The sequence below is a fragment of the Rhamphochromis longiceps genome, linkage group LG6 (genome assembly GCF_057381845.1).
Source record: "Rhamphochromis longiceps isolate RC_006_pf linkage group LG6, R_longiceps_female_GT1.1, whole genome shotgun sequence".
NCBI classification, from domain to species: Eukaryota; Metazoa; Chordata; class Actinopteri; order Cichliformes; family Cichlidae; genus Rhamphochromis; species Rhamphochromis longiceps.
In genome coordinates this window covers 22,581,156-22,644,800 of record NC_140562.1, presented here as the reverse complement: position 1 = coordinate 22,644,800, position 63,645 = coordinate 22,581,156, and the positions used below count along the sequence as shown (strand labels likewise).

The window sequence follows — 63,645 nt, the reverse complement described above, 5'->3', positions numbered from 1 at the left end:
CAGCTGCTGTTATTTTGCACACCCTAATAATCCTGTAATGTATTCTCTTGTGCTTCGCGTGCTACTTGTCACATTGTCACCTAGGATTCCCATGCTTGCTTTCAGGTTCAGCATTTATTTTCTACTTTGTATCTGTCGTGGCACAGCCTGTTTAAAATGCAACAATGACTCACTCTCCCCAGGAGCTTGTTTAAAGACCGAGTTCACCCAAATCACACAGATAGATGTCTTCTTTTTTCTTTTGGGGGGGGGGGTGTTCAGATACCCCTGACAGTTGCAGTAAATTAAGATTAATCGGTCGCTTTAATATAATTTCTGGAATATGTCGACACCTAGAGGTTTGTTTTTTTTTTGTTCAGTGATTTTAAACAAACAACGAAATTAGGTAAATCTTTACTTTAAAGGATGCTGATTGCTGTGAAGTGTCCTGCTTGGTTTGCACCATTCGTAGCATGTTGTCCATATAGTGCAGTGGTCCCTAACCCCCGGGCCATGGACCGGTACTGCTCCGTTAGTCGTTTGGTACCGGGCTGCGAGAGTGGAGGCTCGAGAGTGAAACTGATGGTTCTCAGGGTTTTTATCTGTTTTTAACATTATGTTTCCCTGGGTCTTTTCCCGTGTGCTATGAATAAATCTTTGTTTTTTGGTACCGGTACTGGTTTTATTAAAGGCTGGTCCGTGAAAATATTGTCGGACATAAACCGGTCCGTGGCACAAAAAAGGTTGGGGACCGCTGTTATAGTTGGAGATTCATTCCTCTTGAAATGAACAACTGCGTCTTAGATCCAAATCTGGAGCTACAATACTGTGCAAAAGTATTGAGTCAACTCTCATTTCTTTATGTTTTGCTAGGAAAGTGGGAAATGGGGCAGGGACTTCAGGAATAGTTCTCCTGGCTTCTTGAAAGACATTCAAAGCTGTTATTGGATGTTGGCTGCCTTTTTGTTCTGATTTCTGTCAAGATGATCCCAGAGTGATTCAGTCGAGGTCTGGGCTCTGGGGAGGCCAATTTATAACTGACCATGTTTCATTGTTTGTTTATTTTCTATCCAGGTATACTTTTACTGCTTTGATGGTGTGTTTGGGATCATTATCATGCTTAAAAATGAAGCTCTCGTCAATGAGACGCTTTCCAGATGGTGTTCGTGGTGGATCAAAATTTGACCGTTCCCACGTGTTCATAATTCCATCGGTTTTGACAGCATCTCGCAGCTCCAGACCATGGTGGAGCCGCCGTTGTGTTTTACAGATGCCTGCAGACACTCACTGTTGTACCTCTCCTGACCTCCTGCATACATATTGATACTGATTTGAGCCATAAATTTCAAATTTGGATCCATCACTCCATAAATCCTGTTGTCACTGATTTTTAGTCCAGTTCTTGTGTAATTTGGCATACTTCAGCCTTTTCTTCCCATTTCCCTTCCTAAAGAATGACTTCTTGGCAGCCACCTTTCCACTGAGACTATTTCTGATGAGGGTTCAATGAACTTTAAATGGATCAGATACATCCTTGTTTAATGTGTGGATGATTAATAAGTCAGCGTTAAACAACTAAAAAAACAAGTAAAAACAAAAACATTTCTCTGAAAGTTGTCAAGTACAAGGACTGGACTGAGATGTCTGAAGATAAACATTGAAAGAAAGCCTGGAGAGCTGTTATAAGATCACTTCAAAATATTACAAGACACTCTGGCCTCTTGGAAGCAAAATATAAAGAAATGAGGGGTGGCCTAAGACCTTTGCACAGTCATGGAACTCAACACATAACTTCTAAGTTTGGCTGACCACCACATCTGGTAAAATGTTCATTAAAAATAACCCCACACATCCTGAGTATACTCCTGCTAACAAACACAGATGCGCTGCGTAAGTGACCCTTTAAAATCCACACAGTGTCTCAGTTTTTCACAACATATGAATATTACCGGTAATGAGACGTGGCCCTTGCGATCGGCATAAGCCATTGCTCATATTTAAATGCAATGATAACACAAGGAATCACGTTCTTACAGTCAGGTCAATACTGTGATTGATAGTCTAATTATACACAAACCGGGACACCAGCCTTTCTGCGACCAGCTGAGGTCAGACCTGGGTGCCACCACAGATTCATTACTCAGTCAGTGAAGGCGAAGAGTTGCATGAATCAAAAGAGACTCTGAACTACTAGCAGTAATCACATGAACCTTCCCGTCATTCATCGCGTGCTCCAGAAGGCTGTTAGGCCAACCGGGCACTCCCTCTGGTTGGTTCACTGACAGAAAGCTGTCACATCAGGAAATGAGGCAGCCTTCATCATTCTGCACCCAAACAGGAAGCGCAGTTCAGGAGACTTTGAATGTGGAGTGCCGCTTAGGAATCAGACAGGTGATGAGGTCTAACAGGATCCTCGTGTGAAAGAATAGAAAGACAGCAATTACGCATGCGCAGTGTCGTTCAGAAAAGCTTTTTGGCTTGTTGAGAAAACAGAAACAGTCGGTAGTTGTAAGCGATTTTGATTAAATGCATCCACTTGTGTTTGTTTGCAAAAATTATACATATTAAGGTTGTTTTTTTAAATAAGTATTTCCACCTGTTGAGTGCGCGTGCGCCTCAAACTTTAACAAACCACTGATTTTCTATTTTGCGCAGCTTTCTTTTTATACCCTCAGTAATTTTCACTGCTTTGTCTTTGCTGCGTGACCAACATCTACCTGGGTGGCCAACAATACACCTGCGTGTCTCAGCAGGTTCATTAAGGCATTTTCCACAGCGTGTAACGGAGCCACACGTGGAGCCTCTTCTTTCTCGTTAAGGTTCCGCAACTGAGTGGCTGCACACCACGGCTCTGTTGAGACTGCAGCGAGCGAAGGTCAGACTGCAGTGGGTGCTGTTGGTTGAGAGCCCGCTGCCTGAACTTGTGAGGGGAGGAAAGAAGAGAGAGGGGGGTGGGTGGGTAAGGGGCGGCTGTGCGCGCTCTTCCCGGCAGAGTGCGTCCCGCTCCACACGCGCGCGCGCGCGCACACTCATCGGAGTCACTCTGCTTCCAGGCATCGGGCTGCCTTCTCTCCTCCTGAATATCTCAGATGAACAGTCTGAAGGACGCCGTCAGACCTCTCCTGCCCGCGCACCTCCAGGAGGAAACAAACTGTGTGTTTGTTGTTGTTGTGTCGCTGTTTACTCCACAGTTTCCTACCCGGTGATTCTGGATTTACGGAGAATTGGAAACAGCGTGGGCGCGTAACTCCCGAAATCATGGAATTATGGATAAAGTTGATGTTGCTGTGCAGCTGCAGCTTTGGAGCAAGTGCAGACTTCGATGGCAGGTAGGGTCACGCAGGCTGAGAAACGAAGGCTTTTTGTGCGATAAGGCTGATTTTGATAAAGAACCCGTCAGAATGCGATTCATCCATTTGTGTGAAAACTGCGCCTTCGCTTCGAGGCGACACTTTGGTTGCGAGCTGCTGTGGATTATTTGAAGCTCTCCAAAACTGAAAGCATGTTGCTCCCGTGAAAGTGAGTGTCGAATCATATCAAGCGTCTTCGCTTTATTTATTTATTTTTTTAATTTCACGATCACAACTTTTATTTTCATTCAACAATGAATCCAAGTGCACCCCAAAGCGTCTTGTGCTTTTGCGCCTCTGAGCTTGGATTCTTTTGTAGCGCTGCAAAAAAAAATTGAAAACTGAAAATCGCATCTCGCCAAGCGATTCTCGTCCTGTGCAGACGTCAGGCTGATTATAAAGTGATGTGACAGCACATTGCCCGGCGATCATGTTCAAACACGAATCCCACGAAGTGTGTGAAGACGTGCCAGACCCCAAAGAATGCACGTGTCCGAGATTTCCATCTGCCTATAGGTGAATCTGAGTTTAGCGTGAGGGATAGTGGCTGTTTCTTCTTCTTCTTTTAGAAAAAAACAGCCACGCATATTGAGTTGTAATGGGTCTAACCCTTTGAACCACAGCAATTCCATCAGTCAGGATACTTATTTGCTCCTTGTCTCTGATCATTTATTAGAGAGGATCTTAACCGTGTGAAGAAGAAAAAAAACATTTTCCATCTCTTATTTTTTTTGTCATATTGAGATAGATTTCTGGAGCTCAAGTAAAAAAGCTGGACTGAAGTCCGTCCAAATGGTGAGAGTTACACAAACAAAGTGCTACTGCCAAATTTCCTACATCTCCAGCAGAGAATGCTGCCAAGTACTTTATTTTTCCTCATGTATCTCTGTCAGCCAGGCTGAGCTCCAAAGCCGAATCCTCTCCCGTGTTCAGCGTTTGTTCAAATAAATGAAAAACTTTGAAGCTTATTGGAGGTAATTGTTACTGAAACAGTATGCATGCATTTCAGAAGGCTCTGTCAGACTAACTGCCATTCCACCTGCTTGTTAATAGATTTTGACATTTGAAGTGTAGCCGTTTTTCTCTCTCTCCTTCCCTCTCCTGAGCTCTTTCAATTCACTTTCCGTCTATGTTCAAAAAGTATTGAGGAAAAAAAGCAATTTGGAGTATCAAAGGTTTCTGCAAGGCTAAAAGGGTGTCTGTGTGCGAGACAGAATAAAAGAGAGGACAGAGAATAATGCAGAGTGGTAGATTTCAGTATTTGCCACCACACATAATATTTTTATTTAGGAGATTTTTCTTCTTTCAATCACTATGGCTAATGTCTGTTTGACATGTTATGGTCTGATGAGATGTGGAGGGCCTTTACTTTAGCTCACATATTTCCTTGGTGTAATAATCATTTACTTTAACCTAGCAGCAGCATATTGTACATTATTAACATCCCTGCTGATGGAGTGGCTCGTCACCATGACCATAATTTGCAGATTTTTATGGGTATAAACTCTGGCCTGAGTCCCCGCTTCAATATTAATTCATTGAGACAATATCCCCCGAGACCGAACGCAAGCAAAAAAAACATTTATTACCTAGTCTTCCTTACTTATTACCTTTTAGAGAGCGTTCCTAACAGGCTTATCCATCTAGTCCTGAAGGGTCCTTCACGGGCATCGTTGGCAAAATAAATTTGGTCTCCTGTAGCTGCGCGTAATGTATTTACCCGCCTTTCTGTCTCTAAAAACTGTTTTCATTGCCACTTTTCTATTCTGCACACTCGGGAACATGTCATACAGCAGAGGAGAGTGCTGAAGTGAAAGGCAAAACATACAAAAGAGGATATACTTCCCCAGTGACATCACTAAACTGTGAAGTCTCACGCAGCACATACCAGACCTACTCAGTAATAATCCAAAGCATGGACTGGTGCCAGGTTATGTTGGTATTGTAACATCAGGCGCACATTCAGGCTTCCACGGTTTGAAAATAAGTGTGAAAACACTGGTGGATTCACCGTGTATCAGGAGCTCAGCAGGTTTCTCAGTGTTTGCTGCTGTACATGTCAATGAACGTGAAAAAGAGTGGGGCATTGTCTTTATTGCGTTCTAGCGAAATGATAAAAAGAGTCCTCTTGCTACATTTTGTATGAAAGAAACCTGGATTAAACTAATGCTGTCACACCTAACATGACATATGAGAAATTAAAAAGCTTGCAGTAAGAGAATACAGCTGATGCAGACTTTCTGTTATTACTCATATGACTGCTCCACCTGGTATTTAATCTTCTTGTCATTTTCTTAAAGCAAACAGGACAGCGTGGGAGTGGAAAAAACTTTGTATTGGAATAAGTGCTCCACGGGCAGTGAAACCCTTACAGATTGCTGCCACTTGTCTCGATAATTATAAGAAATGAAAAAAAGGTTTCGGTATATATAACTCAGGTATACGGACCAATCAATGTACAAAAACAGAAGAGAATAGAAAATAGTTCCAGCAAGGTTAAGCCCCGAGGTTTTCTGTTGGCAGAGTCTGCAGCACAGTAGACCGTGTGAACAGCCAGTTGTACAGTGTAACGCAGTTTAACATTGATAAATACATAAGTATATATTGTTAACCAGCAAAGAGAAGTCTTTGACCGTTTTGACATCACTTGTAGCAGATAAAATAATCTGTTAAGCTCTTTTTTCTTTTTTGCCAAAGACTGTTTGCAGTGTTTGAGCTTGTTTCTGTGAATCCTTACAGAATTCACTGTAACAAAAGTGCTAAATGAAGTCCGCGTTAATAAGGAAAGAAAAAGAGTGAGCTCTATCACATTTTAAGATTGAGATAGATATTTGTAATTTTAAGGTAAATTAATGCTTTCAGTCATAAGCCTCAGTCACCTAATCACACACACATTCCTGCAGCTGTTTTTTCTGTGCCTAAGGTACGGTGGCCTTGAGAGGTCAAACGCACTGCAACTTAAAAAAATACCAGCAAATAGAAAAATACTTCAAAAGCACACAAAACACAATTGAAGTTGAATAAAAACACAAAGAAGCCAGTTGCCCTGCGACAGACTGGAGACCTGTCAAGGCTGTACCCGTCTCTTGCCCTATGGTAGCTGGCATAGGCTCCAGCCCCTCCCCCGCGACCCTGACTTGGATGAGCAGAAGAGTGTGAATGAAAAGCTCACAACAGAAGATACGTGAGCTTTGGGAAGACAATAATGGAAAACTAATAATAACAAGGATACAGCCACAATATTATCATGTGATCAGAACAGATATAACCTTCATCTTTTTCTCCCTCACAACACAGAAGAGTCCTCTGTTTCTTTTAAGCACGTCTCAGTGCGATGCTTTGCATCACATTTCCTCCACAATCACTTCCTTTATTATTTGTGTGCTTTTGCAGCATTTTTCTTTAATTCGCTGGTGTTTTCTAAAGTTGGAGTCGATCCCTAAGGGCCACCGTACTCAGCACTCTTTGATTTTCACACTCACACCTCCTCGACACACATCGGGGGCAGCTGTGGCTTCAGTACTTTGCCCAAGTTAGACAAGTCAGGGATCAAACCACCAACCGTTTAACTGGTAGATGACCCTGCCTACCATCTAATCCACAACCACCCCACCCTCTTGTAAACAGCATCATTAAAGGTGGTAGAGTTTGATTTTTTTTTCTCAGCCACACAGTGAATACTGTCCATTAGGCTTTTAATGGCAGATGGATAAACCGACTAATTGCTCATTCTAAATATAAATCTTTGCCTCAGATATGAGTCAATGATGCCGCTGATAGGTTGGGCTGAAGCGGTTAATTAAGACAGCAGACTCCTTTTGACTCCACAAAGTCCTGCTTTCATCTGAGCTCGGCAGGTTCGAGCAAGTCTCTAATGCTGATGAAGAATTCAACATCTGTGGTTGTTTGTGATAAAAATCCAGTCAGAAATCCTGCATTGCATACTTTAGGGGTCACGGATGGATGATAGCTTGATTAGATTATCATCGCTATGAATGCAGACCATGTAAGTTCATGGACCTGGATTATTCACGCTCTGTATTGCTCCTCTGTGAGCCATAGACTGACTCAGCTCTTCGCTGTCAGGAAAAGGATAGTGGCCAGCTATGAATCCATTTGTAAAACAATGGAAGAAGGATGGTGTCACCACAGTGGATATCAACCTGTCATGTTCTGAAGGAACAACCTTGTCTTATACTCTGTACTTGAGAAGAGTTGTCACACAGCATGCATGAAGGGTAATAATTATCTGCTTGAGTTCCTTCAAGGCTTAGTGCAATTTGGGATCATTATTCAGGGCTTCAGGGTAATAAATGCAGGTATTATGCTCACGTCCATTTGATATGCCAGCTTTTCATTCAGTAGAATAAGGCAGAGGACAAGATACATATGAGAAAAAAAGGTCTCCTCTATTGTGCAGTGTTACTGTAGTTCCCATTGTTGATTGTGGTAAGTCCTAATTTGCAACCCATGAATGTTTCAGAAAGTTCAAATGTGACATTGCCGTGGCGTTGCGATGATTAAACAGGGTGCTGATGAACTGCATTAAACCCTCAGTTTCAAGTTCAGATTGTGTAGAATTGCACAACTGCTGTAGAGTAAATTCATAGATTAGTGAAAACACGAAATATGTTATACTAATTCATATACATATACTGTATCAGTGTGTAGGAAGAAAACATTCGAAGGGAGATGGTTAATTTAATAATCCTCAACCTGTTGCATCTCAGCAGATTCTTGTATCATTGCTCCAACTGCACTGAACAAGCAGCCCACCATCCTCGTAGGAGTTAATACTCATAATGCACTTTTGTTCATCATTTCCTTTTTCTTTTTTCTTGTGCGTGTGTGGTTGCATCATCTATCTGCTGTTTGCATAATGTTAATTTCACATTTCATTGACCTCTATCTCCTTTGGATATCCACACACAGAAATGAATAGTGTTTCAGCTAATGATTGTCTACATTATTTATCTGTTTCTTGATTAAATATTTTGGTCAAAATGTCAGAAAAATATGGGGGGGTTGCAACGGCTTTTTAATTTATTTTGTTAAACCAACATTCCACAACAGAAATATATTCACTGTCAGACAGGAATTAGAGAAAACCATTAAATGTCCACTTCTCTTGGCTCTTTTGCTTATGGAAAATTGAATCCCATCCATTATAAAAATGCTCTTCCAGTCATCTGCTGTAATTGATTATTCAATACCAGAGAACGCAAGGAGACTCTAGCCAGTGTTTGCAATTGAAACAATCAGTCGCGTGCACCATATAAATTAAGAAGTCTGCCAGTCATTTCCCCCACATCTTCTCTCTGTTACCTGGCTGCATTTTATTACTGACTTTCTCATCCTGCTCCTTAAAAACATTAACAAAAACAAAAGAAAAACGCTACAGACCTATTTCCAAATTTTAAATTATTTATACAATTTTTGAAAATGTTCCCATCTTCCAGTTGCTCCAGCTATTTTTTTTCATTAACACTCGTGGGTCTTTGTGCAATACATACAAGAGGAATGAACAATCTCTAAAATGTTGATCCATGAACCTGTTCACTTTCACAAATCAGGTAAAATGCAGTTTTCAGACATAATTACATAAGAAATAGTCATTTGTGAAATGAGACTTCCTAAACATCAGTTAATTTACATGAAAAAAAAAATGTCGTTATATTTACCTTTATCTCTAAAAATATTGTCCTCTAAGGTTCCTAAATTACAGAAACATTAATTCAACACAGCAGCACGTGGTAAATGGACTGGTTCATACATAGCACTTTTCTACTCTACTTAAGTGCTCTATACAACATGTCTCATTCACCCATTCACACACATATTATAAAACTCTTTTTTCTAGATCACAGTGCTTTCTATCTAACAGTCACACCACTCTACTAATCTACTGTATAGATTAGTGGTATAGATTCATTTAATCATGGACATTAAATTGAACCTTTTTTCAGATTTTGAAAAAAACCATACAGGGTTTAGAATCAAACATGTTTTAGTAGCAGCTGTTGTGTTTTTTCTTCAAGCTCATTCTGGGTCAGTGGACTTTTGTGTGAGAGGAAGAATACACTGAGAATCTAAATATGATATTATACATACTTTAATAAATAAGATATCACACAGGAGTTGTGAAAAGTTTGTAAAATCTGCAATCTCTTGAAATAAGTAGGATAAATGCTACACAATGTAATATTTTAACAGTAAAAATGAAGCTCAAGCAGAGACTGATACAAGGTTAGAAGAGCTTCATTTGGGAAAAGGTGTCTCCCTTTGAAAAATAAATCAACATATTCAGATTATTTCTTCATTAATTTGTCAAAAAGCCTCTTAAAATTCAGATATTCATCAACATCAACCACCCAAAACTTTTGTAAATTTTACCCTCTCGACAACCCTACCATGTATTTGGATACATTAATTGGGTTCTCGGTTCATCTATCCACTTTGTTCTGTTTATCCATTTCGGGGTCACGGGCGGGAACCTATCCCAGCTGCCATAGGGCAAGAGGGGGGTACAACCTGGACAGATTGCCAGTCTGTCACAGGGATAACACAGTGAACCAGGAAATAATTCACACTCACATTCATACTTGTGTGCAGTTTATTTGGTTTCTGCTTGGTTAAAATATGTTTGTTTGAATAATATTTAACAATAGTTTATTGCATTTCAACCAGGTGTCCTAGTTTATATTTTGGAGACTCTAGAGTTTTATTTTTATTTTATGAAACTAGGTTAGTTAACAAAATAATTGATATATAAATGGAAGAGGAGTGGTCCTAATATTGATCCCTGTGGGACTCCATATATAGTGTTACTTTGCATATTGCATATTTCATTTAGAGTTTTTCCTTTCTACTGATCATTACCAAAATCTGTCTGTACTGCACACTGGCATTGCCCATTCTTCATGGATCCGAGACCTGGGACATCCTCAAGCACGACGTCAACAAGCTCGTGGTCTTCCAAATGCACTGTTTGCGTCATATTCTCCGAGTGGCCCTCGTGACTGTTTCAACAACAGCGCAATACGTAGTCAATATCACCAGAAGCTCTCAATGGAAGAGCTGATCCAGAAGCGACGACTGCAGTGGTTTGACCACATCTGCCGCATGAGGAACCATCGCCTGCCATATCGCCTCCTGCTGCAGTAGCACCCTGCCCACTGCAGAATCAAGTGTGACGCGCCCAAGAAGATTTGGATCAAGCAAATTGAAGACGATCTTAAACAATGACGTCTAAACCTTGAGCAAGCAAAGGCCAAGGCCAGAAGTCCGCAAGGCCTGGAAGTGCATCGTTGACCAAGATGGAAACCCTACGGCACCCACAGAGACGTATTGGCTTTGCCAACCGCCAGCTTGTGAGAAAAGAAGAAAGAAAGATACATATTTTTAAACCAAATATTCAAAATCTAGGAGTCTGAAGTCTCGGAAATATTTTGCAATGGATATGAAATCAAACACTTTTAAAAAACCAAGGAAGAATGTGCCAGTTTTATCAATAGATCATTGTGGGTTTTTTTTTGGTTTTGTTCAAAAACAGAGATACAAGTGCTTCTGTTTTTTTCTAAAGCCATATTGTGGTGGTATTCAATCTGTTATACATGTACACATATATATTGTTTTGTCACCATTGACAATCTTTGTATCTCAGGTACAATTTTACTATGAATACCATCCATATCCACTGTATGGAAACTTTTCATGCTTGTGATGCTTTGAAGATGTATTTTTATCAGCTGGTGTCAAGAAGAAAGACTTTAAATAATTTCCTTGAAGATTTGTTTACAAGTAGGGCTGGGCCATATCATACCGTTCACGGTAATACCGGTATAATGTTGGGCAACGACAAGAAAATGAAATATCTCCATAGAATATGGGTAAAACCCGCATGCGCAGTGCCTTTGTTTTCATACGCACATGGCGGAAAAAGCATGGCGGCGACGGAGAATGAGAAGGTCGAAAGCAGATCGTTGAATGAAACGAATGAACCAGAATTGGTTTGTAAAAATGCTGCAACTTCAGTGGTGTAGAACTGGTTTAGCTTTCGTCCATCAGATACACAACAAAGCACTATTTTTGGTAGAGCATGCTAGCGGGCCGTCGTTATTACCCTGTTTTTGGGAAAATACGGCACACTTAAAATCAATCCTTTGATTTTTCTGAAAATCGACAGTGCCCCTTATAATCCCGTGTGCCTTATGTATGAATTCTGGTTGTGTTTACTGACCTCGAAACGATTTTATGTCGTACACGGTGCTCGAAAATCTGTCAAATGTTCCAGTACGACTTTGCTAAGCTACGAACCCGCACCGCTTGATGGATTGTCGGAGCATTGCGGCTATCGTAGGCAGGAGCCTCGCGGAGTGATACGTACTGCTCTTCAACATGATGTTACTGTATTGTGTGTGTATAACCTCTTTTTAAGTTTTGTGGATATTATACATGGTTATGCTGAGGACATGTCGGCCAATTTCCACTGGAAATGCCTTTTGGTTAAACTGTCAGCAAGGAATTTGCATTTGCACTGTTACATTTTTATATAACTTTAATGCACATAAAAAACAGCTGCTTGTTTAAGTGAAAATACATTGATGGGTTTTTTGCACTAATAAAATTGTGGAGTTGTAAAGCATTTTGTCTAGTGTCAATTATATCGTTATCGCAAATTTTCAAATGTATATCGTGATAAATATTTTTGGTCATATCGCCCTGCTCTACTTACAAGTGTTGCCCTCAGGAGGATTAATAGCTTGAGAAATATTTTCTCCTATGAAGATAAAATAGTCAAAACTGTTTGGGAGATTTTCAATGTTTAAATTATTTCTGGCATTTTGCTCGACTCTGGTGTGAAGGAGCACATTTATTTTTGTGATCCCAGCTGAGGACTTCAAGCACCTTCCAGCATCACTTCTGATCGCTGTGTGAAGATATAATAAGCTCAGTATAATGTGTTAGCTTACTCGTATGTGTGTTTGTTTATTTTTGTTTTAATTTATTTCTTTGTTTCTATCTCTTACATTTTTAAAATAGTGTATGTAAATTATGTTCTTTAAAAAAAAAATCAGTTTTAAAATACCCATTGTTAGCTGTTTTTGTTCAGATTTCCTCCATCATGTCTCATGATCATTTCAGATATGATAGAGATTATAGAGTCAGTTATTTCATCAATTACAGTGTTACATGTAGCATGCAAATCTTTTTGTAACTAAAGTATGAATCCCACATTTTAGCGTGAGGACATTTTTAACAGGTTTTTTCAGTAGTATTTAGCTTTTTCACTTTTATTTTTAGCTCTAACTTGTCAATCTTTTAAAAAAAAGATCAGTGAAGAGTAGCAGAGGAAAATGTTGTGCAATATTTCAGAGGATTACACCAGAGTCAATACAAGCATTGTGAATATTTGTGACGATATTACTGATGGTTGACTTACTAAATTCAGTTTCTTTAGTAGGGAAAAGGGATGAAGAATATTTTAGGATTTATATTTAACTGTGTGCCAATATTAAAATCTCAAGAATAAAACAACTTTCCTTTATGTAATGTAAGAGTTCAACCAGTTTCATGTTAAAAATGTGCAGATACTACTGCTACTATTAGTTTTTTTTTTCTCCAATTATTACATTGATCTTGATATATAAAGCACATGAATAGCCATCACTGATGTCACATAAGTCAGTTATATAGGTGTATAGGCAGACCAGCTGCTTCTGACTGATGTCAAAGCAATGCTCTTCAAATACTTGCAACATATATCATAAAGGTCCATAAAAAGTTTGATATGATAGGTCCAGTGGCTGTTTTTGTTACCTTCCTCTTTGTCGCTTACCAGACCATCAGACGTGCATATTATTATTTATGCCACCACACACAGCTGGACATACTTTTAAACACATTTCATTATTGTCTAGATTCTGTTACAAACATTTCCTCAATCTCTATCAGTGAATAAATAAATAAATTGCCATTGCTTTCTGCCATCTTAATCTTCTCTCAGTTACACTTCTGAAGCTCGCCTTTTACTCATTACCTTCTGGCTCCGTCTCCAATTACAGCAGCTTGTCTGTTAACAGAAACTAGTTATGGATCATTTACAACATTCACATTAGCCAGACCCTGCACAGAGCAGAGGGGTTGAGCCTTTACTCTAGTGATTGGCCCTTAATCTCCCTTTTCCCATTTGAAATTTAAAAATGACTTTATCATTGTGTGTTTTACAAAGCCCTGTATATCTAAAAAATGTCGAGTTTTTGCTCTTGTCATCTTCATCATGGCACAACGCGTGTGTGCTGAAGATTATGACGTGAACATGAAAATATGCTTTTGTAATAAAACTGTCAGAAATAAAAATGAAAACTGTTACGATACTAAATCTGCACATCCACGGGAGTCATTCGATGTGATAATTACTTTGCAGGCTGCAAACGAATGTGAGGCCATTAGGTTATATGGGAACAGGTGCAGCCGAAGCAGCATAAATGCCTTCCACTTGATGCCTCCATATTCTAAGGTGGTGATTGCCTTGTGCAGCAATTAACAAGAGCTTTCAAAACATCAGGATGAACTCAGCCTCCAGTCGCCAAATCCAAATATCACTGAAATGTCAAAGGAGGTTGTCAGATGTTTTGAGAGGTGTCAACGAGCAGGGTTTTTGCCTCATGCAGAAGCATCTTTAATTTGTTTTATGCAGCAAGCTTCTAGTGTGGAAGGGGAGGCAGGTTGAGAAATGTGGCTGCTGTCCAGACCGTTCCTATTCTTTCCTTTCCTCTTTTACTGCTTTCATGCAATTCTTTTCATTTGTTTCCTCTCTTCTGGTTTTGCTTCCTTTTCCTTCCCCTCCTCATTTCCTCACCCATACTGTGTGCTTCACTGACTGACTTCCCGCTCACCAGGCAGCAGACAAACATTTTCCCTGGATCTGCCACTCTCATTTAGCATCCGTCTGTTTTTTGTTTTTTTTCTCCAAAGAGGTGATTGGCAGCAGGGGCAAGCATTAGCATTTCCTCATCTTGGCATAGAGGCACTAACAGGCAGGGATAGCAGCAGAGGATGTGCCTTGAACTTCTCCTTTGTTTTGTGCAGGATTACAGCGTTTTCCAGCTCTTCTGTGCAATTAAAACCTTCTTATTGTATTGGATTTACTCAGTGATCTGTGCAAACCTCCTCATGTGCTTCACACCTCCTATAAATGACGATAAAAATGTCCCACTGGTTAAAAACATTGTCATCTTTATTTGAAGAAAGAGGGAAAAAACAGTCAGCTGCAACAAATCTTCCCTATCCACTGATTCGTTTATTATTGTTTCAGATTTTAGGTAGCATATGAGCGCCAGGCTCTTAAAGAATGTGCCTTGGATTTTCTTCAGTATCCTTAAATGGGCTCATTCCTTCACTCTATTCTCGCCATAAATATGTGGTCGGCCCTCGTACAGATAAAAAAGGTAATCCACATACGCGGTCTGCCAAGAAGCTATTTCTTGCTCTGAACAGAATGGAGCAGAGTGTAACAAAAATATCCGGCTCTAATTTCTCATAGAGGAACTGTTGTGTTTGGGGAAATAACCTACTTTAGAATGTGTATAAGAACTAATACCTACCTATCATCTCTGTGTAGCAGAGATAATACCATCTTCCAGTGTCATGGAGTTGCCATTTTGGAGGCAAATATTGTATTTTCAAGGACAACCGGAAGCACGTAGTCCCTAATCTTTTCCAGGAGCTCCCGAAAGCCAAGTGAACACAGCAGTAATGTGGTGTTGTCAGATGTGCGTGTCAGCGGCGTAGCGATGCACGCACTGAAGGCTAAATTCAAATCGGGCCTGGCAGGCTTTCAATACAGGTCTCCAGTTTGACATTAAAGAAACCAACACGAGCTGATGTGCTGTCAGTTTTGTTTCCATGATTCGGAGATAATCTGCTATGGCGAAGCGGTGAAAAGTCAGTCTTCGACTTTCTGACACTTGTCACTTTCACCCCCTTCAGATATTTGAGAAGCAAAGTGGCAAATGTTTTCTGTTTACCACTTTTCAAACGTAACTCTTTTGCTGCCGCTGTTTCTTTGTGTTACACAAACAGAGTATCTGATTTATTTTTATAAAAAGGGAGTGAAATTGAGAGACAGCACCCCGGAGTCCTCAATAAATGAGATTTGTCATCACATTCTGACATTAATAAACAAATAGACATCACTTAAAGTGGACTGTTTTAGGATTGTGATTGATGCATAATCAAAGAGCTGTTATGCACTGAAACTTTTTTCTCCCCACATTAGTCAAGCGAAGCCAGTTTTATTTTTCGCCCTAATGAATTTAAATCATAATAAAGGGTTTTAAATCTGTTCAGAAACTTTATCCATCTTCATGCTCTACATTTAGATGAGGAAATTAAACATTAGAAAAAAATCTATCAAGAAAGACCCGGCTTTCTTTATTTGTTATTATTCATGCATTTTGCAGTAGTGCTTAATCTACCTGATGTGAACATAACTGTACTCGTTTGTTTCGTGTGTGTCTATTTTCATTGCTGTACCTGCAATTAGTATGACTGCCATAAGTGCTCACTGTACCTAGTGGTTAAAAAGCCTTTTTTTTTTATTTAAATAGTCTTTAAATGTATCTTCTGGTTCTTTTTCTTTGCAGCAGGAAAATGACTCATGAAAGCTCTGAATCACACACCCTTCCCCTTCCAAACAATATAAAAAGGCTTTTCATTAAGGTGTTTTAATTGGCTGTGAACCTATTATGTTATCCACTCACAGGTGGCCACGGCAGATGGCATCATCCAATGGCCTGTGTCGATATGGGGCCCGTGTGGACTGCTGCTGGGGATGGACTCGTCGCTCCTGGGGTCACTGCCAGCGTGAGTGCCACCGTGCCCGCTGCTGGTGCTGCTCGGAGGGTGGGGAGCAAAACGGGAGCTAACAAGGTTGCGGGGTTTCAAGCTAGAGGGAGGAGGGAGAGGTCATAGATGCTGTTAAACTGTGGATATACTGCAAAGGCTCGGGGAAACGCGCAGACACACATACACATGCAGATTGTCTCAACGGAAACACATGCAGCTAATGGAGCATTGCACCTGGAACAATCTTTGAGTAAAGATTGATGATGATCGCTGGTGGAGCGGCAGAGGTTTACATTCACACTGCGGGTGGCCTTAATGAGCGAGACTATAGCTGCAGGTGGACACATTCAAAGGGGAGATAGGAGATTGATTATAGATTACAAGTGTGCAAACATAAGCTTGCCGGCAGTGCATGAACAAGTAAAAAAAACCAAACAAACAGTGATGTTAACATAGTCCATGGTGTTGTCAGGTGCACATAACTTGACTCATCAGGATTCAGAGGATGTGTCCTGTCATTGTGTAACACTGAATGCTTCATCTCACATTATCAACATATTTACTCCATGCTACTGAGGGATGTGTGAATATACCAGTGGATTTTAGACACTTGCTGGGTGCCTCACAAATATCAGACCCTTTGCATGGCTTGGTGGCTCTGATGGTACGCCTGCTGCTTTGCTGTGGACATTTAATAAAAGAAAAGGGGTAACACATCAACAGGCCTTTTCCACGGCAAGAATTTACCAAGCGGCTATTAAAAAGGTTAGAGAAGTGGGTATGCTTATTCGCTTCCTTGCCAAGAGAAAATCAATAGCGCTCTCATCCTGTGTGTGTGCTAAGCCAACAGCTGGCTAGTTTAGATAAGCAAAAAGCCAGGGCAAAAGACCTCACATGGGCCATTACGAAGAAGTATACGCTCAAGCCCTGGAGATGAAACCCATGAGGTACAATGTGTTAATGATGATCTTTAAAGATTCTAGATGTTTCTTAACTAACTGGAGCAATTTCATCCATGTATTAACATGAATACGCTGCCCGTTAATTACTACAAAAGCTTACTGTTTACATTCATGTTATGTCCAGCCTTTTTCGTGCTTTCACATTATTGGTGCCTATACAGCATGTACATATGGCTGATTCTGCTGAGCTGAGCTGAACTACTGAGAGGTTGCACACTAGCTTTGTGTTGGCCCATTTGAATGGTAATTTGAGCATACAGGTCTTCTGGAATTCCCCCAAATTAATGACCAAATGGATCAAATTCTGATAACACCAAGGATCTCTATATTGGGGGAAAATCCATTTTGTTTCCAGTATGTATCACATGATACTAACGGAAATTGTGCGACATAGTTGTCTGGCCTTGGTTTCCTTCTGTTGTCGAGCTTTATGAGAAACTACACTAACGTTTTTGGTTACAGATATGTGAGCGGTGATCAGGGAGGCACCGATCCAGCTACTTCCAGCTCTCATCCAATGCAGTCACCTTGGCTTAAGCCACTGCTGAGTTAATAATGATAAATTAATAAGCTGTCAGGAAGAATAGTAATTTTTCAGGCAACGCTCAGCTTACAAAAGTCAGATGAAGTGAAATAACAAAATGTTACGTCTCCATACGTTCAGCAAAGGCTTCTAAAGACGCATTCTGCTGAACATAACCGCAGAGAGAGCAAGTCAGGGAAAGAAAACATCTTCATCTGAGCTTCTCAGTCATATCAACTTACTCGATCGTAGTTTGCTAGTAAATTAAAAACCGATGCAAATATATACAAATAAATAAATATAAATAAAAACTGTTGTTGTGAAATGCCTCGAAATATTTCACACTTTGCTGTTAGCTTCCTCTAAGCTAAGTTAGCTGCACCACTAGCAACCTGTGTGGTGCTGGAGATGTCATAAAACTAAACTGATTGGATCTGCCTTAAATCAGCTCGTTGTCATTTAAAAACAAATCTAAATATATCAGGGTGTGAATTCCTAGCAGCAACAGTCTTCTCAACTAAGAAAACCCATGTTAGCAAGAAACAATGTCAGTATTTGCTACAATGTTAGCTGCTAGCTAAGCTTTTATTTCTCTAATCTCATCCGAATTTTGGAAATGAACCGGATGCGGTACAAACACTAAATCAACATTACAACAAACATAAGGCAAGTTTTTATTTTTGATATTCAATATATGTTTAGGTTCCCCCCCCCCCCCACACACACATATTTATTTAAAAGACTTAGCCTGATTTTCATTTGGTTGTGTATAAAATGAAAGAAAATAAACATAATTCTTTTATATATTGCTGTCTTTTTATTGGCATATAATATTTCAAAATTATGCCTTATTTTCAAATAAAGAATAACATTACAATGTTTGTAAAATAAAGTGGAAAGGAAAGGCAGGACCTCACACAACTTGAGATTGTTAAGTTCCTGCTGTGGAAAAGGGCCAAGAGATGTTTCTAACTGGGCACATATTTATTGCTTTTTGAAATAATGTTTAATTCACTCAACAGTTGACTCATTTTGTGTTTCTCATTGCTTAAATTACCATATTTTGATGTGTTTTCTCATTTGTTGAAGCTCACCATGCCATGCTAATTTTATTCACTGTATTTTGTGTTTTTTTTGGTTTTTGGTTTGTTTAATAGAAAATATGCCACACGCTGTTTGTTGAGTCCAAAGGTCCATTATTGCTAATCTGAAAGATTTTTAAGCCTTTGAGTTTAGCAGCTGTTTTTCACTCCCATTACATGTAAAAGAGTTTTTGTTCTAAAGAACACGAACAGTGTTCCTTGAGTTCATCAATGCACTGTTTTTGTATTCCTTTGCAGCCTAGGCAGATTAACCTAAGGTCTTTTCTTTTATCCACCTCTTTCTTTGCGTCTATTAGTAACAAAATATGATAATGTTGCTCTTACATAAACACTTGGAGCAAGTCATGATAATCGTTTAGAGGACGGAACTAAACTCGCAGCTTGAGGGGGTTTGATTTCACGGCTGGAATTTGAAATAGTTTTTATACTGTAGCTGACCTTGTTCAAAAACACCTCCTACCTTTTCCCAAGGCCTTGACACTTGAACTAGAAAATCTGTGCTGGAATGATACAGGAAAAATCACCACTGTTTCAAATGTATTTGTTTGAACACAGAGCCAAATTCAGCAGTAATCCTGGCAGGAGTGAGCCATCTCAGTGCCCAGTACTTCCCAGTGCATTTGTACTGGGCTCTCTGCCTTTACAGCTTCCCATTTAAAAAATAGATATTTGTTTTTGCTGAGGATGTAAAGAATATGAAGATAACTACAGAAGCACGGAAGCTTCAAACCCTAAATAAACCAGTTACGTCACATTAAAGTCCTGTTTGCATCGGTTACTTGACCAGCCAAACAGCAGTGTGTGAGCATGTCTTCTTTGTTGCTCTGGAATCCCACATGTTCCATGTTCGGCCAAAAATATCAGCTAATTTTGAACTTAACCACCATATGAAGCTGCTGCTTTACCACTTTCCCTTCCCAACAAAACCGTATCTGTTCCGTGAGTTAAATCACTCGGTGAGTGCTCGCCTTAATGCTTTCAATGCTCCTGAGTGGGCACAGCTCAAATCCATTCACTTGAGACTACAATCAGCATTCCATCAAGTCAGTAAGGTGCTGATTTAAATCTAAGAGGAGGGAGGCGGAAGGTTTCAGAAAGAAATTGTGGGTAATCATGGATGTGTGCATGTGAGCGTACCTTTTTCTGCATGTGTGTGACGGGTTGCAGTCGTCACAGATTTCAGGTCTTGGTAAATTTTAGTGGAGATGGAAGAGATTAGGCTGGAGCTATCGGATTGTGGCTTTTCAGACTCAGAGCTCAGCAGCCGGTTTGCGCGACTTCTCTCAAAGAATGAGAAACGTAATGGATCAACCCTGACTTTTTTTTCTTAGCTCTTAGATCCAAGTGCGGGAAAGAAGAGAAAAAGGAGTAAAAGTAAAAATCCTGGGGTGTAGAGGAAATGATTTAAGGGGAAGGAGTTGGAGGTGATTGCTCTTGTAGTGGAGGTGAGACGTTAGGATGGGAAGACAAGTGAGAAAATCAGGCAGATGGGGCATGTGTGAGAGAGATGAGCTTTAGATTTATAGCAGACTGAGGCTGCACTCATAATGTTCTGACAGGCCATCCAGCAGGCAAAGCCACACTTGAAGCTACTTATTCCAACCAGCTGCCATCGCGAACATTTCACTGCCACTGTGAGCATTCGAACATTTGCATTTCCAGTGAAATGCATTTCACTTTGGTCACATGAAAGTGCCTCCCTTTCTGTTTCACTGAGGACGACGCTTAAAAGCCATTTTTTTAACAAGTTGATCCCGGCTGCGTCAGTAACCACACGGTCCTCTCAGTCAGTCACGGTCTTCGGTTATTCATCAAAGATTTTATCAGGTGATTCGCATCTGTATCAAATACGAATCTAATTCCATTAAAACTTAAATATTCATGGTTAAAAAACATCATTATTATATTTGTTTGAGGGAAGTTTGTACTGGACAATTCTGCGTGCTCATGCAAGTGCTAGGATTCAAGGTCAGGGCAGGAAGTCATTGCCAGTGTCAGGAAGAATGAGACAAATAAAAGTCCAGCTCTCATCTTTCGCAGTGCGAAAAACTCATCAATATGGAGAGTTCAGCTTCGATACACCCAGTGTCTAGATTTTCACATCCCAGTCTGTAAGCGTTCAATGGGAACCGTCTCACTGGCTCGAGAAGTTCTTTGTCGATGATTTTTGCATGACAACTAAAGCATTCAGCGGGAATGAGCCACGAGGGCGTAAAATCTGAGTGGCTGGACAGAGCAGACAGAGGTCTGTGCCCTACCTAAACTCCATTTTCACTGATCAAATGATTTAATTGCCTGAACATAATCACACCCTAGCCAAATGTTATCATTAGTCACATAAATGTAATGCACAGACAGGAACATTTGCATGGATAATCTCCTTTTTTTCAGTAATTTGGATCTTCTCCAAAGCCTCATACTTGTAAGAAAAAGATGTAAAGGAGAAATTGTGAAAAGGCTAAAACCTGAGTTTTAGTACCTGCTGTGGTCACTCTGAAAGCCTTCTCAAACTGCAACCCGGCAATGGCTTGCTTGACCCTTCAAACTCTCAATCCATAGTTCATAATAGAGGTTTCTTATACAAAAGGAATCCTTAACCCTACACCGAGAACATGTGTCATTGAGAATAAAGATGGGTATTTGCAGAGCTGTGCTGTACTAATATAAGCACACTTGGCTCGCCTTGATAATATTATCAGGGCTCGAATCTACAGTCATATTGAAATTAGGCCCCTTAATATGTGGATAAGAAAAAAACAACTCAAAAAACACTGTTAAAGTGTTAAAAGGTAAATATCATAGTAAATGGAGGCTGGGATACTGTAATACACCACACACTCCAAATAATACTAGTTAATTTCTCACTTACCACTAAATGCCATTAAAGTCTTCATTAAATAAAAACGTATTCAGATATAATTTCTGTTTCCTTTCTTTTACAATCCCCAGAAAGTGCCCATAACTTAAAAAATAATTTGTTTCTTCGTTCCTTTAAAGCTTCCAGTTGCCAGGCCCTCATGTATTTTTTAGGAGGAAAAAAATTACACCTTGATTTCTGTAAAATTACACGGTAATTGTTGTGAAAATTGCACCGTAATTACACAGGGCTTATTATTAAGTGCTAACATTTTTTATATTAACTCGGATAGTCCTGCGAGCGCTACGAAATTCCCAGGCTCGAAGACGTGTTCTGATTTTCTCTGCATTTTAAAGGCGTGGGTTGAATATCATCTCCATATTAAATAGATCACACATTATAATTTCCTCCGAGGTCCTTGCGGGGTTTTCAGATTCACTGAGGCCGGGATTTTGTTTGATTGAGTGCAGTCTTTGTTTCTTCAAATGGTGCGCGCAGGATTAAGGCAGGAGCCTAGAATTGGTAATGTGAGCTAACAAGCGAGCGGTGAAAGGAGAAAAGTGATACCTCAGTTTAAGTAAGATCGTTTAACGGGGTTGTCTGTGTGGCTTCCTTGTCTGCTTCGCTGTTTTCATTATCGCCGGGCTGTAAAGGCTCCGCTAAAAAAAAAATACATCTTTTCGCCCGTTTGAGGTGAAAGCGAGGCAGAAGGGTTTGCTTGTTAGAGGTGAAGGCGAACCATGTTCACTTGAGTGATTTAAAGGAACTTAAAATGAATAATCTTTGCAGTGCAGTCTTGTATTTTTCATTTGGAGCCATAATTTCGCTGTTTCACATCATGTTAAGGAACACTGCTTCCACCTTCAACGCTTTAAATAAGAGCGATGTCCTCCTTTAATAATAGGACATTTACTCGTTTTTCTAGTTATTCTTTTATTAATCATGTATTCCAAACGTCCCCAGAGGCAACAAGTCATATGTGTGATTCCAGACCGTGTGCGTGTTCCAGGAATGTTTGCTTGTCCAATGACCAGACTGTGCCCTCTAACATCATGTCTGTTTGTTTGCTTGTTTGTTTGTTTGTTTTCCTTTTTTTTGCTCCCCCAGAGACTAAACAATGCCTGCAATCTTGTTTATTTGGCTATTTGTTTTGCAGCTCTCTTCGCCTTAACTCACAGGGTAGTCGGGATAAGGTGCCTGCCCCAAGGTTAGCTCCACATGTTTCTTGAAATAATCTTGCTTGACATGTACTGCTGGGGGCACATCCTCTGAATCCTGTGCTCACTCACTTATTTATAGAGCCAAGCCCACACCCGCTTCCAAAACCAGTAACACCTCTCCACCCCTTGGCAGTAACCATCTCCTTCCCTCTGGCCTCAGTTCTGCACACACAGCTTGCACTCTGCAGACCCTGTGTCAGCTGAACCCAGTGTCTAACAGGAATTTTTCCCAAGTTCTTTGGTAACTTTTTAATATTCAAACACCCCTCTGGTCAATCCATTGGAATACTAATGAGCCCCTTAAAGCTTAAATCCATAATGTTTCTTAAATTTGATATCAGTAATAGGGCTCTTCAAGCATTTATGATGCAGCGTTATTAACAGAACATGTGCCGCAACTTGTCAGTGTAAGAACTTTGGATGGGTTTATATTTCCCTAATAAATAGGATTCTCACCACAGCATCGCCTAGTCAATTATCCCAAGGTTGAGCGGAGTGAGATGCTCCTTATAGGAACGGTGAACTTATTAGGCAAACGGATAGAGTTTGATCATATACAAAATTAAAATTACAAATATTCCTTATTTGTAGCGTCTCAATTTTCAGAATTGCCTTTCCTGATCTCAGTTGGCTTTATATGTCATTAATCAAAAAGAAACAAGCTGCAAGTTATCCCTTACTTGCTAGTAATTACTTCCACGTTAGGTTGATGAACCGATGTGTTACACTAACACGAGGCTTATTCGCCATAAACAGTCCACACAAGGATCAGTAGCAATTCTCTTGAGTCCGGAGGAATGGCTGATGTAAACCAAAGTGAAAGTGTGTCATCACTTGACGTGTTTTGATGGCGTTCAAGGAACGAGGATTACACTCACTATGTTTGGCCTTCCAGCTGGTGGGGCCATTTTTAGTGCTCCCTGTCCTTTGCTGTGGCTAATGAACACCGGTCATTATCCTGATCTCTCTGCCAGGCCAGAGGCTTAAAAATACCCTCAAAGGCAAAGCCTGTTGATGGTTGCCTCTGATCTTTCCAATCAAGTCCTCCTCCTTGGAGGGGAGTAACAACACAGAGCATTCACTTGGCTGCTCTCTAACGAAGACATCAGTAGCTGCTTTCCTTTAATCCGCCGACCAGACCGGGGTCTAACAAACTTCTGCTTCCGGAAGAGCGCAGCACGTTTCATGTCCTCCAACAAGAATGGGCCACTTTTAATTTGTAAATGTGAACTTTGACTGCTCGGTGTGTTAACAACCCGACTCATATCACAAGCTCAAAGTTGGCTTACATTGCTTTTCATTCTGTTCAGTCACGGAGCCTAATAAAGTGGAATGAGTCGTGAGTAGTTATCTAGATCAGTTAAAGGAATCATATCATTACCTTGTTCTCTTTGAATTCCTGCACCTGAGTAACTAAAGTTACTGTTTTTTATGAATAGGCCAGGTTAGCTGCAAATTCTGAAAGATGTAACTGAATTCTTAGCATATGGATTTCACTTAGAGAGAGTCTTCAACCATTTCTACGTTTGTATCAGGCGTCAGTCGGTGCGCTGAAGTTATATTTATCTCATTTGAAACAGAGCAGTTAGATATTTTCAATCAAAAGATATTTTATGTTAAAATATACATACAAATACCCAGAGTCACTGGACTTTATTCCATTATATTTTAAAGAGGAAACACAGCATGGTGGCACAGGCTAACCTAAATTCAGCTGATCTGCCAGTTTTTTTAACTTGTAATATCACAGACAGCTACAAGTATTTCAGTCTCCCACTGAGCTTTGGAAATTCCAGATTTATCATGGAATTTATTTTTATCAAAACCTGAATTTCGGGATCACTTTCTTCTGTGATTGTTTTTAAAAACATACTCACTGATACCCGAAGAAACACATACATAAACAAATATATGTGACGTCTTTGGTCTTTTGTCCGACCATTCAACCAAACTGAAATCAGTTAAGCTGTGTTTGAGCTAAAACTGTCAGAGATCGGACTGGTTAAGGCGAGAGGTAAATCCTCCTTGATGCAGGTTATTTGCTGGATTCAGTGCGGGGTTGCCGTGCTGTATGCAGGACATCACCAAAACAAGCATGCCCTGCATCTTTATCAGCACAAATAAGCTCAGTATACCATCACATCCTTCCAGATAAACAACAGACTGGCTGGTGGGATGAATACTATCCAAAAGAACATCTCTCTCGCTCCCTAAACACGCACACTCACAGACTCGGGTGTACTGCTTCTTCTGCCACACTGGTAATTAAGTCCTCTGATGGTATTGTATTATGACATAATTAATGAAGCTTTTAATGAAAATTAGTAACACTCGGTGTATCAGAAGTGCTTAGCAGAAAGCTGCAGCAAGCGCAGTAAGATAAGCAGGGCAAGCCTCCAGCTCACTGAGACAGAACAGAGCCAGGGAAGCTCTAATTCCACGTCTCTGTACACAATCAAAGTATCAACTATCCACGCACTATGTAGGATCTCTTTAATGAGAAACTAATTATAATCTGCTATTTTGGTGCTTAATTGTTTCAGTTTCGCTCTAAGAGGGAAATATTATTCACCTAGGTAATCCTTGTTGGCGGCATGCCAGAGTAAATATCAGCGCTGCATTTTAAAGCCACGAGAATCTAAATTTTGCCGGGTGTAAAAAAGGTCAAACGTCTCATTTATTTTCTACAGTGGGAAATAATTTAATATCAGCAAGGACAATAAAACTTCTCCCGAATCCTGCACTGTGCAAAGTAAAAAAACAACTACTATGTGGTTAGCTGAAAATGGCTTTTCCACTATCATTAGTCAATGATAATATGACTGTCACACAAGGAGAAACACACACATTTCCTATATGAATGAGGCATCACGCTGTCTTTTTGCTGTAACTTGGGAGTAAATTTACAGCCAAGGGGTTGTGGAAGTCAAAAAGCAGTAGGATTAAGTGCTTTGTCATCCTGATCTGGTACACGTAGTCTTCCAGGGCGCTGCGCTGATCTGTCTCTTCCCTTCTGAATCCCCCTTTAACCAGCTGTGTGCCAGCCTGGCTGTAAGCATGGAGACTGCGTGGGACCCAATAAGTGCAAGTGCCATCCTGGTTTCACTGGGAAAACCTGCAATCAAGGTGAGCTATCGACCGAAGCTTGCATCTCTGACCGTGATGTTGTTTTGCCATTTGACGTGACTTATCTGTTCCTCGCAGTGCACTGAAATAGAAAGATAAACCACAAAGAAAGCAGGGAGAGTCGGGAAATATTGTCCCCACCCACTAAGCAACGGGCCTGCTGACGTGCGCATCTTTCCTAAAGAAAACTAAGTGAAGGAGAACCTCTGCCTTGAGTGATGTCAGCGTAATCACTGTTTATTGCAGCCAAATCTCCACAGTAGAACATCAGCGCTGTAAAGCTGCCACAGGAGCGGAAGCTGGTTTGCATCAGCTGACAATAGTGAGGTGCTTTAATCACAGGGCAGGAGGTGGACCGCGGGGGCTGATTCAGCTCAAATGGAAATGAGTGGTGAAGCTGTGTTGAATGATCCCTGGAGTGCATCCTCTCCTGTGAAGATAACATCTCAATTACTGACCTGAGATAACTTGGACCGACTGAGTGCAACCAATGCTATTTGAAGGCGTTTGTTTGTTTGCGTGTGTGTGTGCTGGTCGGTGGATGAGAGTGGGCGGGGGTGGGGGAGGTCTGGAGTTTTTGTGCCTTTACACTTTGGGCACGTTGAAAAGCATTAAAGCTTCCCCAGTTAGCTTGACCTGCATCCCAGCAGCTTGAAAATACTTGTGGAATTCACGCCCTGAGACGGGAATAGGATAGTGTGTAATTAAAAACAAGGGGGAGGGAGGGGGGTGGGGGTGTTGAAATCCTTTCCGGAATGTTCCAAATGACTCATCCTGCATTTCAGGGCTATAGGTGGCTCCTGTCTGCCTGGGCCAGACGGGTCTACTTTGTCTCAATCTGCAACAAAGAGGAGGAAAGTAAAAGGATACGGTATCCAAGCGAGGCAGACTTCGCTGCCAACCATTCAGACAGACTTATCTGACAAAAGTGATTCCGAGACCTTTCAAGATGAAACTGTACTTTCAAGCGTCTGCCGAACTCCCATTTTTCCAATAAGCTCGTGACGTTTTACTTAGCTCTGAGTGGCAGACTTGACCTTTCAGCCTGCGTAGGTGCTGATAACCCCGCATTCTCTGCCGCGCTGCCCCATGCTATGGAAACCAATTTAATCATTCAGGGACCGGAGATTAGATTTTCTCATTTAAATGCAGCGTCGGTCAAACATTGATTTGAGGTGTACTATTGATGTGCCAGGTGGCCAGTGTTTTGAAGCATTCTAATATCCTGTCCCTCTGGAGTGCAGTATTTATCTCGAGGAGACAACTGGAGGAAAGAAACAAGAGCCCCGAGCTGCTTCTCTGACCTCGATGTTGCTAAAGGTCAAGCAGTCTCCCCGAGAGCTTTTAAATCAGATTATAATCTGTAAATTTGTTTTGAGGAAAACGGCGTCTCCTGGGGAGTTGCACGATAAGTGCAGCCGGTGGTCAAACTCGTTAAGAGGCTAAATACTCGACTTAAGTACCTATATTTGAATAACTCAATTTTATGCCCTGCTTGTGCTTCTAAAAGGAGGTGAACATTTATCTATATTTATCTGTCTGCAAATCGCTGATAACATTTTAAAGAGACAAATTTAACACTTAGAAAATTGAGCGACTTTTTAAACTTTTGTCCAGCAGTTTCCTAGTTTGTGTCCCTTAAAAAGGTCATTACCTCACCTTATCACACCAACAAAAATTCACTGACTGCAAATGATAGGAGCTACTATTTTATTTTTAAAAAAGAGATTACAACAGGAAAATGTGCACAAGTGTGGACATCAGTGGTGAATACACAAATTTATTTTAAGTGGGATGTGCGGATGAGTTTGCCACCCTGGAGGCTCGGATTGATTAACAAGAGTGTTGAACACCTTAGAAACACTGTTTGTGTGGAGCAAAAGCAAACCACAGACAGTCATTGTTTACAGTAAACACGATCACAGCAGCTGCCGTATTTTCACATGTCCAATATTTTTATATTTTTATATACCTTGTTTGTTTTTGGGGGGTTTTTTACTACCAAATTCTTTGGCCTTAACTCTCGTCGCAGCTCCTATACAGAAAATATCCCACGATCTGAACGGGATATAATTTAAATGAATGTGATTATTTTTCACCATTAACTTGACTCTCTGAGAATCCAAACAGAATCGTTTTGAGAACGCGCCTCACGCTCGGTGCTGATGAGAATCGTTGCTGTCATTCAGCGTAGTGATAGATGAGCATGCTGTCGCTGCACAAATAAACTCATTATAAGGATAATCTGTTTAACAGTTTGGCAGCAAACTCCCCCTGCTGATCCAATCATTTTAATAAGATGATTATTCCATGCAGGTGGATTTAATTAGGTGTAGTTGACCTGCTGTTAAGACACTATTAAAAGATTTTGCTGGAGGATCCATGTCTCAGACATCAGAAGGAATACAGCTGCGGAGATGCTTCCAGATGCTCCTCGTCTGTCAGCCAGATACGTAATTAATACCACTTTAAGTGTGATAGCCTAATACTGCTGCTGCAGCATGTATACAGTTTACTTCTAGATCTGTTTTCAGAATATTAGCTATTATCTGGATCTCTCACTGCTTTATCTTGGCAAAGCCGCAGAAAAGAGCATGAACACTTTGACTAATCTCCATGCGAATTTAATTCAGTGTAGGTGTAGACAGATACTTCAGGGCTGTTGGTTTAGAAACCGATCCCTCTCTGTCACTGTTTGTCTTTCTGGCTGTCTGCTATTAGCAGCCAAACAGCTGCAAGTATTTAAAGTATTGCATGCATGTCATCATACTGTGTATTTACACTCAGTTGTCTGGCTATTACTCCAGATTCCTTTTATCTGTGTTCTCTTTAAGGTCACCAAAGAGGCAAGAAGTAATGTTTGACCTGAGTTAACTCCTGTGAGTTTGAAGTATATGTGATTAGAAATCATCCCCCTGCTAAGATTTCCTTCTGATATTCATTGTAATGATAAAGATATTGTTCCATTAAGAATGATGCAACACAGGTTGAACACATATGATTGAAGACATGATATCACATCACACAATAAAGCAGCCAGATGGTGGCTTGCAGAACTGTCCTATTACAATTAACAGCGCATGGAGAATGGAAGAAAGTTATCACACAGAGACAGCAGAGAATGAGCCTTGAAATCACAGTGGCTGCTAAAGGATCGCTCACTGATCAGATCGACCTCCAGAGTCTTTATGGATATTTTCATTTACTTAATAACATTTGCAGAAATACTTTTTTTCTGGTACTTTTCAGGTAAATCCACTGATTCTCCCACTAAGTTGAACTTTTTCCACTCACCATCAACTTTAGGTACACCTGTTCAACTGCCAGCTAATGCAAATATCTCATCAGCTAATCACATGGTTCACTTAGGTAGGTATGCAGACATGGCCACGATAACTCATTGGCGTAACTTTGTGCTGAACATCGGGGGGGGGTCAAGATCTCTGTCTAAATAAATAAATAAATCTGGGTAAATTCCCAGATTAGTAAACATGCAACTATTTTGCTGGTAATACTTGAAACGAGCAAAGAAAATCAGCAGCCTCTTTATTTAAGATAATTCATAATTTTATTGGGGGGTTATATTGGTTGGGTCTGATTATTGGGGGGGGGGCATAACCCCCCTGGAAGTTACGCCCCTGCGATAACTGCTGGAGTTCAAAGCGAGGATCAGAATGGGAAAGCAGAAGAGAAGAGCATCTTTGAACATAAACACACTGAACCCTGTAGCAAATGAGCTACAGCAGCAGAAGCCACTCAGCTAAAGGTTTGGAACGGAGGGTACAGTTCATGCAGGCTCACCAAATTTGGACATGAGAAGACTGAAAAACATTGCTTGGTCTCAAAAGTCTTGATTTCTGCTGAGACATTTAGATAATTGGGTCAGCATGTGCCGTAAAGAACATGAAAGCATGGGTCCCGCGCTGTATCAATGGTTCAGGCTGTGGGCGTAATGGCCTGAGGGATATTTTCTTGTTACACCGTGATCCTTAGCCTACCTGAGTATTGTTCCTGACTGCGTCCATCCCTTTATGACCGCAGTGTACCCATCTGCTGATACCTATTTCCCAGCATCACTAGATGGGTACACCATAATGATTTGTCACAAAACTCAAAGCATCTCAAATTGGTTTCTTGAACATGACAATGAGTTGCCTGTACTCGAATGACCTCCACTGTCACCAACTCTCAATTCAGTACAGTGCTTTTGTTATGTGAACAGGAGATTCACATCGTGAATGCGCAGCCGACAAATATGCAGCAACTGTGTGATGCTATCATGTTAACCTGATGTTTGCAGCACCTTTTTGAATGTCAGAAAGCAACAGGTCATCCAACTCAGTACTAGGAAGTTGTACCTAAAAATGTGGCCAGTGGGTGCAGTACAGGCACCTACACCCTGAGGTGGCAGCTCAGTAGCTAAATTGTTCGTGGGTTTATTCTTCTTGTTTTTCCCCATTTTATGACTGGACCCACCCACTGTGTTCCTGTCCAGCACATAGTTACAGCCTTATTAGAGATGTATTCTCCATAAACTTATGTAATGATTACTATCAGTAATAATATATCTCTACATCTCTAGTTCCAATAAAAACAGCTGCATGCCATTTGTCTATAAATGAAGACAAACTGAAAACAGATTGTTTTCATAGTGAAGGTTTGTTTCTTCTTCCAGTGCCCGTTCATCGTGTCTATTTACAGAAAAGTTCAGCTACAAATGCTTCCGTCTTAAGCAGAGTTGGCAGTGCGGCTGCTTGCGTAACCTCTCAGTTTAGATTTTTGTATTCCTCGGTCGAAAAATGCTCGGATGATATGGAGCATGCAGAAACAGTCGGAGCTAGTTGTATCATCTTCTTGTCACTTAACAATAGCTGTTGTTAGCCCAGTGCCGGAGGAAAGGTTGCTTGAATGATAGATGGTTAGGCAGGAAGGGGAGGGGCTGAAATTCCTGAGGCTGAAGCATTTGCAGTCAAACAGTGATTTGTGTCTTTAAATGTAACTCCTGCCTACTTTTGAAACTCCGGGCAGAAATTGAGAAGGGATCCTCTGAATCTGTGCGATACTGTAATTCTCTCAGATCCTATTTCATCCTTGTGACAAAAAGGGAATGCAGAAGAGACGAGCGGGCAGGAGGACAGGAGATGCAAAACCACTTTTTGCTGTTTCTCCCATGTGCCCTTTTTTTTCCCTGATACTCAGCTCATGTCCAATTCCCACAAGTGTAATCCTCTTTGCTGCATAATGTTCCTCTTTACTTTCCAGGAATGTAGCGTGGTCAGAGGTGTCCTAATCCATTGGTTGGTTCCTTTTTAAAAAATTCTCTCTCTCTCTCCCTCTCCCTCTGTTCTCCTCACTCACTTTACTACTTCATGTCAATCAAACCCTCCACTCCCTTTCCTCCCACTCCCCTCCTCCTCTCTAACCCATTTTCTTTTGTCTAAAGAAGAGGCGCTGGACTATTTAACCCCACCAGTGTGGGCCAGTCACCTTCCTATCTTTCTTCCCGTGGACCATCAGCCGGCGAGAGTTGTGATGGAGGGTGAGATTCGATCGACCTCCCCTCGGCAGCTTCTCTTCTTCCCCCTTGGCAACATGCATGGTGCTGCACAATGCGACCTAAGGAGGACTAAATGTCACTCCCAGTTATTTTCTTCCTGCTTTCGTTCTGTCCCTGGCAGAGGAGGCACCACCCAAGAGCAGCTTTTCAGCAGAAGAAAAACAGCACGAGTGCCAAGCATGTTGCAGTTTTTACCACTCTCCCCTCCCTTTCTTTATCCCTTCTACCCTGAATACAGTTTCTCTGTGCAGAAGAGCCATCATGAGTTTCTCTTCCCTGCTTCTTCTTCTTCTTTCTCATTTGCACCATGACTGCCTGGAACAAATAGCTCTTCCTTGCTTTTCAAACCATCATCGACATGGACACAGCACTCGTGGCTTCTCCATCGCTGCTAGAACAAGGCCTTGAATTCCAACCAGTGTTATCTCCTTTAAAGATGAGCATATGCCCAAGAAAAAGGCCCCTGCTAATCCCTGTCAGTGATAGAGGTGTGTCGGGAATGTAGCACACCTCAGTGGAGCTGACCCAATAAATCACTCCATTTTGCATCACTTCAAATGTGTCTTAGCAGTTCATTTACCATACAGTGAACACCCCAGAGGGGCTCTCCACCTCTGCTATCTCACAGGTTTCTGCAGTCCTGGGGCCATGTCGAAGTATGAATTGGTGGTCATATCTGTGCGTTATCTCTCTGTTTCTCTCTCTCTCTCTGTCTGTCCTCTTGGTCTTGCCTGTAGATGAGAGCCTGGCTGTATCTTGCGCGTTGCTTGTGCTGATGCTCTACTGTCTGAGAATGTGAGAATTTCAATAATCCCTCATTTACATTTTTAAGCTGTTTTTCAGTGCAACGGACAAGTGGAGACCTTTTTCCTCTTTCACGCTGACAATGGACAGTGTTGCTATGGTTTTCTGTTATCGCAGTAATGAGTGTGCAAAAGCTGTGTGCTATGAAAAAAAGAAACAGGATTGACAGTGTTAATTGTAAAAATTGGACAACAGTGATGTGCGTGCATGCACGTGTGTGTGCAGGTGTGAGTGTTTTGGACAATATCTTGTGGGTGAAGTAAGCGGAGCTAAGCCTCCTGTCTGACAAAGGACAGAACAAATCATTTTGACGTGGTTCCCTCCATAGAAAAACTAAGAATAATTTATGTCGCAGCGGAAAGACTGTCAGTTTGTACAGGTGTTTGAAAAGTGAGGGGAAAAAAGCAGTGAGCTTTATGCTCATGTGGTGAACAAAAATAGCAGAACAAATTCGGTTTGCAGTGGGCAGCAAGACCTGCTGTGTGCACTGTGTAATAATAAGAGTCATCACACTGCACCTGTGTCACTTTGTTATGCACGCAAATGAAAATCTTGTTATCTCAAGAAGACAATCAGTTTATATTTGCAAAGACATTTCATTCATATCAGAAATCCTGAAATTTCAAAATAAAAATTCATTTTAGGGCAGCACGACTATGAGCAAAATTATTATCACTATTATTTTAAATGTCATCATTTTTTGTTGTGATTATTCACTGATTTGACCCCCGAAATGATCATGTAAGCTTACATCCATGCTCTGCTGCATTCCTGCTAATGTTTAAAATAAAACCAGTCCTTCTTTAGTTACCTAAATTCAGTGCATATCTTAGAGAATAAATATTCATATAATTTTTTTTTTCTTTTTTAACTAAGCTAACACAAAATGTAGTCCACAGGACGATGCTTTCACCTTTGCCTTGTGCTGCATTCATGTTAATTAAAACATCTCTGCATACAAATGAGGTGTTTGTATCCAAACGCCTTATTCATCTGACCCGAGTGCATTTCCTAGAAGGAAAGAATATAAACCAACACATCTATTCTTCATCAGGGTCGACTCTTAGAGCAATTACGCACTTGTTCGTCTCATACTGCTCCTAGAATAAACTTGTTGTATTATTTTGCAATAAAACCAAGTGCCCCAGGAAGTCCTTTTTGTTGGTCCTGAGCTTGCATCTGCCCCACTGAAAAGCACTTGTCAGTTAAGCCTTTGGAGCCTTGGAGCACTTTTTTTTTATTCCATTATCAGAATCAGAATCAGAATCAGAATACTTTATTGATCCCTGGGGGAAATTATTTTTTGTTACAGTGCTCCATTTTAAACCAGACTGTAACAGGCTGCACGCTGGTTGGCGCATGCGCACTAGATGGTTACCTACATGACAGATGTGAATAAAATGCATATAGTAAAACTTTATTTCTCTCTTTGCCTATAGTGCAGGTTTTGCCACTTTCATACAGTTGACCAGTTTCCTTAAGCCTTAATGGGTAGTGGACACATATTTTTGGCTAAATGGAATTTGACTGCATTTGTTGGTGACTTCAGTTTGTCTTTTTGAGCTTGATGGACGACCAGATGCGCTGCACAGGCCTGCTTTTTTTATGGACTTCTGAGTCTGTGCTGGATGATTTCCATTAGGTACGACCGCACTGTTTGTCTTTACATTCATTGTAGAGCAGATGTAGATGTGTTTTGAATAAGTTAGTTGTGTTGAGTTGGAGCACAGACCCAATAATACAGGACTAAATCACTAAAATGTATTTCCAAACAACAGCTAATGACCTGCTTTTAATGTGATCCTGTACATTGCAGGGAACAGGATTTTATTGCCAGAGCACAGATTTTCATTATCAATCAGTGATGCTGATTTAATTGTGGGAAACCAGACTCGTGATCGAGATTAAAACTGGATTAATCGTGCAGCCCTGCTTAAGTCTAATAACATTTAGCTTGTCTTACATGTAGAAGAATGTTTTTATAACTGTAAGTAGTCTGCTCCTTGTTATCTCTACTCATTCAAACAGTGAAAGTAATGTTTTAAATGATTTATATATCACCCCAGCATGACAGCTGCTTTCACAAACTGACCCCTATATATCTAAAAGAATTTATGGTCATGGAACATGACTTGAAGTCTGGCAGCACTTCCTAAGGTTAAGCATGCTGTCCAAATTTCTGACACATTTACTGATCACTTAGCCAGTTTGGCTTTAGTAGACCAGAAGCTTTCATTAATAGAAGACAGGAGTCTGTACATATACAAACTGGGCATCTGCTCAATCATTCATCCAAATTAAACTGTGGCATCTTTTAAATGCAGGAGGTATGTGGCTCTCAAAGAATGTGCCCTACATATGTCCATAGAGCTAAACACGGCGCCATTTAAAGTGCAGTAAGCCAAGATGAACGCTCATGTGCCACACGGTGAGATGAAATCTATTTTATGATGCTTCTACTGTGTCACAGACACAGAGAGGGGTATTCATAGTTATTTATATTGCTTGGAGTGTGTGTCATCGTTCAGGTGTGATGGATTTTTGGTACCGTTTCAAGTTGGATTTTTCCTTTTATGGTTCTGACACTCCAAACTTGTCACATTTAAACGAGGTGCAGGTAATATATGAAGAAACATTTGCCCCAAACATAAACCCTGTTTCCATCAAAATCCATAAGTATTTCAGCGATATGCACATGCGAATTTATGCTAACCAAAGCAGAAGCAACCTGTTTGAAAAGCTTATCTAAAGATAGTCTGTCTTCAGGCAATAACCAGTGGTTTTAATATTACATTTCACTAAATGCAATCCCTTTTTCACTTCACACGAACTGTTTACCTGTATACAACCAAAGCCTGTTTGGTCAATAAAACTTAGACTTCAAACAGAATGTAGTCTTCCTTGTAAGCACTGAAGTTCTCCAAGTTATTAAAAGGATGTAAGCAAGAGCTGGGACTATGAAAAGGCTTATCTGGTTACTCTAACCAGACAAGCTGTTCAGTGATGCTCTGAAAGAGTGACACAGTTTCCTTTATGAGACAACTCTTTCCTAAAACTTACTTTAGGTGAAAAACATGATTTAAAGCAAACGCTTTGCACATCTGAGCTGCATGACTGCAGGCTAGTGTAATCCCTCTTTCTAAAAGTGGGAGCGTAGAAAGAATTTCTTGCATAAATTATTGAGCGCACACAGCAAATAACAATTACAGCATCAAAGTCTGAAACCACCAAGAAAGCTACAAGAGGTTTTTCTTGCAGTGAACATTTAACGCAGCATAAAAAGCACTTGTGTTGCTAATAACATTAACAGCCAGGTTAAGACAGAAATAATTTGGCCTTTTCATCCAATAAGTTACTGCAAATATTATGTTTGAGTTCACTGATAAACTGTTGGTGGCAGTTAATCTACAGTCTGCTCCCACTAGCTGTAAACTGAGGAGCTAAACATCAAACCGCTAAAAAAAATAAAAAATGATGAAAACATGATGTAATTATGACATTTCTGTTTGTGTTTCACGGTTCAGTAATTTCATCTGCCATCATTTTTATCCTCTTTAATGGAGTGAAAGCTTGAGTGCATTACATAATTGTTATGATTGTCACTTTGTATCAGATAATAGTTATTCTTTGTTCAGTGGACTAAATAAAAACAGACCTTCCTTATTTAAGACAGCTGTTAAAAGCCTTTGCTTGTGTTTCATTTGAAAACTTTTACTAATAGACTGTGGATTTACTTGCATAGTCTATAAATTTTACCAATGTAGTGCCTCAAAATGATGATTATTTGACCATCATTGTTGTGTTGGCAATGCACTTTGCAAAATTTCTGACCAAAACGTAGCACCAAGTTTTTAAAATAATGAGGGTGGTAACCACTGAATAGTGCTGCCCCAAGAAGCATAAAGTGCTAGCTAGCTAGCCAGTTATTGGCATCACCATCCTCCTACTACTGGCTGAAAATCCATCCTTTCTGCTGTGTATTCCACCACAAAAGGTGGCAAACATATAGTACTGTTCAGTCAGCTTCTGACTGTAATGAGCACACCATTGGAGAATGTCTGGTGGAATGCATGTGCCCAAACTTTTAAAAGTCACTCTTCTTATGCATTCAAAAAGACAAGTGTTAGTGCAGAAATGTACAATTTGAGACACAACACTTGATTTGATTTTAAATATATACAGTTGTGGAAAAAAAAAAGTTTTCATGCAGCCCTATGTAGTCCTGTTAAAGAAGTAAGTGCCCCCCTTACTGCTTCCACAGGAGTTAAGAGAACAAGAAGCAGCCTGGTCTTTGCCGCAAATGTACTAATTATCTGATGACTGGAAAGCAGGATCACTTTGATAAAAGCAGAAGTTTTGGCAATTTGTTGATCTGGAGCATTCAGGTATGTGTTAGCAGTATGCTTTGGAAGATGTCACATTTGCTTTGACACACACACTTCAGACCGCACAAAGGTCATAAAACACTCCAAGAGCCACGACTCAGACTCTACTGAGACCTGTTAAATGCTAACAGTACATAATAGTACGATCTAAAAGGCTGAACAAGTATGGCTTTTTCAAGGCATCTTGAACAACGTCCTTGTGGAGTGGAGATGTTTGACTGTAATGCACACCAAACATATTGGCAGAAAAACCTCATACCAACTGTCGACCACAATGGTCATGATTTGGACTCGTTTTTACAGCCAAAGGACCTGAGCACCTTGCAATCCACCATGAACTCATCTGTATAACAAAGTACTTTTGTCTCAAATATGAGGCCATCTTTCTGACAGCTAAAGCTTTTCTCAAATTGGGTTATGCAACAGGACAGTTTTCCCAAGCATAACAGCAAATCTGCAACAGAATGACCGAAGAAGAAAAGCATCAAGGTGTTGCAATGACCCAGTCAAAGCCCAGACGAATGAGCCTGTCAAACCTCAATGAAGTGAAGCACCAAGAGTGGGTCATTCCTCCACTGTGACAAGAGGGTCTGATAAAGCCATAAAGAAAACAATTACTTTAAGTTATTGCAGCTAAAGGTGATCCTACAAGCTACTGAACCATGAGGTGTACTTAGTTTTCACTGGACTGCAGAGAGTTTGGGGAAAACTTTCTTTTCCAGCTGACTGTAGGTGTTACTATATTAATCATATCCAACTAAGTTGTTCTGAAGTTGCAGTGTGTGCAATGACCTGAAACAGACTAATGAAAACAAATTGTCACCTTTAATTTTTTATGCGATGATATGTCAAAATATGCCTTTTAAAGGTAATGTCGTGGCTGTCTCTTTGTTTTCCATCCATTCTAATGAATATAAAGACCTAAATATATTCACTTACCTGAGCCACTGTAAACTTTGCACGTACTTTGCACACTTTGTCTTATCATAACAGGAGGTACACAAGTGTAACCAGTGTTTTAATGGTTTTGGCAATGCTCTGTTACATTTTGGAGTGTCAGTAAGTCATCCCAGTGAGGCAGCATGCACCAGAGCCCTGGGATTTAAAATACATGGAAGAAAGGAAGACATCATTAATGTCATTAGTTACAGCTCTGTTTGACTCGTCAAAATGTCTGCCCTCGAGAAAAGCATAATGACTTGAATTTGCATAAGCATTTGACAGGTGTTGAGCTGAGAGCATATTCTTTTCTCCAAGGGGTGCTCCTTACTCCGAGCCCAGACAGCATCGTTTTCTAATAAGATTTTCATGGGCTACTGTGGGTGAGATTTCTCTACTTTCACGTCCACATAAAAACACCAGAATTAAACGTATCCATCAAAGAAAACCAGATGGAGAACTGGCAAACCTCACAAAGTGGTGGAAAGTCATAGGGTTTAATCATATCCTTCATCGCATGCAGGTGATGCAAAGGTTTAATGCTGTTACTGGCTTAACCATCAAAAGGGCGATTTCTGGGCCTGTCAGAACACAGAAACGCTTCACTTCCTTGAAGATACCCCCACCCCATTTAAACAACGACCACGTTAACACGCAGTCACCTCAGAGGGAGCCTGCATACCTGCACGTAAATGGACAAGCGATGTCTGACATGACTCACCTCTTCCACCTTTGCCCCGTGACTAATTTCACCTCTTTATAGGACCTCTGTCTCTCTGTACCCCGGGTGATTTAAGTTGTCTTTCTCTCTGTCTGCAGACCTGAATGAGTGCGGGCTAAAGCCAAGGCCCTGCAAACACAGGTGCATGAACACGTATGGGAGCTACAAGTGTTACTGCCTGAATGGCTACATGCTGATGCCTGACGGGACCTGTGGAAGTAAGCCTGTTTCTCTTGCACACACACACTTTGATTGTTAACACTCTTTGTGTTACAGCCTGAGAGGTGGAAGTTTCCTTTCCCTGTCTGTGTTCTCCTCATGGAGGATTCCTCTTTTCACTGAATGTATCCATCTGTTTCTACAGGACACGGTGTTGATATCATTAAGAAATGTATTTCCCACTCGTACCCCTGACAGCAGCCTCACAATCCTTTGATAGACTGTTTTGATTAAAACACCGTGTTGATCTGCTTCATTATAGTAGCTCTGCAGACTAAAGAACCCCTGTGAAGAACCCTTTGAGGGCTGAAATGAAAAATATGAAAGAAACACAATCTACAGACCCTTGAGTGAATGTGCACATTTTCTTTTAGGGTTTTTTTTTATTGTTTGCCCCGAGGTAGTCCACAGAATGTGAGCTGATGCCTGAACATGTCTCCCTGTAAATTCTGTTTCCCACCTGATAACTATTTTCCCTGCACGTTTCCACTTGAGGACTGTATGACTCCCGATACCTCTTTTTAATTAGTTCTTTTGTACGAGGGGAAAATTCACTCTCCACCTTTTAAAGTCTAAATCGCGTAACACTTGAGGCAATCTGAAATTATCCTAGGTGTTGTTGTCTAATGATAGCATGATGCCGTTAAACACCTTGCTGCTCCTCCTTTCTCCCCTTTGATCAATAGATCACTGTAGCATTTAATCAGCCCGGCCTGCCTCAGTCATCAGACTCTACTCCAGGGTGCCGGCAGCAGCTGAAGTAGCAGTGGCAGCAAAAGCCTCACTTTTAATTTCCTTTTTAGAGCCCACTGTTATCAAGACAGGCCGAAGAAAATCTGTTTCATTACGTTATTATTTTTGGAAGTTCTTGATCTGCCCGGCACGTCTCAACAACACTCACGCCTCACGCTGTTGCTTTGATATCGAGGGGGGGAGATGGATTATCAATCTTTGGGTGTAACAAAGGATAAAAGTGGGCAGGGGGAAGATTGCTGGAGCTAAGGTGTGAGCACATGGCAACTGCACAGCAGAGAAGTCTAATAATGGCAGAGTGAGTGCTGTGCCGCTGGCAGCACCCCAGGGTCAAGCTGGCTAATATCAGAAAAGGCAGGCGAGTGGCCTGGCTGTTATAAATTGGCTGGAGGAAAAAGAAGCGCGCGCGCGTGTGTGTGTTGGTGTGGGGAAAAAAAAGTGTAGGTGAGAATGGCATAAACTCTTCTCCCTTTGTACTCCCCAGTGGCACCAGTGTGTGTTAATGTGTGCCGTGTTTCTCTTTTACCCATCAGACGCTCGCACTTGTGGTATGGCCAACTGCCAGTATGGCTGCGAGGTGCTGAAAGGAGAGGTCCGATGTCAGTGTCCGTCGCCGGGGCTACAGCTGGCTCCGGATGGGAGAACCTGTGTGGGTACGTCCCGGTCTTAAAATATCTCCACATGCCTGAAAGCTGAGCTACTCTTATCTGTGAGCGACTTGCAGCGTGTAAATCCTCATAAATATAACTTTTTTTTTGTTTGTGTGTGAGTATGTGTTTGTGTGTTTTTCTCAGCCTTTAAATTTGCTAATCAAAGGCAACTATTTTGGCAAAGGAAGAAAAGAAACTGGCAACACAATTTGCAGTTTAGCCACTCGAACGCAAATCCTCAAAGCAAACAACTCATCAAAGTTGAATTCATCCAAATTGTTTCACAGCGCATCACTTTGATTTCATCGTCGGTCCTTCTCGACCAAGTTGTTTGCTTCCTGTTGCTTTTACAGCAGGAATGCGATCGAGGGAATCCCACATGTCTGCCTTTACTGCCAATTTTATGTGACACTGCTCCTCAGAGGGGTACCTTAACAGATGAGGTGGGCAGTTGAGGCAGTTAACCTGTGTCAGGTTTAAACACAGGGTGTTCACTAGAGGCTCTTCCCCTTTATGCTGCCTTATAGGGCCACTTAACTGCTGGGCAGCTAAAGGGGTGGTTTTCTAAAATAGCACCGACATGAATCATGAAGAATTATGAAGGGGACAGAACCCTTTGCCTACCACAGGTGTTACTACAGTAAACTCTGGACGTGGAGAGTTTTATGGAAGCTGTATAATCATCCTCGTGGACGTGATTCTATGTAGGAACCAGAGACTGAAGTGAAGCATCTGGCAGCTAATGAGGTTAATTAGTAGCATGACTGGATATAAAAAGAGAGGATGAGTCTGTCAGATGTAAAAATGGAGAAGGGTGTGAAAGTCTGAATTTGTAAGTGGTTCAATAAGTTAAGAAGACCCTTTCTTAATGTAAAATTAAAAAATCTGATGTAAGAGAAAAGGTCAAAAATGAACGAAAGGTGCGTGAGCTTCAGGCCCTCAGGCACCACTGCATTAAAAACAGACACTTTTATGCATGGACTCAGGAACAATTCTGAAAAGCATTGTCAGTAAACACAGTTTATCGCTGCCGCCCCAAAATGCAAGTGAAAACTGTAGCATGAAATAAACAACCCTCTGGGCCTGAGCTCATTCAGTGTGGACTGAGGTAAAGAGTAAAAAGTACCCTGTGGTCTGTGGATTCAAAATTTGAGTTTGGAAATGACGTGTCCTCCAGGCTAAGAAGGAAAGCAGTTATGACGGTATGGGGTGTTGGCATTAACGCATATGTCATAAATAACTGAAAAGGCACCATTAATACAGGACACTGTTTTGAAACAATATTATGCTGACATTTGAAGACATTTTTCAGCATGAGGAAAGTGATAAATAAAAATAAATAAATTTCTTATTTCAGCAAGAAAATGCTGAGAAACATTTTGCCAGCAGAAACCCACTGAAAACATTTGGCACATTACTGTATGAAACAAAAAAAAAACCCTAAACAAACAAAGAGGCCTAAATATCAACATCATGAGAAACATCTCACACTAAAAACTACAGTTATGGGTTTTTAATGAGGAAGAGATGATGAAACGCTGTCGGTCAAATCTGTGTTTTTTAAGCACATAACATTCAAAATGAGCGCATATTCTTAAAAAGTCCATTTGATATGTTGTACTTGTACTATATTCAATAAAATATAGCACTGGGATGACTAGAAAATCTTGCATTCCCTTTGTACTACTTCACACAGTGTTGCAACTTTTGTGGAAATGGGATCGTAGCGCACTGCTGCTCATATCTGTAGCTTTGCTCTCATACATGTTTCAAAGTGCACGAACGCTGCGATCGGACCATCGTAGTGTGTCGGATGTTTTAGTTGAACTAATTCTCTGTAACCTTAACAGGAATGAGTACAAGTTTGTATGAATGAGTCATTATAAACCATATATATTCATCCCATCGGCCATTCTGGGTTTTTTTAATCATTGGAAGCGACTGAAATGCATGAATTGGTACAAAATGTAAACATAATAGCTCCAGCAGGACTACTGTAGCTGTTTTAGGAAACTCCACATGCTTCAGTGTTTGTTTACTAAAAGTGAATTAGGCCGGGAATCCTTGAAGAAGGATGTCTCACGATTCACTGGATGAAGGTATCGACTTGTTTTTGCTCAGTGACAGAATTTGACTGAAACACCATCTGATTAAAGTCGGCTTCTCACAGAAGCTGTCACTTTCAGCACATTTTAAAACATAAACATTGCTGATATAGAATCTGTGAATGTGAAAATGGGGTAAGCATGATTTGCTTTTTACTCTGTATAAAGGTGCAGTTACTTTACTTTGTGATTTCAAATATAATAATCCACGTCTGCCCTTGCTGTGACGGCAGTGATGCATCCACAACTGTTGGCCATTAAGCAGCTCCACTCAAGCAGTTTGGGATTAAGATCCTCGCTGATGAGACCCTCAGCAGTAGTTGTTAATGGGATGGGAAGAGCTCTGCCCACTAACCGCTCTCGCTTGTTTTCCCAGCTGGTCCAGGTGACTTTAGGTGTTGTTAAGGTTATTTTAAACAACAGTTTCTGAGCACCTCAGCTGCATTATGCTGCAAATAAATTAAAGATTTTAAGGCGAAGCTTTCAGGCTCCCAGCGTCTAAATATTAATGATCACATGCCTGTAAAGGTGATCAACAGAGACACTTGGAAAAAGTCTTTAAATAATGAAACAAGCTAGTGTGTGTTGTTTTCTGCTCGCTGAGCAGAATGTAAAAGGAGCTTTGTTCATAAATGAATACTAAGCAGGGATGAAGAACATGTGTTCCGGCATGAATAGTAATGTTTAGTTTAGATTCAATTATGCTTTCTAATCTCAAATTTTTTTTTAAATCACGTCGTTTTATTTTGAGTGCACTTCTTATTTAATGCATTATAGACATTTATCTGAGCATTTTCCTCAATTTCTCAATCTTCTTTCTTTTGCAGATGTGGATGAGTGTGCAGCAGGGATAGCAGTGTGTCCCAGGTTCAGGAAATGTATCAACACCTTTGGTAGCTACATCTGCAAATGCCACGAAGGCTTCGACCTGCAATACATCAACGGAAAATACCAGTGCATAGGTACTGTGGCAGCGCCTCTGTTGTGAGGCTTCGACTGGCAATACTCACACAAAGGTCAAAGATGCGCTGAGGTGGCTTGAATTTAAGCCGAGGTACTTTTAGTGATGCGAGTTTTGTTTTTGAACTGCTTATGAAGGAGCCCGATGAAAAGAAAAGAAACACGCATGCAGAGATGAGTAGCAGAAATCCATGTTTGATACTACAATGTGACAAACTTCTGCTTTGCTTTAGTATTTTAATTTAATGCTCTGATGCGGTTTTCAACCAATCTCTCATTTAACAGGCCCGTTGTGATTTTCTATTTGTAGGTTAATTGGTTGTAAAACAATTAGTTTAAAAAACACGATTCAGTGTAACAACTACATCAGTAGATACTTTGCAAAGGGAAAACAATGCAGTAACAAAAAACAGGAAAATTGCATTTTAAAATGTAACTCGTACAAGCAATTAACCATATCTCACATGGTTATGGAGGAGTCTTACCTTTGCAACTCTGGATCGTATTTCCGTTGCATCTTTCAGCTTTAGCTGTCAGACAGATGGCCTCACATTTAACTTTAGAATATTTTGATACACAGAGAAGCTCATGGCCGACTCAATGACTGCAAGGTGCATGGATGCAGTAAGTCCATACTTTCTTTTTCACATGACTGTATTTTTCAACTAAAAGAAAAACAGAGATTAAAAAAACTTAGTAATATGGCAATTTAATAAACTTTTAACTTTCAAAAGGTGGATTTTTAATTGTTAGTATCATGCTCATGAATTCTAACCACCAAAAATGTGAAAAACAAATACAGATTAGCTTCTATTGCAATTCATATCCTATTTTATCTGCTTTTGAATAAAATTATCAAGTTGATTAGATTAAAGAACGGCCAAGAGCAACTTGGCAGGTGCTCTTTAAATGTATCACAGACACATCTCTGTATCTTGGGGAGGACTTTTACAACAACCTTCGTGGTGATTTTTCCTCCGGTATTCATAAAAGGTCGACTATTATCCACTTAAACTCTTTCACTAACAGTACGACATAAATTTTGAAGCTTCCTTTAAGTGGATGTGAAGCAATTAGCGTTTGATATTCTGCTTTTACGTTTTAAGCTTTCTGCACTTGCACCCAGGAGCTGAATGTTGTTATGCTTCCATTATCTTTCAGATGTGGATGAGTGCTCTTTAGGTCAAAGCCACTGCAGCAGCTTTGCCACCTGCTACAACACGCCGGGCTCATACAAGTGCAAATGCAAAGACGGCTACAGGGGGATGGGCCACGACTGTAAACGTAAGTCCCGAGAGAAAACCCCGGAACTAATATTCAGTTTATCAACAAGGAACAGGGCTTCAGGTTTTTTTTTCTTTTTTCTTTGCCTGTGTCTTTAAAAATGTGCTGGGGGGGGGAGCAGGGAGAGAGGGAGAAATAGGCTTGCAAGCACAAAGCTTGGACTGAAATTCCTTTCTTTGTAATAGCTGTCAGTCATTACTTGACTCACCCTGCCCCTTTATCGCATGTTCCCAGATTGACTTGGTTTTTTGACATGCGGCTCGGGTAATAAGGACACAAAGAGGAGTCGTCATCATCTGTGATTTGTTGTGATCTGTTAGTTGGTCTCATTCTGCTTACTGACACAGAGTTCATTACAGTGTGCGTCGGCACTTTTTTACAGCAGCTCAGTAGACAAAGAGTCATTTATTCTCCACAGTTATTTAACCAATGGACGGGCGCAACTCATGTGGCATTCCACAGAGCAAAGTTGGAACCTGCTGCATATACTTCACCCCACCGTCCTGCCCAAAGGGTGTGAGCCGCAAGTGCTCAGGGAGTCACGTTGCAATATCCTATTCATGTATCACATATCAAAGTCGCCTGCAACCTGAAAAGGCAATAACAGAGTTCAAACCTTTTGCCTTTGTCCACTCTCATTCTTTACTCATGAAATCCTTAGGAAACTGCCACTATCACCCCTGCCAAAAAGAAAAAAAAAGAAAGCCAACCCCCCAATCTGTGTCTCTGCTCCTGGACAATGTGTGCAGCCACAAAGGAAAAGGCGGTGTAGCTTTGATGACATGAGCGAGGGTGATCTTCGGGGCACAGCAGCCTGACTTAGTGCAGAAATCATTCCATACACTTCAAGCAGCTCTAGACTTGTGCTGCGAAGCCTCTGGCTATGAGCATACAAAGAATTACTAATCAAGATGACCGCACGGACAGATAAAAAAGACATGATAAGAAAGCAAGATCGATTTTCAAAGAGCAGGAGTTCACTGAACGTGGGCTGTCTTAATGGTTCAGCTTGTGAAGTCCTGTAACTGTGAGTGAATGTGAACTTATGAGCTTCGTTTGCAGCTGTGAGCTTTTGCTTTCAGTGTGATTGGAGACACCCAATTTGTTTTAGAGTGCTAACATTTAGGTAATGGTTATCAGAAGTCTCAGTAGATGAAGTAAAGCCCTCTTCAAAAAAGTGAGGCTAATAATTGCAGTTAGTCTGCAAATGTATGCCTCATTAACTCTTAAGTGCTCATATTTCAGTGCTCCATCTGCATTTTCTCATTATTTCAGCCATCCCTAAAGTGGTTATTGACCCCCCGAGACCAGGCAAAGTGCCTCCAAATCATCACAACCACATCCCAGACTTGGATCAGCAGAGGACCACCACCACTCGCCCACCAGTCACTCCAAAGATCATCTTCCCTAAATTGCCGCCAACCGCTACAACTACAACCAAGGCACCCCGCCCGAGGGTGACCCCATCGCAACACAAGCCGTTGGTCCCCACCCGAAAGCCCTTCATACCCACCCGAAAGCCCTTCATACCCACCCGAAAGCCCTTCATACCCACCCGAAAGCCACCGGTACCCACTCGCAAACCCTACATTCCAAGGCCAGCAGTTCCCACCAGACCACCCTTGCCACTGCCACCGGTCACACCAGTGGACAATACCATCCAGAAGGAGGTCACCAAGCAGAGAGGGGATGTTCACAGTAAGAGGCTTCTTGCTTTACTACGGTGTTGTTTTGTTTCAACAGGTGATTTAAAGCCATTGTGATAGCTTCCTCCCCTTTTCAGATACATACTTATAACTCAAAGTTTTTGAGTCATAAGTATAGATATTGTTTTTTCTTAAGTAAATACACATGAAATATTAAAAAAGCAACAGTTTGATGTGCTTCCTCCAGATGTTTACCGGAGGAAGCCGTAAGCACAAAATTTACATTTTTACCTCGTACAGTTGTTAGCAGGCAGCTGTTTGTTTACACATCTGGCACACAAAGAGCAACATCAGTATTAACTTTATGTGTGTTTTTCTTTTTATCTGGCAAACAAGTTCAGTGCTCCCAAAATGAAGAAGACATCTGCTTATTAAAATGTCCCCTTTTACACTTCACTATCCAAACATAGTCATAAAACGATTGATGTTGTGTTGTGTGAGGGACACTTTCATCAGGAAATCATGTGACATAAGACATATTTAGATCCAACTGTAGAGTCTTATAAGGTGTTTCTTTGTCTGTTCCACATGCGTCCACTAATCTGTTTTGATGTATATAAGAAAAAAAATCTGGCTCCTGAGCTGCTAAATGCTCTGCAATGTTCAGCAGCGAGCTGCTATTTTGAGTGATTGCTGCTTGTTGCAGGGCAGGTAGTGTACAATGAGTGTTTACAGCTTTTTCACTGAGAACAGCTGCTGTGTCTGGAAAACAAGGCTGACTAGAGGCAGTAAAAGTGAACCAGAACAGTAAAGCTGTGGGCTGCAGAACAAAAACAATGAGCTTAAACACTCCATACAGGTGATGCAGTCTTTCACATAGCAGCTATAGAACTACACGTTGTTCTTATAAATGTATTTTTTGGGGGGATGGAACAGCTTTAACTGCTCTGAACATGTAGGAAAGCCTTGTTTGTTACCTTGGGGTTGTGGCTCAGGACGATTCAACATGTTCTCCTGCAATTGTAAGGTCAGTGGTTTGATGCCCGGGTTCCTCCTGTCTGTATATTAAAGCACCCTTGGTCAAGATAAGCATTAATCAGTATGTGAGTGCATGAATGTGAGACATGGGGCTCAGACACAGAATAAAGCTCTGTGTGAATATATTGTGTATGATTGGGTACTCTTGTAATGAAAAGTGCTTTGAGTGCTCAGTTCAGAACAGCGCTCTATAAGCACCTGTGCATTTACATTTACAGCTTCAGCTTTGTGATTATGAAATGAACCCTGTTTTCTTTTGGTTTCCTTATAGCTGAACTGTTCATTTACATCATGGGTCTTAATAACATCTGCATGAATTATCTTTTAATTTGTATCACATTTGCTACATCTGGTGTGTTTTTAAAAAAAATTTAATTAGTTTTAGTTTTTGCAGTGTATTGTTTAAAAATGTACTGTGCAATTTATTTATTTTTTTCAGGGGGGAAAATTACACTGATGATGTAGATGTCTCAAAAACTCAAAACTCTAAAACAAAAACTCACGTATCAAATGCGACAAAAACTCACGTATCAAATGCGATCCACTTGGCATTAAGGGGTTAAGTTGTTGCATTCGCACATCCAGATTTCATATATTACCATAAACAGCAGCTGGCAGCTGGTGTATAAAGTTCATCTTCCAGCTTTGTTAGCTCAGATATGTCAGCAAATTTGAATCTCAAAGTTTCCATTTGCAAAGTCTTCAAAATGGTTCAACTCAAAACTTAGAGGTCACTTTCAAGACCAGTTAAGATACACTGGAGCGGGAGTTTGTTACCCACTGTTTCCCCCCCTTCCCACATTTTGGACAATGTGCCATATTTTGACTAGTTCTGCGGGACATGCACTTTTACGCAGTCTGTATGAAGAAAACACTTCTTATTATAGTCAGAAGAAGAAGGTAAAGTTAAAAGTCCCCAAAAAAGTCACAAACTTTGTAGATTTTCTTGAATATGACAGTAGGTGCTGCAAAAAAAGCGGTTTTGTCTGTTTTTGTTAAAGGTAGTTTGCCATTTCCCACAGGCGGAAGATATGTTGTGTGGTGACGCAGGCTGTGTGGGTCATAATTGGATAAAAATTGCTTAAAGTGTCATCCTATCTATAGATACATCCAAACAGAAGAGCTGCTGAAATAACAGTGAAATAAAAGAGAACACAGGAGTATATAAAGACTATTGCACGAGTCTATAAGAACAAACTGAAGCTTCCTTTTATGATCACTGTATATTTGTCCTGTATTTGCTAAATGACAACCCAGTGACCTGCGCAGTTTAGTGTATTTTTAGTTTAAAATTGGATATGAACATTTCAGAAAACCTCTCAGTGTTGTTGACGTGTCCCACTTTGTCCCACACAAACACAGTGTTTGCTCCACATTCACTTTATTGGGATCTGGTCACCTTAATGTGTTTTCCAGCTAGCCTGTAGTGGCAGCCAGTTTTCAGTTTTAAAGAAATCCCCTGCCTCATCTTCAACAGTCAAACTACATGCCACTTGCTTTTTTTCTTGAGTAAACAGTTTATAATTTCTGGGAAAAGAAGATCGATAAAACGCACTACACACCAGAGGTAAAATATGTAAATTTGATTCTGGCACGAACGCTCCCTTTAAGTCTCCTATATAGGCGAATTCACAGTGATTTCCATTTGAATAGAGCTACACCCACCTTCAAAATGCAGCTATTGTATGGAAATAATGTCCAATTTTTTTTGCAAGAAAATGAAGTATTATGAGCTCAGTGTCACAAAGCTGTACAGTGAGAGAAGGAATGTCTTTCTCTTCTCAAGGTAATTATCTTTTTGGCTTCAAGTGACAAACACAAACTTAGCCAGACCGTTTGTTATTCACATGTCACGCAGTGCTCTCGGCCAAGCATCAAACTCTGACACCAATTACCTTCAAAATGAATCACATTCTCAATCAAACCAAATAACAGAATGAATTATAAATAATGTTAGGTGGTAAGACTGCTTTTTTTTGGCTTTAACAAAGGAGCTAATCAGGCCAATCGTGTGCTGCACCTTTTCAGAACTGTGAATTGTTTCTTAATGAGAAAACTCGCCCACTGTTAAGTCTGAAATATGCAGTTCAGGGCTGAAATCACGATCCTCGTTTTTATGTAACAGATGAAACGGGCGGTTTTCTCTCTCGAGCTACATGATAGGGCTGGTTGGAATTTTGTATTTTGTTGACAGTGCTCAGTAAATCCAACGATAAGACAAAAAAAGCAGCAACGAGTTGATCCCACTAACAAATACTGTCTGTGTATTAAAGACCCGATAAAGCTTATTTCCAAGAAGTGTCTCTCTTTTGGCGTTTTGCTTGCTTGTAGCCACAGCAAATTACAGTGTTTACTGAAAACTCGGCATTAAGCTGTTCTCCCTCAAAAATATGTATGCCGAGAAACTAAGTACAGAATAAGAGGTGAGATACTGTGGTTCCTATTCACCTTGCCAGATGGCATCACATAATTAGAAAAAGGGAAGAGGAGAGAAGATTACCTTAACACCTGTCTGCCCTGCTTGAGGGAGACATCAATCTAATAGTCCGCACTACGGCAGAGCAGCTCTAGAAATCAGAGCTTGCCGAGGATGGCTTGAATCAGATGAGAGAGAGAGGGAAGGAGGGGAGGAGAGACATCACTGAGTGATTATTCAAATAATTAGACGGAAATAGGGATGAAAATGAAGAAGAGCCCCGTGGCGTGAAGAATACTTCAGCTGCTTCTCGAGTGCAGGTGTGCGTTTCAGTCGGAACTAATTCAAAGGTTTTCACAGATTCCTTTGGGTCTTGACCCGTGAAGTGAGCGGAATCCGTTTTTGAAAACCTCGTCTCTATAACCTTTTAATCATTAAGGAAAAATGTGAAAGCTGTGATCACCTCACAGTAAGATAAGGAGCAGAGGCTGAGATGAAGTGATACGCTTATCTGAATTGTGCATTTTTGTTATCGACGTGTGTTAGAAGCGGAATGTAAAAGAAAAAAAATGACAGTGTCTTTGGTTTTTACTACAACGACAGCTTGTCCTGCGTAGCATCTCTGCTGTTTGCTTGGCAAAACACCATGAAGTCGGCTTCCAGCCAAATAATGATGATAATGCTACACAAATGCCTATAAAACAACAAATTGTTATGACTCTGTCTGGATAAGGTTTAAAGACATAGTGCCAGAACTGCCAATTAGTAAGCTTTTGAAATGCTAATAGTCACATTTGTTTAACTACAGAGAGAGGCAGGCTAGCTGTGTCTCGCTGCTTCCCCCTCTTCATGTTAATGTTGTTGCCTGCCACTTCTACCTCCATCGAAGTCAGCAAGAACTCCAATAAACATATTTTGCAGAATATAAACATGCCGTGAATTGTGTCAGGAATTCTTGTAAATTAGGCTTAAATAAGGCTCTTAATCTCTGAATGCAAGCTGCAGAGATGTGAGGCTTTCACTGAGCGACAGTGATGGATGGATGATGAAGTGCGATGTTTAACCTGCCGGTTAAAAGATGCAGCTACACGGTGTCTAGAAAGGAATAAGTACACTGCACTTGTCTCTAAACCTTAAACTCTTTCTTTCTTTACTTTTTGCTCGGCAATTGGGCAGAATGTAGAATATCAACTCTGCAGCTTTTACTACCAAATAACTGGCTTGAAACACACACACACACACACACACAAACACGCACACACACACAAGGTCAAGAGTCAAACATCACAGCATATTTCAAATTATTGTTTACATGTTTTTCTCCCCCCTCTACCCCACATTACAAAGACATCCTTAGTTGTTAGATAGATAGATAGATAGATAGATAGATAGATAGATAGATAGATAGATAGATAGATAGATAGATAGATAGATAGATAGATAGATAGATAGATAGATAGATAGATAGATAGATAGATAGATAGATAGATAGATAGATAGATAGATAGATAGATAGATAGATAAACAAACCGGGACTCTGGGTAGTTGAGTCTAATATGCAGCTTCTGGGTTTTTTGCAGTTTCTCTTAGAACTGCACAATCTGACCTTGGAGTGAATTTGCTTGGACGTCCACTCCCAGGAAGACTGGGAGAGTCTTGAGTTTTATTCACAAATGTTTTCCTTTGTGAGTAATCTTTCTCACTGCAGAATAACAGACTTCAAATTGTTTAGAAATTACCCTTCTGACCATTCTCAGATTAATGGAGAGCAACAGTTGCTTCTCTAAGGTCATTGCTGTGGTCTTTTCTCCTTGCTCACACTTGCTCATGATGAATTAATTAAGCGCATTTGATTAGCAGGACCGAGCTGCTACTTTACCCTCCTAATTCCTCTGGAAGCAGTAAGAGCGTGATATGTTAAACCTTAGAGCTGAAAGACAATGCCCTTTCTTTTTTACATCACTCATAGGTATATACTCTACAACCAAATTCATAGGGATGCTTGTTCCTTAAAAGCACAGACACACAGAGAGACCTGGATTAATTAATTATTCAATAAAATTTTATTTATATAGCGCCAAATCACAACAAAAGTCACCTCAAGGCGCTTCATAGATACAGAGAAAAACCCAACAATCATATGACCCCCTATGAGCAAGCACTTTGGCGACAGTTGGAAGGAAAAACTCCCTTTTAACAGGAAGAAACCTCCAGCAGAACCAGGCTCAGGGAGGGGCGGCCATCTGCTGCGACCGGTTGGGGTGAGAGAAGGAAGACAGGATAAAAGACATGCTGTGGAAGAGAGACAGATTAATAAAAGATATGATTCAATGCAGAGAGGTCTGTTAATACATAGTGAGTGAGAAAGGTGGCTGGAAAGGAAAAACTCAATGCATCATGGGTATCCCCCGGCAGCCTACGTCTATTGCAGCATAACTAAGGGAGGATTCAGGGTCACCTGGTCCAGCCCTAACTATATGCTTTAGCAAAAAGGAAAGTTTTAAGCCTAATCTTGAAAGTAGAGATAGTGTCTGTCTCCCGAATCCAAACTGGAAGCTGGTTCCACAGAAGAGGGGCCTGAAAACTGAAGGCTCTCCCTCCCATTCTACTTTTAAATACTCTAGGAACAACAAGCAGGCCTGCAGAGCGAGAGCGAAGTGCTCTAATAGGGTGATATGGTACTACAAGCTCATTAAGATAAGATGGGGCCTGATTATTTAAGACCTTGTATGTGAGGAGCAGGATTTTGAATTCAATTCTGGATTTAACAGGAAGCCAATAAGGATGTCTCTGTACTTTATATATTTTTGACATTTTCAACCATTTTCAAAAGGCATTTTAAAATCAGACAGTGATCATTCTAACAGAACAAAAAGGTCAAAACATTGCTCACTAAAAAAAACATGGGTTTTTTTTCTCCGGCGCACACTTGACCTTTAATGACTCGGCTCAGTCTGTGATATTTTGGTCAGGGTGACACCATCGGACAAGGAAAGAGGCTATTTAAGGAGAGGCCGTGTACCTCGTGTACGTTCGTGTACTGAAGCTGCTAGGTGTGCAGCCGTAACATTTGCTCAGATGTTGCATCAGATGAGCCATCTTCCTTTTCCTCTTTATGACTCACATTAGACCTCTAGTGTTGCTACAGGTTTTTCTCAGGTATTCCAGTCTCTGGAGTCTTGCCTGTTATTAATTGTGACTGACATTGGTTATGGAGGTGCTAAGCCATGACATTGATTTCGCCGTGTAAAATCTTTGAGTAATGAAACAAAGGGATATAACAGCCACAAGCAGACGTTAGTGAACAAACATAATACCTTTGTTAATCCTTTATCTAAGCCTTTGTCTCTGTTTCTCTGTCTCTTTCCTCTCAGTCCCCCGGAACCCCAGTGGCAACACAGTCCTCGACATTGACTTTGACATTGAGCTCGGCAACACGGCAGACGAAGCCAAGGATGACCCAGGTAAACAAAACACATTTGACAGAGACAATCAGCAAGAGCCCCGCTCATTGAGCTCGAATGATGATGGACGAGCCGCATTTACCGTGACCAAAATGAAACTGACAATCATCTCCCGCAGTGCTGCTGCAGAGGGTGAAGGTATTACAGTGACCAGATGTGTTTTGATAGGGCCTTCACCAGGGGGTGACACATGACATCTGGTCGTTTCGGTTTAAATAATGGCTCGCAGCCCAGAAAGCGGTGCAAGACTTTTCCCACTTTTTGCATTACGCCAGCTTGATTGCTTGACTGCTTGAATGATGAATTGACCATTTTGAAGCACATCACAGCTTCGCCCAAAACCTTCGTAATACTTGAGTTATTAAGGAGGTTCCCACAACAACAAGCTTTTGTGAGGAGATGGCTTCTCCTGTCATGTTTGCTCAATGTGATTTATTGATGTCAATGGTATGCAGCAAAGATTGCCTAATGATTTAGTTGTGTGTTTATTGTGGTTTGGGTGTATCATTTGATACGCCGTGTCACAGGCACAGAGCGTTTTCATTGGCTCAGAAAATGAACTGGCATTTTTTTTTTCTTTCTTCTTGGAAATTCTGTTTCAGGGACAAAATGATGGATGTTATTTTCATCGAACCAATTTGTACCGCAGCGCCTGCATGCTACAGCAGCTGCTTTGCCTGTGTTGCCTTAATGTTATTGTCTGGGCATCATCACTGGGATCTTAGAAATCATCAGTCACTGAATATTACAGCTGTGTTGTAACCACGATGTATTTTAATTACAATGCAAGGCATGCAAACAGTAGTCTTTGTGTTCACTTACAAACACAATGACATCAGCAGTTCCTGCAGCTCATGTAAATATTTATGATATTTTTCTCTTATTTTTATAGATGAATGCACTTCTGCTCGTAATTTGTGCAGCTCCATTTCCAATTCATTTTTCTCCAGTGCATCAGATCTCTTCAGAGAGATTACAACATTACAACAAATGTTTACGCTTTTATTGTATCATCTTGTTCATCAGAAGAAGCTTCGCCAGTCCTCTCGCTCCTGGGGAAGTTAGAGGCAAAAAAAAGCAAGGTTACTGTGAAGCATTACAAAGAGCAGACTGACGCCTCGTGCAAGTGTGTGCATTCTCCACTTCTCTGAAAAGTGTGTGTTTTTTTTCTTCTATTCAGAGTCGGGGTATCTGAGCTGCTCCTTTGATGATGGTCTTTGTGGCTGGATCAGGGACAAAGACGGGGACCTGCACTGGGAGACGACGCCTGATCCATCAGGTAATTGAAGGGCAACTTGATTCTCCTCAGTCACACGTTTGTAATACGGCAAAGTGTTTGTTTTATTGGCAGGAACTAGAAATAACACGAGCCGTGCTGCTTCACACGCGCAAACTCACACTCTGGCAATCTAAGTAGCTTCTACTCAATTACAGGTCAAGGTGAAATCACTCCAGGGAAGTCGTTTGTCTCCTCTGGAGATTAGCGCTTCACTCTGCAAAGCGATGCAAATGAGAAAGTAGATTACGTGACCCATCAGGGATACCTGTGGCTCACATTAAATAGGAATACAACACCGTTACTTTGTGGGTTCAGACGAGGAGAAGACATAGTGAATTATGTTAAGAGGACTCTCTACGGGTAGTGAGAAGGCTTAAAGGTGCAGTGTACTGGAACTGTTTAACTAGGTTTGGTTTCCTTTGGCAAATCGTTTAGTCTTGCAGTTATTAGTGTTTTCAGACATTCCGAATGAGGCCTCATTTCAGCTAAAGTCCGAGCTCCTTCACAAAGGCAATAAAGGTTTTTTCTTTCCCCAGACCTATAAGATCCCTGACCAATCATTTAGAATGAATCATAAGCTAAGTGCTGACTTAGAGAAATTCCTTTTAATGGACAACATTTCAATTTGCAGTAACCTCTCTGTGCTACTAATGTTAATCAGAACACTTAAATAATCGCTTAGCTATACTGTACATATATGTGTGAGTGTGTGTGTGTGTGTCTGCCTAGTTTTTTGCAAAATCCCCAGTGTGTTATGAAGCATGTAAATATTTACTGTTCATCCCTTTAAGTACTTTGATCGACAGCCACGGGCAAACACTCATGCCCATTAGAGGATTGGCATAGATTTGGAGAGCGCTCATAATTTATGCAGAAAGCTTCTGTGTGCCTGCAGATACTTAATACACCCCCTGCAGTTAACACCAGCCATACATGCTGTATAAGCAAAATACATCAGCATTAATCAGCTAATACTCAGAGGCTCTATCGCCTTTAAATTTTTAAAACTGTAGCTCAACTATCACTAACTAATGCATAAATTAAAATCTCCAAAATACATCTAGTTGCCAGGGCCACTACATGTATTTTGAGGGAAAGAAACATAAATGGGTCAAGGGTTTGTCTAGTATCTATATACTGTATATGTATTTTGGAGATTTTGATGCACAGAAACATAAGTATCAGTTATGTTTATATACCATGTTTGTTTTAAATGATAAATTAACCACAATTACAGGAAAACAAAAACAAGTACACTACAAAAACATGACAGCATTGCACAGTTGATGCAGTTTTTTGGCTACACATCGATGATGTGAATCTCTTGTTCCAACACATCCCAAAGGTGCTCTATTGGATCGAGATCAGGTGACTGTAGAGGCCATTTGAGTACAGTGAACGCAATGTCATGTTCAAAAAACAGAAATCATTTGAGCTTCGTGACATGGCGTGTTTCACTGCAGGGCAACCTGCACGTGGTGAATAAAGCCTTGACTGATTGATTGACTGTTGGAAGCAGACATTAGAAGATGAGCACATTGTAGTCACAGACATGGTCAGCAACAATATGCAGGAAGCCTGAGGCTCATGGTGTTACCAGAAACTGTCCCTCAGACCATCACACCATCACACCGAGCCTGAACCATTGATACAACACAGCATCCATGCTTTCATGTTTGAAAGCATGGATGGATGTTCAGCCAAATTCTGACATTATCGTCTAAATCAGCGGTCCCCAACCTTTTTTGCGCCACGGACCGGTTTATGCCCGACAATATTTTCACGGACCGGCCTTTAAGGTGTCGCGGATAAATACAACAAAATAAAACTAGTACCGGTACCGAAAAAAAGAAGATTTATTCATAACACACGTGAAAAGACCAAGGAAAACCGTGTTAACGATTAAAAACGATAACAAAATAACACTGAAAACCAATAAAAACCCTGAAAACTATACATTTCACACCTGAGCCTCAACTCTCGTGGCCCGGTACCAAACGACTCACTGACTGGTACCAGTCCGAGGCCCGGGGGTCGGGGACCGCTGGTCTAAATGTCACAGCAGAAATGGAGAGTTAAGCGACATTTTTCCAGTCTTCTATTGTCCAATTCGAATGAGCCCTTGGGAATTGTAGCCTCGGTTTCCTGTAGTACATCTACTTCAATGTTCCACATGTTGTGCGTTCAGAGATGACCTTTGCGTTATTTTGATATGACTTGAGTTGCTATACCGTCTGAGTCTGGCCATTCTCATGTCATCTATGACATCAATAGAGCTTTACTTTACACAGAGAACTGCCACTCTCATGTGTTTTGATTTTATTCAGACCATTCTCTGTAAACCCGAGAGATGGTTGTGGAGAAATATCCCAGTACAGTAAATAACATGCAGCCAAGAGCAGCAAATATGGCATCAACAAAATGCCTCGTTTAAAATCACTTAAATCTCATTTCTTCCTCATTCTGATCCCCAGTTTTTTTTATTGTTTTTTTTATTATTGAACTTTTAATTGCAAAGCAGGAAAACAGCAGTCACCAGCATATACATATACAGGACAAAGATGCATCTACATGTATAGCAGGACCTGGGAGGTAGAAAGAAAAACCCAACAGCAATAGTAATAGACAATGAAAAAGGTTAACAATTGTCCCTTTGTTGCCAGGCTAAATCCCGTAAGCCCGATTTCAACCTCTGAGCAGAAGGAGTGTCCAGATGGGCCAAAAAAGGGTCCCATGTGCGATAGAAAAGGAAAGGTTTGTCCTTAAGTGCTGTAGAGAAGGCTTCCATTGGCACAATACATATCACAGACTGTAGCCACTGGTTGACAGATGGAGCCTTATCAGAAAACCATAATGCACTTTCAAGCGTAGTGTAGCAGTATGTGAAGGAGATCTTTGCTAATCATATAGTCCTAACAAGCAAGTCCTTGGACCCAGATTCTGATCCTCAGTTTGAACTTCAGCAGATCATATTGACTATGTCTACATGCCTTAAAGCACTGAGTCACTGCCATTGATTGGTTGATTAGATATTTGTGTTAACAAGCAGTTTCGAAAGTGTACCTATTGAATTGGCTGGTGTGTATATTTCTTTTTACTATTCTTCAAGTGACAGCAATAAAGTGACAGGAAAACACAATGTGGCTTTCTAGAAACCACTAGGGAAACATTGTCATCAGAAGTTTGCATCGGGATTCTAGAAAATAACGCCAATAAAAATGTTTTTAAATGACAGGTATGTGTGATGGTATACATGGTGAAATAGAAACCAGTTTCTGTGGCAGTAAAAATGCACATGCATCCCAAAAACAAAGCTAAAGGAAAGAGAGTTTTGTCCATTTTTTTGGTCATTTTAGTTCTTCTGGTCTGTTTCAACAAATTTTCTCTCAGATCTGTCTTTCAACTTTGTTTGGCTCAATTGAAGTGCATTCAAACCAAATCCCTGATTCTTGCTTATATATTTTTCTGCACTGTGTACAGACTGATGGTGATATAGGTGATAAACAACATGACATTTAGAAAAAAAACGGCAAAGCCACAAACATTGATTATTTTATTAAGTAGTTTCAGAGTACAGCCTTCTCACTAAAAGCTCATGCAGCTTAATCTTATCAACACAACTCAGTCTTTACTTCTTTTTTTTTTTTGTGAAAATTTAGATTACCATGTCATCACTGACTTAAAATCTGTGACTTGCATCCGCAGGTGGACGCTACCTAACGATACCCGAAGCAGGAAACAAGAGGACTGGACGAGGAGCGCGGCTGGTCCTCCCCCTTATCCCTCCCTGGAATGACGGCAATCTGTGCTTGTCATTCCGGCACAAGCTGGCAGGTCACCATGTGGGAATGCTCCAAGTGTTTGTGAAGAAGGGAAAGCAGTACAGTCCAGCAGTCTGGGGTCGAACAGGTGGAAATGGCTGGAGACACACCCAGATCACATTATGGGGCACAGGCCTGGAAAGTGTAAGTATAACAATAAATATAAAAAAATAATGAGTCTCTCATAAAGTAAAAATATTTAAACATCTAACATCATTTAATGTTCATACTTTATGTTCCTGTTCCTATGTAAGAATACCTCAGTGTGCCTCATTTTACTGCTGTTCATCAGGTGATCCTGAAGGGGGAGCGCGGGCGAGGCAGGAGCGGAGAGATGGCCGTGGACGACATAACCTTGAGGAAAGGCTCCTGCACAGAGGAGCACAATCTGAGGAGACTTTGACTGACAGAACAGGGCGAGGCAGAAAGAAAACAAGAGAGAAACTCATCTCAAAGAGAACGGACTCTGTTGTGACTCCCCCTCTCCCCGCTCTCTCTCTCTCTGCCTGGGCACTCACAGATCCCTCCCTAAACCCCTCAGCCGTCGTGTAAACAAAATCCCCCCCAAATCATGCGTCTGCAGAACAGTGGGTTTCTCTCACTCGGCTGTCCGTTAATAAAAGGACCGAACCTGTTCTCGTGGGTGGATCCCAGCAGCACATCCCCAGTCCTCTCAGCTTCCATCTCACTCCATCACCTTATTACTCTAAAGTGTGCATGTACCTACTCACCATGGAAATGTCCTCCACCTAACAGCACTGGCAGCCTTCCAGCCGCACCGCTGACAGGCCCACGCTCACTTCATTTCTTCCCGGAGAGAGGATTGTTCCTTTATTTAGGGAGCCCGCTTTTGCTTTGCTTTGATCCTTTAACCACAAGCCATTGCTTTTTTAGTTGCTTAATGGTGAAAACATGTGGCCAGGGGTGCATTTTGTGACTGTTTTGATCAGAAAAAAAGAAGAAGAAACAAGCGGTAGATTTCTTTTGGTTGGAGATTTTAAAAATGTACATAAAATACAAATTTTATTTGTCAAAATTGAATTGGTTCTAATGCAGATTTCTTTCAATCTGATATAGGCCCACAGCATAACACCAAAAGTCAGTTTACCGCTAATTTTGCTGGTCAAATGTGAGTTGTTTTTCGTTTTAATTACCGGCTACTGTTCTATAGCACAGCTTTGTCTGAAAGGTCCTTTTTCTTGCCACAGCATTTCAAAGACCTGCTTGGTCGCAGAAAGTTCAGATATTTAGCATCTTTTCTATCGTGTTATTGCCTGTTGAGGTTGGTAAAACTCTGCGATCATGTTCTTCAGATACTTGAAACGTGTAAAACAGAATCATTGTACGATTTTCGAGTCAACCGAAAAGTTACTTTTTATTATACACTTTGTGCTTTGTTATATTAAGTGCAGTTTGTTATAAAGATGATGACACCAACACCTTTTTAGGTTTTCACAAATTGTATTATTGTAAATGTAGTTGTGTGTACATACTCTAAACAATCCCATTTGTTGTGTGATTTATATGTTATGTAAATTCATACGTAGATATTGATTGGATTTCAGCTGGTTGATATTTCAACTTTTAAGGAAAGAACATGTACACAGATCAAAACCTTGTGTAGTGCAAGGCTGTTTAAAGTGTCCAAAAATGTGTCTTCATATGGTATAAAGCTCTGTTTGTAACTTGCTAAGCACATAGTTGCATATTGTATGATGTGATAATGAAGGGCATTGTAAAGGTTTTCTGTGTGCATGGTTGCATTCACCAAATTCAGAATTATCCAGACCAGTATGTAAATAAAAAAAACATTTGAATGGTGTGTTTACAAAAAAACAACAAAAAAACAAAATTGGCTTACTTCCAAAGACGGACATGCTAGGTGAGTGGTGATTCTAAATTAGCTGTAGGTATGGATGTGTGAGACAAATAAAGGTTTTACAGTGCAATCAATAAAGTTCTGAATGTGTGTGTGGGTGAGCATTTGGGTTGTGAATGTGGCTTGTATTGTAAAATCCTTTGTGTGGTCTGAACACAAAAACACAATATTGTTTAAGCCAGTTAATTTACATTTCCAGTCCACCTAGCCCCACAATCCTTACAAAACATGGTAAAATGTTAATATTTGGAAGGAAAAAAAAAACACGATTTAGCCCTCTGGCTTCCACCCAGGAAGGATAAGTAGAGGCTCAGAAATTACAACATGTTGGAAATATCAAAAACTGCAGATCCAGAAATGCCTGCTGTTTCCAAAAGTGAGTCAAAGACATCAGTGTTAAAATGCAACTTTACAGCCTTTAAAAAAAGACTTTGGTGTCAGCAGCTAATTTACACCTTCATCGCATATCAAAGGGTGTTGAGGGTGTATTTTTTTAACACACAAAAAGTTCTGGAAAATCATTGGTGACATAGTCACTTTGATTAAGAGGTAAGTGCTGAACACCGAACACCAGCTGTAATTGCTTCATTCAGCTGTGTTTCATCTCCTTTAATTGTTTTATTTATATAGCACCAAATCACAACAGCAGTTGCCTTAAGGCACTTTATTTTGCAAGGGAAAGACCCTACAATTACACAGAGAAACCCCAACAATCAAAGGATCCCCGTGAGCAAGCATTTGACAGTGGGAAGAGCGAACTGCCTTTTAGAAGAAGAAACCTCCAGCAGAACCAGGGAGAGTCAGCCATCTGCTGTTGGGTATGAAGGAAAGGAATTTGGACAAAAGACATGGTGTGTAAGAAAACTTTAGATTAATAATAACCAATAATTAATGCAGATGTGTGTATGGTGAATGAAAAAAAGCAGCCGAGAGCAGACAGGTGACCCTGGATTCAGAGTCCAAGTATATGCTTTGTCAAAATGTAACATTTTAAACTAAACTACTTTTAAGATTTAAAATAATCTTAAAAGTAGAGAGGATGTCTGTCTACCAAATCCAAACTGGGAGCTGGTTTCACAAAAGAGAGGCCTGAAAGCTGAAGGCTCTGCCTCCTATTCTACTTTTAAATACCTTAGGAACCACAAGTAAACAAGCAGATATGTACTATTACAGGAGTCCAGCAAGCACTTCTACATATTTGCTTGATATGCACACTGAAGGACATATCCTGGTGAAAACAATGCCAAGATTCCTCACAGTGTTACTGGAGACCAGGGTACTGTCATCCAGATTAAGTATCTGGCCAGACATTATGTTTCTAAGAGTTTAGTTTTATCTTAATTTAGAAGCACATAAGCAGAGGTCATGCAGGTCCTTACTGATGGATGAAAAAGTATCTATGAATTTGAGTCACTGAGCTCGATATCTTGTGTTTTTTTTAGAGAATTTCTAACGCAGCTGATGTGACTAACTGTGCAAAACTGTGTTAACAGCCTGTCCAGTGAGTCTGTGCCCCACTTGTGTTTAGTGACACTTTTGTATTTCACTAGTATGTCACTTACCACTATTCAGTAATTAATAACTGCATTTTGTATAAGTATATACTTTTTGTGGGGCTCCATACTGTCTGTGGCTTGCTAATTAAGCTTAGCACTTCACTCTCTCTCATACAACTATTATCAGTTTGGGCATCAAAAGACCAACATACTGATATTTATAATTCAGGCTTTAAAAGGATTTAAAACTAGAGGGCAGCATCAAGGTGGCTCTCTTTCATATACAGGCCATGACCCCGGTGTTGTTGATATTGTAATATATGCAGCCACACAGTTCAGTTACAGCTCTATCAACAGCAGGTCATGCTATAAAAATGTCAATACTCCAGTGAAATAAAAGAGAACGAGAGAGTGTAACAACTCAAAGTGCACATTTCACAAATTTGAAACATCTAAGGAAGTTTTAAATACTTTTATTGTGATTGTTAAACGGTGGTAAGAGTGGCAGACGGGTTCAAGGTGGGGCGTAATTACATCAGGGATGTTCTCTCAGCCCTACTTGTTTGCAATGGTGATGGACAGGTTGACAGATTTTCATTGGAAGTGAGCAGAAGAAACAGATGTGAATACATCGAAGGGACAGCTCAGGTTGAGGAGTTTGGAGACAAAGTTAGAGATGATTTGGACATGTGCAGGCTGGAGCTAGTCGTTTTAAAGTATTGGAGAAAGGATGTTGAATATGGAGCTGTCGAATAAAAGGGAAAGAGGACGGACCTCAGGGAAGGTTCATGGATGTAAGTGAAGGAGGAGATGGAGAGAGTTTGTGTGACAGAAGAGGATGCTAGCGATAGGATGAGATGCAAGTAGATGATGGCGACCTCTAAAGAGAGCAGCCAAAAGGAAAATGGGAAGAAATATAACAATATACAAACAAAGGACGTTTGAAATACGAGTGTTATGATTGGCTTTTCTCAGGAATAAACAAACCTGTGTTTGCTTAGTGTAAAAGCTCAATGTGGTACCTTTAAAATAACGATGTCCCAGAATTTCAAACTATTCTGGAAAAATGATAAAAAATATGAAGATCACACCACCTTCACACTAGCATCCAATTACTACTGCAGGTCACAAACTTCTGTCTGGAATCAGTTTGTTTACTTTCTTGCAAGCTTTACTTTATTTGGCTTTTCTATTTACCTTTGGAATTACTTTTGTAAGACATGAAAAAAGGAAACTTTTTAATATTTATCCATCAGAAAAAAAGTCTTTCAAGATTCATATACAACAAAATGTAAATTAAAAGATTAAAGGATAACCAATCTGATTCAATCTAATACTGTGGTGGTGTTGTTGTTGTTGTTTTTAAGAAATCGGATGTTTAAAAAAATGCATCAGACAAAATAAATTTTAGATGAAAGGGAGAACAGAGTTTCTTACTTTGATGAAGCAACTAGTTAGTTAGCAGATGGCTAAAAGGAAGCAGAAGGACATGTTCTCTGATGTATTACTTCAAATCCCCACAGACACTGAGGGATATGTTCTCTTTTTTATGATACAGCCACAAAGCTTCATTATAGCTGTGTGTGAAGGCTGGCAGGTTTCAGATAAAACTGAAGACCAAACCTCGTACATAGTTACAGGCATTAATGCAAATACCATTGTAAATAACTGTGTCACAGAACTGTGAGAAACCACACACTTACACTTCATGCTGCACCTAGTTAATTCTTACCATGAAGTAAAGTGGGTCGATCTGCTTTGATATAAGCTTTTAAGTGTTCTTTGTGGTAAGTAGCCTTAGAGAAGTTTAATCACAATAAGCAGGCAGTGGAATTTTTTTCCACCTCCGCCCGCTTGCGTTTTCATATTTCATTATTTCAATAGCAGCAGTAACTGAAGCCACCTTGAAATTTTCACAACTACAGAGTCGATAAAGCTTTGATTGTGTGCTCGCTCTGGTAGACAACAAAAAAATAGTCTGATGCCAACTCCATAATTAAAGGGACATCTCACTTCCAAATGTGGTAGTTGCCCAGCTTTGCTGATACAGGCTATAGAACTGTTTTGTGGCGTGTGGCGAGGCGTGGTCTGTGGTGCCGCTGCAGGGGAGATGGACTCACCTGCACAGCATCTACAATCACGTCTCGCCACCATAAAAACCTGTGCTGTCGTTGTTGTTGGTGTGTGGCTGGCAGTTGGGAAGCTACAGGCAAGTATTTGTAACAACAACAGCACTTAAGAATAAAGTATGCTGAAAAGT

General features: G+C 40.6%; 1 protein-coding gene across 2 annotated transcripts; it reads left to right on the top strand.

Moving 5' to 3' along the window:
- Window positions 1–2,983: 2,983 nt before the first annotated feature.
- On the top strand, window positions 2,984–59,959 carry npnta (nephronectin a). Of its 2 annotated transcripts, XM_085409757.1 has the most exons (13): window positions 2,984–3,308; window positions 16,096–16,196; window positions 22,780–22,830; window positions 25,877–25,969; window positions 38,474–38,593; window positions 39,881–40,000; window positions 42,930–43,064; window positions 44,224–44,346; window positions 45,622–46,044; window positions 52,821–52,910; window positions 54,091–54,189; window positions 57,895–58,154; window positions 58,303–59,959. In XM_085409757.1, the coding sequence occupies exons 1-13, from the start codon at window positions 3,238–3,240 to the stop codon at window positions 58,411–58,413; spliced, it is 1,797 nt and encodes a 598-aa protein (XP_085265883.1). In that variant the 5' UTR covers window positions 2,984–3,237; the 3' UTR covers window positions 58,414–59,959. The 2 variants fall into 2 exon arrangements, with proteins under 2 accessions (XP_085265883.1, XP_085265884.1); XM_085409758.1 differs by lacking the exon at window positions 22,780–22,830 and having other exon boundaries at window positions 2,988–3,308.
- Window positions 59,960–63,645: the final 3,686 nt, after the last annotated feature.

What these genes read in the sequence shown, in the direction of transcription:
- npnta (XM_085409757.1), top strand. Translation starts at nt 3,238, where the DNA reads ATGGAATTATGGATAAAGTTGATGTTGCTGTGCAGCTGCAGCTTTGGA. An exon ending in CTCCTGGGGTCACTGCCAGC is followed by an intron (nt 16,197 to 22,779) that starts GTGAGTGCCACC and finishes TTTGTTTTGCAG; the next exon opens with CTCTCTTCGCCTTAACTCAC. An exon ending in CGAAGCCAAGGATGACCCAG is followed by an intron (nt 52,911 to 54,090) that starts GTAAACAAAACA and finishes TCTTCTATTCAG; the next exon opens with AGTCGGGGTATCTGAGCTGC.